Genomic DNA, 71765 nt, shown 5'->3' with positions numbered 1-71765 from the left:
TACCTATTGCAATCAGGGCTATACAGCCAGAGTTCTTGAAAATGGCCATCACCCGCATGTGCTACTTCTTTTCGAAGATCTCACAAAAGACGATTAGCAAGGAAGAGCTGAGTGACCTACATGAATTTATGGTGGAGACACAAAACCAACTGGAGATGTGTTTACCTCCTGCTTTTTTGATATAATGCTACATCTCATGATTCACATGGTTCATCAGATACAGACGCTTGGCCCTTGCTACTTGCATGAAATATGGTCATATGAGCGGTTCATGTCGGTTTTAAGGTGATACGTGCATAATCGAGCATACCCAGAGGGCTCCATGATAGAGGGTTATAGTACTGAAGAAGTCGTTGAGTGCTGTCAAGAGTACCTAAAAGTACAGAAAGAGATTGGTAAACCCGATTCTCATCACAAGGGTAGGCTGGTTGGGAAGGGCACCAATGGTAGAAAAATGTTCATCGACCATGATTACAAAGAGGTGAGTCGGGCGCATTACAGTGTCTTGCAGAGTACACAACTGATGCAACCGTATATTGATAAACACTTGGCTATCATTATGGCGGAGAGAAATGACTGTTCGGATGATTGGGTCATAAAACAGCACAAGCAACGACTAGCTACATGGTTGAAGGACCAAAACATACCGCCTAAAGAAACCATAGACTCTATTACCATCAGTAGGTTGGTGGAGGGGCCATTGAGACAAGTGACATCTTGGAATGCTTATGACATTAATGGGTACACATACTATACCCACGCAAAGGATAGTAAATATGTGAACCAAAACAGCGGCGTTCGAATAGAGGCTCTTGATGGATTAGGGCGAAAGATCCAATACTTTATCATCATTGAAGAGATATGGGAACTTGACTATGGAAGGGATATAACGGTGGCCCTGTTTCGATGCCGCTAGATCAAACAACACCAACTGAACGAGATCGGATTGAGAGTCCTGGACCTTGAGAATCTAGGCTACCAAGATGACCCTTGGGTGCTCGCTTCACGTGTCGCACAAGTTTTCTATATGTCTGACCCACAAAGTAACCTCCCCCCGAAGAAGAAGACAAAGCACGTGGTTGCCTCCGAAAAACAACACATTATTGGAGTTGATGGCGTAGATGATGTTGAAGCTTACAATAAGTACGATGAAATGCCGCTATTCACAGACTTTCCTAAGAAGATCAGTGTTGTGGAAAAGAACCTCCCCAAAGACATAATGCCATGGGAATAAAAAGGTGTCAAAGGGAAAGTCGTTACAATGGGCTAGCTAGTTGTTGAACGTAGAGTGTTTGTGTAAGTGTGTGTTTGTAAGACTTTATTTATGCATGCGTGTGAGACTATATATTTATGTACGTGTGTAAGACTACATATTTTTGTATGTGTATGAGACTACATTTTATGCATGTGTGAGACTACCCTTTGCAACATCCAGATGACTCTATTTGAGCATCCACTTTATTACTACAAAATTTCATTTGTCAAAGTTTGAGCACTTTAAATTTTCAAATTTAAAAAAAATGACAAGTTCAAACGAGATTTTGAACCACTAAATGTTTTTGAGCTGAAAAAGTGATGAATACCAAAGTTGTATAACTCATCAAGATCTATAACTTTTATTTTGATAATTTCTTTATCTGACAAAGTGATAGTAAACGTTGTTCACAAATCAACATGTTTCTCGTATAGTTCATGAAACTATGAGTCATGTGAATTTATGAACAATGTTTACTAATACTTTGTCACATGAAAAAGTGACCAAAATAAAAGTTGTATATAGTGAGGAGTTCAACAACTTTTTTGTTCACGACTTTTATTGTTGAAATCATTTAAGGTTTCAAAATCTTGTTTGAAGTTGCCATTTAGTGAAATTCAAAATTTGAACTGTTCAAATTTTATCAAATGAAAATATGATCAAAATAAAAGTTGTGCATATTGATGAGTTCTACAACTTTGGTATTCATGAGTTTTTCATGTGAAATCATTTACTCTTTCAAAATATTGTTTCAAGTTGAAATTATTTGAATTTCAAAATTTAAATCGTTCAAACAAAGTCACATGAAAAGATGACCAAAATAAAAATTATACATGTTGATGAGTTATACAACTTTTATGTTTACAACATTTTCATTTTATTTCATTTAACGTCATAAAATTATATTCGAAGTTTTAAAATTCAAATTTTTAATTTTTGTTTTTTTTGTTTTCTATATTGTTTTGACTACAATTGTTTATATATATATTTCTTCATATATAGAATAATAAAAAATATTATATTTATGTATATACATAATTTTTTATATTACTTTATGTTTTTATGATATAAAAATATAGAATTTATAATTTAAAAAATATATTTGTAGGGACGGTTGGATCAGGAACCGCCCCTAAAAATTCATTTGTAGGGGCGACTGGATTAGGAACCGTCCCTACAAATGCATTTGTAGGGGCGGCTGGATCAGGAATCGCCCCTACAAATGGTACCTAGTATAAATAGGAGGGAAGCGCACGGGAGTCATCGTCTGGGCGCTGTCTTCTTCCTCCGACGCTGTCAGGCTACCTAGGGTTTCCGCCGCCGGTCCCGTGCCCGCCGACACCCGCACCCGGTCCCCGGCGCCTGCCCCCGCGCGCCGACCCCCGGCGTCCCGCGCCCGGCCCCGGCGCCCTCCCCCACGTGCCGACCCCTGGCGTTCTGCGCCCAGCCCCCGGCGCCCGCCCCCACACGTCGACACCCGCACCCGGTCCCCGGCGCCCGCCCCCGCGCGCCGACCCCCGGCGCCCTCCCCCGCGTGCCGACCCCCGGCGTCCCGCGCCCAGCCCCCGGTGCCCGCCCCCGCACGCCGACGACCCGTGCCCGGCCCTCGGCTCAGGTTTGTTCCGTCCCTTGAACCTTCTTCTTGTCTTCAGTTCCTTGCTATATTTTTTCACTGTCATGTGAAAAAATGTGGGTATCACTGATTCCTGCAACTTTTGAACGCGCTTCTGCAAATTATGTGGGTATCTATCGATTTTAGAATAGATGTGCTGTCTCGAGACACCTTGTTTTATTTTTCAAAGTTCAAAATTTGGCTAGCCTGTTCTCACTGATTCCTTTATCGCGCAATGTAACGCATGGAACTCGGGTATGTAGTTGACACCTGTTAACTGATCTTATGAGGCTGAATTCACATAACGTTGTTCACAGTTACGTTTGTTTCAGCACGAGCTCCATTATTGTGTAAATAATAATTACAGATTTGCGATCATGTAAGTTTCGGTTAAGTGTCAGTGCTCATTTCAGTTAAGTTTCGGTGCTCATTTTTTGTAGTGTTTCGGTGCTCATTTTTGTAGTACTATTATTTGTAGTGTTTCGGTGCTCATTTTTTTCAGTGCTCATTTCAGTTCAATTTTAGTGCTAATGTCAGTTTCAATTTCAGTGCTATTTTCTGAATGTGAACTAGTTTTAGTGCTCATTTGTATTGTGCTCTAGAATTTCAAGTTCCAAATAATGGTCTATTGTTGTGATGACTTGTAGCTAGTTTCTTGACTCGCCTTGAGTAACTGGTAAGCTGCAGTTGGTTACATATTACCACCTAATTGAGACATACTGAAAACCTGAACCTAGACAAACTGTTAGCTTGTGCATGTGGCTCTTGGATGGTACTATCAGATTAAATTGACTTCATTATTTTTTGCTGGTTAAAAGAATGAGACATGGAAGTAAAATCAATTACCAATCACATATATTTCTATGTTTTTAGATTGCACTTAGAATGATTAATTAATAGCACTAAATTGAAGAGGAAATGTCATTAGCAGATGCCAATGTCAGTTCCACACTGCTATCACAAGTTTTTACAGATGTATTGATCAAAGCCTTGCTAACCTATTTGCATAATTATTGGTAATTTGCATAATTACTTGGCTTATCGGCTTACCGATAGTACTTGCCTATCGACTTACCGATAGTGCTTGCCTATCGGCTTCCTGCATGGCAGTAGCAGCCCACAGACATGTTGGTAATAGTCTATTCATGCATTATCTAGTGTAAAGTGAAACTGCATTGGTACTAGTCTATTCATGCATTACCTAGTGTTGTTTTCTGAACTGCATTACAGGGCACTAGTAAGTCTATTCATGCATTGGTACTGAAAGTAACTATGCTAAGTGTTTGTAGTGTTGTGTCAGTACTATTAAATTTCTAAAAACTAGATAGTGGTCATTTCAGCTAAGTGTCCGTGCTCATTTCAGTTAAGTTTCAATGCTCATTTTAGTTAATTTTTAGTGCTCATTTCAGTTTAGTTTTAGTGCTCATTTCAGTTCAGTTTTAGTGCTCATTTCAGTTCAGTTTTAGTGCTCATTTCAGTTTCAATTTCAGTGCTATTTTCTGAATGTGAACTACTTGATGTTATGATCTACCTAATGTTGTGATCTACCTGGTACCTGAATGCTACTAGTTACTGCATTGATGTGTCTTAGTTTCAGTTAAATTTCAGTTACCTGATACCTGAATGCTACCTGATGTGAGAGTTATCTAAATGTTTTCATGAACTGAATGCTAGTGCGTGTGAGTGTCTATAATCAGCATTTAGAGCAACTAAATGTACATGTGCATTGATTAGTTACTGAGCTTCATTGGGAATAAGCAACTAAATATACTCTAACCAGGCAATATTGTGGCAAGATCAAGGCAAAATAATTCAAATTATTAGGCAATTTTTACATCATTCTTCTATAATCTTTCTTTGTTTTTTCTATTCTTAGATTGCAGGTTAGTTTCGCTTTCTCTGCTTTTCCCAATGATATTAAACTACTTTTCATTGCTAAACAAGTTGTAACCACATCTAGTGCACCTGCTACTACTATAGCCACTACTAGCTACAGTTGGGCAGTATCGGGCTGAGATCAGACACTATAAGAAATTAATTGTGTTGGTTGTAATATGCTTGCTGGCTGCTGGCTGGTACCAGTGGCTGCTGGCTGGTCTCCTACAACTCCTATTACTACTACTTGCTACTCCTACTACTACTCTACTACTATACTCTCCTCTACTCCACTCTACTCCTCTCCTCTCCTAAGCAGCTTTTGCTACTTCTACTACTACTCTACTACTTCCCTAATACTACTGTTTACTACTTCTACTTTTGTCTTCTATCAACTATTGGCTGCTGGCTGGTCTACTACAACTCCTATTACTACTACTTGCTACTCCTACTACTACTCTACTACTATACTCTCCTCTACTCTACTCTACTTCTCTCCTCTCATAAGCAGCTTTTGCTACTTCTACTACTACTCTACTACTTCCCTAATACTACTGTTTACTACTTCTACTTCTGTCTTCTATCAACTACTGGCTGCTGGCTGGTCTCCTACAACTCCTATTACTACTACTTGCTACTCCTACTACTACTCTACTACTATACTCTCCACTACTCCACTCTACTCCTCTCCTCTCCTAAACAGCTTTTGCTACTTCTACTACTACTCTGCTGGTTGGTCTCCTACAACTCCTATTACTACTACTAGCTGCTGGCTGCTGGTTGGTCTCCTACAACTCCTATTACTACTACTTGCTACTCCTACTACTACTCTACTACTATGCTCTCCTCTTCTCCACTCTACTCCTCTCCTCTCCTAAGCAGCTTTTGCTACTTCTACTACCACTCTACTACTTCCCTAATACTACTGTTTACTACTTCTACTTCTGTCTTCTATCAACTACTTGTACTTCTATCAACTAATTCTACTACTTCCCTACTACTACTGTCTACTACTTCTGATTGTCCAATCTGCCTATTAGGTTTAGAAGATATTAAGCATATGATGTTCATGTGTGATCGAGCAAAGTCAGTATGGCAGCTGTTGCTTTTTTGGGAAGCAGCACCTGCTTTTTTTTTGCCAAATCTCCCCTCTCCTCTATTTTTGCCGCCTTTCCTATCCTCTATGTTTGGGAAGCAGCAGCTGCTTTTTTACACCTTTTCCTCTCTATGTTTGTTAAGCAACTGTTGCTTTTTTTTGCCAAATCTCCCATCTCCTCTTCTCTCCTTTGTTTTGCCGATGATGAAATTGTTCAAGTCCATATATTATATGGAATATGAGCTGATGATCAAGAACTTGTGAGGAACTTAGCATCATTAGCAGCCGCCCCTACATTACCTTCTCCTCTCTTCTCTGTTATGATGCCTTGATGCTCCAAGTTCAAGATCAGATGATGATTGACATGTTTCTGAGGCCTCTACCACTGCTACTTCTCATTTTTTATATTGTTGTTTTATAGGACTACTTTGGTTTATAGACCTTTTTGATTTCTTATACCTTCTCGCGTACCTAAAGCACACTTTCTTGCATCTTTTAGAACAAAGCGTGAAATAATGTCGTGAACAATAGACAGTGCTGCTCGATGCCCCAAGCATGATGAGCAGCCAACCCTTGAGGAGCAAGCACTAGAGGACCAGCTTACTCAGGAACAGTTCGATAATGAGGTAGAAAAGGATCTAGAAGTGATGCTTACTCAGGAGGAGTGTGACGAGGAAGGCCCCGAAGGAGAGGCTGCTGAAGGTGAAGAAGAAGAGGATGATGAGTCAGAAGAGGGATATGAAAGTCCCGAGGATCCTTTCCCACCTGAAGCAAGAAGGAGGCTAATGGAGAAAGATTTGGACAAGGATTTTGACCCGAACGAGGAGGTAGGGAAGAAGCCTTAGCATGTAAATTTTGCTAAAGCTTTGGCTATGTTACCTCTGCTAACACTTTGACCTGTCCTATATACAGGTCCCTCCTGAAACTCAGAAAAGACGACATCGACGTCCGTGACATCTCGCTGGACAAGACGGAGTAGAGGAAAGGAGAGCAGAGGCAACAACCACAGAGACAGATCATGATGGCTCTGCTCAACAAACTCAAGACACAACCACGACTACCAAGCCTAAGAGGAAACGAGGGGATAGAAAAGGAAATCTATATCCAGATAAGGCTTGCTATGTGATAACAGAGGTTGGGCCAGTAGGGGAGATTCTTGAGCCGAAGGAATTAAGAGGACGATTCCGTAATACGATCGGGGCCCTAGTAAGAGATAAATTGAACCCAGCAATCCCTAACTAGAAAGAGGTACTAGAGAACATAAAGAATGCACTATAGGATAGGCATCTGAAGGTCAATTTTAGATTTCCAGAGGGTAAGCACGAATTGGTAAAAAAATGCTATCAGGATGATGGGAGAGTCATTTCAACGTTGGAGGTCGGAGCTCAACACGAAGTATATCCAAAAGGGGTTAACTCCCTTCAACAAGTTCGGCAAAATAACTCCTAGTCAATGGGAGGAGCTCGTGGCTCAGAAGACTTCAGCGGAGGCATTGGAGCTCAGTGCCTGTAACACCGAGCTGGCGAAGAGGAACAAACACCACCATCATCTAGGCCCCGGTGGCTACTATGCCAAGGAAAAGCAATTTAGGAAGATGGATGAAGAGGCCGCAGCTGCTGGGAATATCGATATGACAAACTTGAAGGTATGCTCAAGGAACTGGATATATGCGAGGAGTACAGAACCATCCGTCAGTAATCTTAAGTTTGATAAGCCAGAGACCCAAGAGGCGGTATCAAGGATACTGAAATATGTTGAAGACAAAGAGACGGGCTCATTCAATCCTTCCAGAGAGAGGGACGAGCTTAGCCTTGGCTTGGGAAACAAGGAGCACACAGGCCGCACCAGGGGGCTAGGGAAAAGGATGACCTAGAAGCAAGGATTCGAAGAGGACAGGCACATGTACAAGAAACATGGCCAAGACCGAGAGACTAGTCTTGAGCTCCAAGTGAAGGCTCTAGTTGCGAAGGTGCTGGAGGAGCAAGGAATGTCTACGGAGCCACGTATATTAGTGACGCCGCCGGGAGAACTGGCATTAGTTGGCAGCCCTCCGAAAGTTCCTAACAGCCAAGGTTCCACTGCAGCCACAACCCCAGTCGATCTCATACAGGAACCTACTAGTTGCACCTTGGTGTTTCTCAGCGACCGGTAGAACACTGTGATGGAGGTGGCAACGGGTGTGGCACATCCTTCCAGTGGCTTACACCACAATAATAAGATACTGTTGGAATACATTAGGGTCGAGGTGCATACAGTGAAGCCCGAGTTCATGTAGTGGAGGATAGACTACGCAACTCCCGAGAGGCTGGTGTTACTTGGAGATGTTATGAGGCAGTTCATCCTCTGGCACAAACGGGACATTATATTGACTGCTTCTTCGCCGCCTCTCCCTCTCCCAAATTTGGAGCGAGTTGTTGAGGCCGGGAGATATTTTCACTGTCTCGTGACCCCCACATTCCTGAGATGCCACATTCTTCCCCGCCTCCTATCGAGCATGTGCCTGATGAGATGCCACAACCTTCTCCAGCTCGTACCGGGCAAGTGCATCATGAGATGCCACAGTCTTCTCAACAAGCACAATCGATACATGAACAACGAGTGCCTCCTGAAGAAGGTGATGCACAAGAAGATGATGACATGCCTAAATGGGAACTCCGAAAGAAGATTCCAATCAACATAAGGCCAGTTTATGTTTCGATCAAAGACGTCTCGTTGGTGTCCAAGTGGTATTTCCATGATCAGTTCAAGCCTGAAAACCAAGTTAAAAAAGTCCCATCATGGGGTTCTGAGGAGGCCATCAGTGGCAAACTCCACCAAATTGCAAAGTAGTATCCAAATGTTGATGCCATCGAATGGTCAAAGGATTGCCCGAAAAAATATGAAAGAGGCAAGCCCTTCCTACCAAACCGAGACATCCAGCGCCTACCACTTGGAATGAGAAGGTTCCATGATTGGTACTTGCGTGTTCTCCCAACGAGCATAGATATCATACAAGCATGCTTTCCCACCGGCACATTTGGAAGCCAAGCCGGGAAAATTGTCTTTGACTTCAATGACATGCACACATGCTTTCACCTGGGAGAAATGGAGATGAATCTAATTCGCACGTGGTGCTTGTAAGTCCTTGTCCTCCCGATATGATATGAATGTAATATTTGAATTATGTTGTAACTAACCCACGCCGTGATTTATAGAATGCAAGTGCACATTGTCAAACAAATGCTAAGTGTGAAAGCCGGGTATGTAGACCCTCAAGCTATAGCCCAAACAAATTTTAATTACCCTAAACGGTGGACACTGGATGCCAAAGAGCTAGCAGCTGCAAAGACTCTTCGGGAGAAAGAGCGCATCCATAGTGCGAAGCTAAGGGAAGAGTCCCTTAAGGTTGCGTCATACATTGCCTTGGCTTTCAAAAATCTCCAACACCACTCTACTATATGGCTACCATACAACTTCGAGTAAGCTCAACTCTATACTTAAAGTTTTGTTCAATATATTTCATTCGATGCAAAAGGGCTTATCTAGTTCTATAATTAAATCCATGCAGCAACCACTGGATTTATATAGCCGTCGATGTCGGGAGGAGCATGGCATAGGTCTTTGATTCATTAGATAAGGACACGGTGACATACAAAGACTTCATATCGATTCTCAAGACGTATACATATCGACAATCCTCATTAGCTTATATATTTGTATACATACTTGTAACGTTCACTTTTGGATACTAACAAGTTGTATTTGCTAAAATAATTCGAACAGGGCATTTAGGTTCTATGTCACTAATCATCATGGAAGGCATGATCCAGCAAGGAAGGAAAAGCTGGCTATAAAAACACTATGTGCGGTAAGTGTAACTTACTTCTTCAGTACTCCATTACATGGCTATCAAAAGCATTACTAAACATTTTCATATGCAAAACACACAGTGCCCTAAGCAGAAGCCTGGGAGTGTACATTGTGGATACTATATATGTTCTATGATGGGTAACACCGATGCCTACAGGAGACACCCCTTAAGGGTAAGTTTGAACCTCTTCACCCATAGTATAAAAACTTCGTAAATGGTATGAAATACTAAACCAAAACTTGTTTTCTTGTAGTGGAGAGAAGAGAAAGGAATGAAAAGAGACCCATACAAGGATGACCAACTCTTAGAGCTCGTCGACGACCTTTGCAACTTCATATTGGACCAGATTGTACACGTCAGAGGCGCCTACCATGACCGAGAGTCTGAGTTAGGTACAAATCCTCAGTACCAACACCTTCGTGAGACAAAAAGGCTAGCTCTAGGACGTTGATAACAATGTGTATGGAATTTGTATATTTAATGATGGATTGTATATATTCATGTGAATTGGACTTGTAATTGTAGTTTATAGAATACTCTTATGTTTGTAGTCGCGGTCGCGGGGTGTTCGGCACCGCGAACGCTGGTCACGGGGCGTTCGGCAACGCGAACGCGGTTCGGAACGTTGGTTGTGGGACGTTCGGCAAAGCGATTTTGAATTGAAAATTTGATTTTTTTTGGTGGGAAAACGTACTATAGGGGCGGTTCTAGATTGAACCGTCCCTACAAATCGATTTGTAGGGGCGGCTGGTGTTTCCAGCCGCCCCTACAAATTGATTTTTAGGGGCGGCTGGTAATAAGAGCCGCCCCTACAAATAGATTTGTAGGGGCCACTGGAAACACCAGCCGCCCCTACAAATCGATTTGTAGGGGCGGCTCTTATTACCAGCCGCCCCTAAAAATCAATTTGTAGGGGCCGCTGGTGGGAACCGTCCCTACAAATGCATAATTTGTAGAGACCTTTGCGTAGGGGCGGCTGGGTAAACCGCTCCTATAAATGATCTACAACCGCCCCTAGAAATGCTTTTTGACGTAGTGGTACTCAATGATATAAGCATGCGATACGCTTCTTCTGTTGTAGTTGACATTTATTCACATTGTTTTATCATTTGCACCTGCTAGTTATATATGCTTGCGGTAGCTAGCATGTCGAGTTCAAGAAGGTCCACTATCATCAATAAGAATTGTTGGCATGAAACACGGGAGAGATATATATATATATATATATATATATATATATATATATATATATATATATATATATATATATATATATATAATGCTCTTGAATTGTGTGCTTAAACAATTATGTTGCGTGAAAATTAAATCTAAAGGATTAAGATGTTGCTTCTCTTGATCTGTGAAACGAACTATGGATAATTCATTTCCACTCCAACACGGTAGGTTTCTATGCCATGTGCATGCTTCTCGGACCTCGAACTCCTCCAAGCAACATCAATGAGACAACTACCACCAAGCTATCTAGGTGCAAGTGCAACCAAGTGGCAAGTCTGGTTGCCTTCTTATTGATTCGAAGGACGGTATGCGTGCTGAAGAGATTCTTGATCATTGGCATCATTAGTATAAATTAGTTTAGTGTAACAAACACGTTACATTGGAGTATATAAATAGAGTGATGATACCGGCAGGAAAAAAAAAACACATATATAAGCATCTTCCCGCTGATATAAATAAATGTATGCAACAATGGCACCGTGCTTGCATAGTTGACATCAATCTTGATTCTATAAACCATGGAAGCAGTTCAGTTGCTTAGCTTCACCCTGGCCATTATTATCGTTTCCCTTGCTCAGCACCGGCGGCGGAGGAGCACCACACACTCCCTCCGGCAGCCGACCATTAAAATCCGAGGCGCCTCTCGCCAGGCGCTCATTAACCAGGCCAACGTAAGCATGTATTGCTTAGTTGACATCTTTATTAATAGACATAAAAACCATGTGGTTTCTAAATTGAAAGTGCCCTAATAAACATGTAAATAAGGACACCCGCAAAAAATAGCGCACATATATAGTATAATAATCTTCCAATAAATAAGAGGTGTGCGACTCAACAAGACTTGTATCTATATCTATATTTTTACGAAGCTAACAGCCACTATGAGTTCTATTTCAATATGCAAGTCATCCACGCCATCTTCCATTTACTATCATCCCGCACTTATAGACATGTCATCCCACTAATTTTCAATCTCTTAATGCCATCCACATCATCTTCCACTAACTATACATGTCCTATTTATAGACATGCCATTCACTACAAGAATTGTGGTTTTACAAGACGGATTACTTTGGTCACAGACAGTCAAAAACTTGTCACGGTTAACTTGCCATGACGATAAAAAACCATCATGTATCTCGCATCATACATTTGCTGGACCAAATTGAGTCATGACAGATTGGTATTTATGGTCGTCATGGATTAGTTGCCGGTCTCCTATAACCAGCCCATATCCAAGCCCAGATCCAAACCATAGTGATGAAATGGAACATCACAAATTAGTGCCAAATCATCACTGCATTAATATGCATCATAGCTCATAAGATACACCAATCATAAAAACAAACATTGCTTCATTCATGTATTAGCATGTCCACAACAGTCACACCGAACATCAAACTACAAATTGGCCTAGCTCACAACCATTTAGTTTGACTATCACAACAACTAAGTTTGAACTTAAAAATTTGATCTACCGGGAGTCTAAAATAACTAAACTTTAGTATCAACGAGCACTTCAATTGGCTTGCTGTCCATAAGATGTGCTACCTGAAAATCAAATGAATATAAGTCAGTTTTGCTAGCAAAGATTGTAAAAAGAAATGTCATCTATTTATTACGAAGCTTTGAAACTAGTTAACTAGTTTAATGCATATATTTTTGAGAGGCCAACAAGTAGAGCATGAGAATCTAAATATGATAGAATTAGCTTGTAGATTAAATTTGAGAGCAAACAAGTAGAGCTACAATATGTCCAACCCACATATCTAGCCCTTGTAAATTCAGTTTGTAGATTAAATTTGATATATACACTTATACAGTAATTGACTGAGGTGTTGGCTGAATTGCATATATGTCTATTGGTGGTTGCGGCATCATCCCTTGTTGGATTGGAAAGCTAATGTATAAATAGGGAGAAAATTATTTGACTGTACAATACCAACTTATATATACACTTGAAAAATTGTTATTCTATATATATAGAATACTAAGGCAGAGCTGAAGGGTAAATGGCTGAATTTTCTATACCTTCAGACAAGATAGACTCAGCGTGACAATGGCAACCAATCTTCATATTTGCATTAATTTTCAGAAACATGTTAATCAACCTTGCTCCTATTGGCTGGACAAGGAAAATCCCAGGCTAAGAATCAAATAAGCACATGCAGAACCAATAGAATGGGGGTGCAGTTCCTCTTTCTTACTAATGATTTCATTTCTCAGACTTCACAGGGAAAGCCTCCTGGCATTATTGCTTAACAAATACAAATTAAAGTGAATCATTGCTACAAGTTAATCACAGGGAAAGCCTCCTGGCAGTATCTGTGGATGTTAATTCATTCAGGTAACCATGCATGTAAATAAAGGTAGGAAAGCAAATGTAGATAGGACTCAGAGTAGCACATAAGAGTGGTGCACTGGTGCTGCAGAGATGAACGCACACACTAAAATCAACCGTGAAGCATTCTGTCGGTGCCAAAAGTGACCAACAAGTAAATATTTGTCGTTTTGCCGTACGTTGTGATCGGATATGGCCTCGTACTCAATGACACAGGGTTTATTCTGATTCAGGCAACGTGTCCTACGTCCAGTTTGACTCGATCGGTGACTTTATTCCTGAGCTCAGGTGCTCGAAGTATGCTGTGGGGTTACAAACGAGTGGAAATAAGATGGGGGTGTTAGAGGTCCGGTCGGACTCTGAACCGAAGGGCCAAGAGTGACGGGAGCTCCTACGTGCACTAAGTATTGAAACATATGCTCTGTGTAGCTTTAGAGTTCTAGAGCTGTGGAGCTGTTCAAGTGCTCAGAATATCTAAAGCTAGCAGAGAGAGAGAGAGTCGGAATGAACCGTCCTCCTTTAGGAGAGAGCGCAACCCTTTTTATAGATGAAGGGGATGACCTTACAAGTGATAGAGAGAGTGTGTGTGCTACCTAGTCTTGTTGCCCATGTCGTTGGGTACAAGACAGTTTATCGACGTCCACAATACTGTTGACGCCCAGATGCATGTGGTGGGCTCCATCGTGTTCTTCTCGTATGGCAAATATTGGCACCTACCATACTGTAGGACAAATGTCAGCGCCCACAATACTGTTCATGCTCTGACATATCTGGAAGGTTGCAAAGCACCCTTCTGACATGGTTGGCGGTACTGTCCTACAGGTGTGCAGGGTACGGTCCTTGGTATTGCGGTTGACTTTGAGCGCCTTACCTTATCTGCTCCACCTGATTTCTCGGGTCCTCACCGAGCGGGCGCCCCCGGCCGGTCGTTCCTAGTCGGCTCTGACCGCGCTGGTCAGAGAAGAGCCGTAAGCAGAGGTTCGGTGTATTCCCGGTCGGAGAAGCGGGTCGGAGTCGAAAGCGAGCGTCGTCCCCTCCTTGGCCAGGCCTTCCGGTCGAATAAGCGGGTCGGAGTCGGAAGCGAGCGTCGTGCCCTCCTTTGCTAGGCCTTCCGGTCGGAGAAGCGGGTCAGAGTCGGAGGCGAGCGTCGTCTCCTCCTTGGCCAGGCCTTCCAGTCGGAGACTGGATCACTCTTCCGGCCTATCATTAGGTATCTAGGCTGGCCCAAGAGTCACGCATCATTTGTAATGCCGTTTTCTATGCCGAGCTTTTGCTGGGAAGCGGGCCCATTAGGGACCCTGGGTTGATGAACCCGACAGGAGCGCCCGGGTGATTCGGGTAGAATAGTCTGGGGGATTTTTCGTTTTACCAGCGGGTGCGCGTGAGCGCACCCAGTGGGTGTAGCCCTCGAGCCCCTAGGCGATTTGGGTAGAATCGTCTGGGGGATTTTTTGGCTTGCCAGCGGGTGCGTGCGAGCGCACCCGGTCGGTGTAGCCCCCGAGCCTACGTCCGACTGGTGAGTCGGTTGGAGGCTGAGTATCTTGGTACTCTTTCCTAGGGCTGTAGATTCCTGTGTTTCTGCCGGTCAGGGTGTTCGCCCATGTTTGTCCCGCCCGCGACCTGCGCGATCAGTTGGTTTCCTGAGTCAGCGTCGGGGGACTCGAGCCCTTGAGCCCCATTGGGTTCAATAGGTGCCATTGCGCGGCTCCCACTCGCTGGGGCTGCCCGCGAGTGCTGCTCCAGGGCTCCCTGTCTGCGCAGCCGCCGCGTGCACTGCTCCCTCCTCGCCGCCACGCGTGCCGCTCGCTCCTCGCCGCCGCCTCCTCGCTGGTGCGCGCTGCCGCTCGTAGCCCCTGCTCACGCGGTCATGGATGCGCCGCGCCGCGCCGCTTCCTCCTCGCTGGTGCGCGCTACCGCCTGCACCCTCTACTCGCGCCGTTGCGGAGGTGGCGCCCCGCGCCACCAACTCGCGCCGCCGCTGGGTGAGGAAGGAAAAGTTAGGGTTTGGAATTTGGGATGGAGAATAGAATGGCTGAGTGCGTATGGGTAATGGGTTGGTGTGGGAACTGGAGAGAGGAATTGAGAACCCGGGAGGAATCAGCTGGCCGTGGGAATGGATTCTTTTGGGCCTCGTCGCTACTGGGCCGGCCTCTGGAGGGAGACGGAAGCAAAAATGTTTTGTGACGTCCAACCTTGATGACAACTAAACAAGTCGTCATAGATAAATCACCCGTGGAATAAACCGTCACAGACAATAGAATTCTATGATGTTTTCTTAGAAGGTCACCAGTGAATCGTCATGTATAAACCTATTTCTCGTAGTGATTCCACTAACTTCCAATCTTTTAATATCATCCACATTATCTTCCACTAACTATGCACATCATCTCCCACTTATAGACATGTCATCTCACTAACTTCTAATTTCTTAATGCAAACTATCCACGTCATCTCCACTTAATTTCATTCTAAAGTCATCCACATCTTCTTGCATTAACTACCATCTCCACTTAATTCTATTCTAATTTCTAAATTCTTCGTAATTCTCGCAGCAATGCGCTGTTATCTTCTAGTGTTCTATATAAATTTAGCCTTTGCATTGCATGCATAGTTGAGTTGAGTCTAGAAGCCATGGAAGCAATTCAGCTGCTTAGCTTCATCCTGGCCATTATAATCGTTTGCCTTGCTCAGTACCGGCGGCGGAGGAGCACCGCACGCTCCCACCGGCAGCCAACCATTAAAATCCGCGACGCGGCCGTCGCTCGCCAGGCGCTCATTGAGCAGGCCGACGTGTTCTCGAACCGCCCAGCCACGCCCTTCCCCGTGCCGCTGATCACAGGCCGGCGCCGCCGCAGCCAGAGCCATGGGCTCACCACGGTGCCCTACGGCCCCCACTGGCGCGCGCTCCGGTCTAACCTCAACGCCGCGATTCTCCAGCCCTGGCGGCAAGGCCTCCTGGCTCCGCTCCAGCAGGATGCCGTGGACGCCCACGTCGCCGGCCTCGGCGCCGGCGACGTGGTCATCCGTCACAAACTCTACCCCGCGGTGTTCTCCATGCTCGCGCGCGTTTGCTTCGGCGACGACGTCGACGCGCGCCACGTGCGTTCCATGGAACCCATGATGCTGGAGTTCACTGCCGCCATCGCGGAAGCCAAGGTCTTCGCCCGCTCAACCATGGCGAGACTCTGGCACTGGAGAAAGTGGCGACGGTTCCTCGCCTTCCGCAGCCAGCAGGCCGCGCTGTTCGTCCCCCTCATCGAGGCGGCGAGGCGCCGTCGTCAAAGGACTGGGCACCATGATGGCGCCGGCGACAGTGGCGGCGTCCGACGACCTTACCTCGACACGCTCATCGACAACCGTAGCATCCCCGACGAAGACGATCCCCGGGACAAGCGTGCGCTCACGGAGGGCGAGATGGTGAGCCTCGTCGTGGAGTTCTTCGGTGCCGCGGAGGGGGTCGTGACCGCTCTTGAGTGGACGCTCGCCCATCTCGTCAACCAGCCGGAGATCCAGGCAAAGCTACGCCGTGAGGTCATCGCCGGGAACCATGGTCATGGTGGTGGTGATGCTGACGATGGCTCCGTCTCGGACAAGTGCCCTGCCGGCAGGTCGACGACGTACCTGCACGCCGTCGTGCTCGAAGGCCTCCGGCTGCACCCGCCATTCCAGCTGGTCATGCGCGAGGTCCGTTCCGAGGGCGCGGTGGTTGGCACAGCAACCGTACCGGCTGGCGGCATGCGGGTGCAGTTCATGCTAGGGGACATCGGGAAGGACAGCAGGCTATGGACGGATCCCGACGAGTTCCGGCCGGAGCGTTTCCTTCCCGGCGGTGAAGGCGAAGACGTTGGTCCGGTACCCGCGGGGCCGAAGGAGATCAGGATGATGCCGTTCGGCGCGGGGCAGAGGGCGTGCCCGGGTGCCTCGATGGCCGTGCAGTTCATCAAAGACTTCCTTGCCCCGCTGGTGCGTGAGTTCGAGTGGACGGCGGCGGCGCTGCCGACGGTGGGGGAGGAAGGCAGTGGCAGTGCCGATGGTGGTGGTGTTGACATGACGGAGCTCTATGGGTTCATCACCAAGATGAAGTCGCCGCTCAGGGCGCACATCACACCTCGCGCGTAACAAACGTACCACCACGCTTTGTTCAAAACATGGAACGAAAAAAGAACGGATGGTTGAAGCAAAAGTGACTGATGTTGAATGTGTTGTATGCATCGTGCATGCATGCAATGCACGGTCAATATATCATGTATAGTTATGTCACATGCATGGAAAAAATAATACGGCACATCACAGCTCTCAACAATAGATTTTTTATGTATATTATACTTCAAAAAATGGATATTTGCCTATGTATTTATCACTTGATCATATACTAGCTTCGCGTACATTGGAACGATAATTTACAACTCTAGCATCATCTGTCGTCGTTGGTGCAAGCCCGCAAGCAATGTGTCGGTACGTTCCAATAGAACGCATAACGTCGAAAATGCTGCTGTGCTGAGGGCATCCGACCATCCGAAAGCTGTAGCGGACCCAGAAGGAGCCTCGGATGCATGTCTTCATTCTCGCTACCATCCGATCTTATTATTAACTCTCTCCTATCTTATCCTCTCGTCTCATATGCTGCTGTGCACGGCGTATCTTATCATGTATAGTTATGTCACATTCTTATCCTATCTTATCATGTATAGTTATGTCACATTCTTGATCATATGCTGCTGTGCACGTCGTCGATCACGGCCAAGGCATGAAGGCCGCCATTCGCCGCTGCGCAGCGGTTCCTCGACTTCGCATGCGGTGACCTGTGGCTGCCTTCCGCAGCCGGTGTGGCTGTGTGAGCTTTGCTCCATATCCACCCATGCCCGTACGCTCCAGACCTTTTGTCCCCGGCGATGGTTTCTGCGCTGGCCGCTTCGACCGCCACGCAGATCCTACCACGGCTAGCTCCCAGGCCCACAGCTGTCTCGTGTGCGTGCGGCGCTCCCACTCCCGCTGCCATGGGCCTGTTCGGCAGGACTGAAAAATACTGTTTCAGCTGATTATTGTGAGAGAAAATTACTGTTCTGGTAGGACGTGAATAGTGGTTTCGTGAGGGCCAGAACCAGCCACCGGCTTAAAGCCAGCCAGCCAGTTCTTGTTAGTAGTTTTCATCCATAGGACAGGAGTATTCAGTTTTGATTTCCAGTAGAGTATGGATTTCGAAGTGATCTGAGCTGATTCTAACTACGTCAATTTCTAGTTGCAGGCATGCATAACCAGTTGGTCTGCTTCAGAATCGTAGGGGGTAGCCACAGGAGAAATAGCTGGAACAAATTAACCTGTTTAGTGAACAAATAGCTGGCACTACATGTTGGTGTATGGACTGTTACACTAGGATGTGAGCCATTTTGTATGCCTATTTGTTCATGTACAGTGAGCCATTTTGTATGCCTATTGTTTATGTACGGTCAGTCTGATACATGTTTGGGGCACCAATTATGTATGGTCATTACTATTATATTATTTGTGATGATTTTTTAATTGGGCCAGCCCACAATATGGGCCTCATTGTAATGTTGGGCTGCAATGAAAAAAAAGACACCAATTTGTAGCTGGACCAAAAAACATTTGGGCCAATTAGGCGCTGATGGTAAAAGAAAATAATAATGAAAAAAGCCCATGCTATATGGGCTGAAAGTAAATTGCCATGTCATCATACACGTGGCGCTATTCTGTTGAATATGTTGTGACGATTTTAGTCGTGCCATTGCATCAATGACAAGAGAACTATCATCACCGTATCATTGACAATGTCCTCTAATGGTCACAGAAGCTGGTTAGTGACCCACTTTCTATGACGGTAGTGACTTTATCACTATAGGCAGACAATGACAAGAAATAGGCTGTTATCGTCATAATCTAATTGTCACATAAGCCTAGAATTCTTGTAGTGCCACGTGGCGGCCTCTCGCGGTCATGGTGGCGGTGGCCACTGGCGCAAGGAGAAGCGCCGGGCCCTAGGACAGAAGCCCTCTGGCCTCGCCTCCTGCTACGATTGTGGTGCCCCACTGCCGAGGCGGAGGTGGCCGCAACGGGATACGTCGCATGTTGCAAATGTATGTTTCAAAAATATGTTGCAGGTGTTTTATATGGATGTTGCAAAAGTAGATCGGGATCGATGTTGCATATGTTGCAACGGCTATACACGTATGTTTCAAGTGTATGTTCCAAATGTTTCATCTGTATTCATATATACGTTGCAAGTGTTTTATCTTGATGTTGCCTATGTTTCACACATATGATGCAAGTGTTTTATCTAGATGTTGCATATTGCACATGTTTCCAATGGTTTTCAAGTGTTTTGCAAGTGTTTCAGACATATGTTGCAAGTGTTTCAACTATTTTAAACGTATGTTGCAAGTGTTTCATTTGGATGTTCCAAAAGTAGATTTTGATGTTGCACATGATGCAATAGGACCTACCTGTCGCAACCGCCTACTGCAACTGCTGGGGTGCCGTCGTGGGCTAGCGTGTGGACTCCCGAGGCCGACAAATGCATCCATGGCTCGCATCCACAAGCGGGGCAGATGACTGGGACCCACGTGGGTTCAGGCGGTCCCCATGCATGCATGTGCGCGAGAAATGGAGTGGCGCGGGTGGTTCCCACGCAAAACAAAACTCTCCCGTATGCACAAGGGCATGCAGTAGGCGTGGACGTTCGTCACTGTAGCCTGTCCAATAACTTGTTGCATGGTCATCCAAACGATTTGTTGTTTAGATATTTATTTAGCGATCATTATCCATTTAAATATGTTTGGAATCGAACTCCACATACTGTCAGTTGACGCATCTTATAGATCGTACTTTGCCTATCACTAGGCACGCATGTTGTCCTAACTCGTATGAGTATGGGCCATGGATCCGAGTTGTATATGACTAGGATGGAGAGGGGCACGCCGCATCGTGTGAAGTAAAGAAAAGATAATGAAAAAAAATCTCTTGTGGAAAATAGAATATAGATACAAAATAGATATCGTTGGCATCATATTGAGTAAAATAAATCTATCCGAGTCCGATGTGCAATTATATCTGTCCGAGCCTCAACAATATACCTTTTATATTGGAGAAATAACTTGTGCATTTACTCTGGAGTTTAATCACAGATGTCAACAACTACAATACTAAACTGTGTGATAATATACTGAAATTTCTATTACAAAAATAGATTTTTAGAGATACATAGCCATATTAATAGAGGTGGACGCTCACGAGTGCCGCCTCTAGAAATGGTGAGATGGACCAAGGAATACGTCTGCCTCCGGTAATGATACCTCTTGTTAATATTAACAGGGACGTGTGTTTTCCTAGTTAGCATGATCACTTTTTTTTAAAGGATTAACAAAGATAGTCATCCTAACAAAGCAACCACTTTGTTAATAGACTATTAACAAAGGTGACCATATTACGAAGACTAACTCTTTTAATCATTTAATAGAGGCGGTTACATAATAAAGATCACCTCTAGTAACGAACCATTATTGGCGCTAGGTGTTCTAACATGTTGTTCGCTTCTATTAATGGACAATTCTAGTTTTTAGAGACGACCACATTCCTTTTGTTTCACACTAATGATATTATCTTGGTGTATCTTTTTCACTTTGCATTGGAATGCATGCTGAATCAGGGTGACTCAAGATAGGTGAGTCACTCTAGTCTAGACTACTTATATATGGATTAGAAATAAATTTCCCCATATCTCTTTATCCTTTTATTTCTATGGATAATACACTCTTTCTTCCATAAAAAAGGTATAATGGATTTAGTTCATATTCTTGAAGCACTAGATTTTTGGGCCAAGCTGGATTTGAACCATTGTTGACATATTGTCAATGAATTTATAGTCCGTCCTTATTAACCACTCAGGCATCCAACCTAGGAAAATTTTATTTTAGGCCTTTTTGATGATATATTTTTTAGAACGGCTGGCAAGAGCTTTGCCGCAAAAATATATTAGACGAGACTTTTTGATGATATACGGATTGACCTCCTTTTATAATTATCCCTACCCCTAGGAGTTGTCGAATCAAGACTTTCCGGGTGAGATTCTCGGTTATTTTTTTAGACTTAGATTTTAAATGAACACATGTTATGGTGGGCCATGCTTTAATTGAATATATGCAACAATAACCATGTAATATAACAAAAAACACCACTGGCCTATTAGCTCAGTTGGTTAGAGCGTCGTGCTAATAACGCGAAGGTCGCAGGTTCGAGACCTGCATGGGCCATGTTTATTTAATTTTTTCTTATTGTTGACAGACTGCTGGACCTTTTTTATTTGAATTTTTCGTTTTATCCCACTTTTTTTTGCTTGGAACTGACAGACTGCTGCCGCGCTTTGTTATCTGCTCTACCCCTACCAATAATCGATCTCAGCTTGCTGCATCTCTCAACTATATGAGAGTACACTGCTGACGCTAATAGACAGTTTCTTTGGAAAAATAAAGAGAGAGTAGGATGCGTCTCGCCTTTACCAGCCATGGAACGGGGATGTGGGCACGTTCATGTTTCGAGAACATCGTCCCGATTTGTGGAACGGGAATATAATAGAACATCTTTCGGAACACTGATGGAACGTGAGGCCCAAAATTCAATTGATGAAAGAAAAAAAAAAAGAGACAACACGGGAAGTTCAGTTATCTATTTTACCTTTGCTATTTTAGAACTTTCTAAGTCTTACGTGCAGGGAAAACTTATGCTAATTAATTTGACCAATTTAATTAATTAGGATCATGTTCATCGTTTGGAAACACCGTTCCATTTACACTTAGCACGGGTTCTATTAATTGAAGGAACAAGATCGAGCCGTATACCCTCATCGTCCCGTGGACTTACGAAACAACGTACCACGCACGGGTTCTATTAATTTCAACCACGTGCTCTTGTGCAAGGGTGAGGGCCCCCGCACGAGAGTCCGAAGGGGTGTGAGTCTGTAAGGACTCCGCTACCACCGGCGGCTGTCCCGAAGCGTCCGCCATAGCGCACTCCCGGGACGGACGGTGGCTAGGTGCCACGTCGCTGGTGCTGGAGCCGTCGCTCTCAACCTCATCATTCAGGAGCTCGTGGAAATTGGTAGGTGCATAGTTCGCCATTCCCACGAATTCGAATGTGAGAGGAGATGGCGCCAGCGCGCTCCGAAGCCCCCGAGCGTACGCGTCCATGGAGGATGTGAGGCCGTAGGGGAACCGATCGTGCGGTGGTTGCGGTGTGGACAATGCGGTCTCTCTGGATAATCGGCGGAAGATAATAAATAATGAGCAGAGCATTTGCTCCGAATGAAGCGCAGGCGCCTCGTCGTTGAAGTCGTCGGGTGTCCCGGAGCCGATGGAGGGCGCCCCTCCGACGGGCACGGGATGGGTGCCTCCTCGCGGAGGTGAAGCACACCGAGCCGATCGGCGACGAAGTCCAGGCTTCCGAAGAGGAAGGTCTAGGACGGCTTGAAGACGGGTGGAACCCACATCCAACTAGGTGGGAGTGCGGGAAACTCCAGCGAGCCGATGCGAGTCGTATCGCTTGAGCCCGCCATGGCGAAGGTGGCAGAAAAGTGGGCCATTCAATGACCAAAAGTGTGAACGTACAACGTCTTCCCCACGGACGGCACCAACTGTCGGTGCAGAAAGTGACCAACACGTAAATATTTATAGTTTTGCCGTACGTTGTGATCGGATGTGACCTAGCAGTCAATGACACAGGGTTTATACTGGTTCAGGCAACGTGCCCTATGTCCAGTTTGAGTCAGTCGGTGACTTTATTCCTGAGCCCAGGTGCTCGAAGTTTGTTGTGGGGTTACAAACGAAAGGGAGAAAGATGGGGGGTTCAAGAGGTCCGGTCAGACTCTGGTCTAAAGGGGCGAGAGTGATGGGAGCTCCATTGTGCGCTAAGTGTTTGAGCTTATGCTCGAGGTTTAAACCTAGTGGTTCTGTTGTTGTGTGTGAGTGAACTGAGGGATCCCCTCGGAGTTTTTTGATCTCCCCTGTTGGGAGAGAGCGCGTCACAAGAGAGAGTACGTATGTTACTAAGTCTTATTGCCCACGCCGTCGGGTACAAGACGATTGTAGGCGCCCACAATACTGTTGATGTCAGATGCATGTGGGATGTTGCGTTGTCTTCTTCCGGTATGGCAGATGTCGGTGCATGCCATACTGTTGATGTTCAGAGACACGTAGGGGGTTTTACCATGTTCACCTAGTATGGGAGTTTGAGGGCGCCCATAACACTGTAGGGCAAATATCGACGCCCACAACACTGCTTGGGTTCTGACATGCCTGGAGGGTTGCAGGACACCCTTCTGACATGTCCTATCGGTACAGCCTTGCAAGTGTATAGGGTACGGTCCTCGGTATTGTGGTTGACTTTGTGCATCCTGCCTTACTTGCTCTACCCGTTCCTTGGGTCCTTACTGAGTGGGCGGCCTCGGTCAGTTGGTCCTAGTCGGCCAGAAAAGAGCTGTAAGTAGAGGTTCGATGCATCCCCGATCGAAGACGCTGGTCGAAGTCAGAAGCGAGCACTGTTCCTCCTCCGCTAGGCCTTCCGGACGGAGAGGTGGGCCGGAGTCGGAAGCGAGCGTTGTTCCTCCTCGGCCAAGCCTCGGTCGGAGAGGCGGGCAGAAGTCGGAAGCGAGGCCTTCCGGTCGGAGAGGCGGGCCAGAGTCGGAAGCGGGCGCCGTTCCTCCTTGGCCAGACCTTCCGATCGGAGGCTGGTCGCCCTTCTGTCCTATTGTTAGGTTTTTTGGGCCGGCCCAGGAGTTGCGCATTGTTCACAACGTCGTCTGCTGGGCCGAGTCTTTGCTGGGAAGTCGGTCCATGAGGAACCCCGGGTTTATGAACCCGACACCCACTATACCGACGATTGGAGATAGAAAAAATAATATTCATCCAAAAACTCTCTCGTGGCCATTAATAATTCCAAGATATTATTTTTAGTGTTACCTTATAATGGTACCATTTTTATATAAATAATATTTGTGGGAGTAATTACAGTTGCATCGAACACTATTTATTCTTGGATATATTGAAACAATAACAGATCTATAATTTTGATAATTTATGGATGAAATTATGTCTAAAATATAAAGTTTTCTTTTTGAATAGACAAAATTGAGTTGAAAATAAAAGTTAAATGCACTTTGATAGTTTATGGATGAAATTAAGCTCAAAATGCAAAATTTGTTGACCGAAACGATCATTTTCATAGTTGTAGGATAAAATTGAGCCTAAAATTAAAGTTTGAGAACCTAAACGATCATTTTAAAAGTTTAAGGACGAAATTGAGCCTCGAATAACAGTCGAGGGATCAAAATGGCTACTGTGCCTTTTTTTAATGCATTCCTATGCTGTGCCTTTTTGTTTTCTATTTAAAAAAATGCTTTCCTATGCTGTTGGCCTGTTGTCATGCACGAGTAGCCAGGCACACTGGAATGGATCTTTTTGCCTTTTTGTTTCCTTTTTTTTAATGCTTTCCTCTATTGTTGGCCTGTTGTCAACTTGTCATGCACGAGTAGCCCGGCAGACTGGAATGGAGCACCGATCCAGCATGACAGTGAAGATTCTCTACTGTATCATTTCGTTTATATTTGTGAATTATTGTCCAAACATTGACTAATTAGGCTCAAAAGATTCATCTCGCAAAGTTAAAGTAAACTGTGCAATTAGTTATTGATTTCGTCTACATTTAGTACTCCATGTATGTACCGCAAGTTTGATATGACGGAAAATCTTCTTTTTGTATAGTGCACTTTTCAGGAGTTTAAAGGAACTAAACAAGGGCCTACTGTTGCATCTCTCAACTTACGAGAGTAGACTGCTGCAGCTCGGGGGTGCGGCTGGTGGTGCACCACCGGTGCACGTGCGGGCAAGCGGACGCCTCGAATCCACCACCCGTAGCGAGCTGGTCCGGGGGAATCCGCCAGGCACACTCCCGGAGCGCTCGAGGGAGTGGAGCGCATCGAGGTTGTTGCGCGGGAGCGCGAGGGAGAGGAGCGCGTCGTGGCGGAGCAGCGCGCGCGGGAGGCGGCCGGAGAGCGACGCCGCTGGGAGCGAGAGCGAGGTGGCGCCGTCGTGGGTGAGGGAAAAAGATATAGAGGTGAAGGGAACCATCGATTGCGTCCCGAGCGAGCCGGCCGGGCCCAAACGATGTCCAGGCAAACGAACACGCAGCCGGCTCCTTTCCAGACAAACAAACACGCCCTACGTGTTGGACGCTACGACAGTTTCTTCGGTAAAATAAAGAGAGAGTAAGAACATGAGGAAGAAGATGTATCTCGCTATCCTGCTCCTACCGAGGCCGGCCACACCAGTGAAATTAAACTTGCACGATGGTGCTATATCTAGATCCTAAACATAAAATTATCTACATCCCAAACTTAATACACTTGTCAAACGAGATATTTAAACTTGCATGACGATGCCATATAGCTAGATCCTTAGCTTCCAAAACTATAGATCTATAATCTCAAACTTGCTAATCAGCCACACAATAAGTACCGATTTACCAAGGTTTGCATGAAATCGTCTACGTGGCTACTTGACTCTGTGCACCTAGGTTTTGGGGTCCACATGCCATCCCTCATCTTCTTCCATGCTCTCTCTCATGCCGCCGCTGCCACTCTCGCTTGCGCTGTCATAGCCCAAGCACCAGCACCATCAACAGCTAGCCTACCAACAACAGCAACCGGAGCACTTGCGAGTAGCACAAGTAGCACCACTGCTATGACCAAGTGAGAGGGGGCTTCATGGCGGGTCAATATAGGATATGATTTATGGATTCTAGGCTTATGACCCGACATTATAGATGTTCAAATTGGCACAGACACGCGAGCACAATAAGGCACGGCTAGCTAGTCGTGCTGCCATGACGTTATATACCCAGTGCAAGGCCCAGGCATGACCCTTAGCCTACTTAGCCTTGTCATGCCGGCACGATAAGCCCTGCAGCCCTACCGCACGATAGTCCATCTCAGCCCATAAAAACCAAGTCACAGCAAAAATAAATTGGAAAAAAAATAAAAAACAATCATAGAGCGAGACCCACTTCTTGTTCTAGATCAATCCCAGGTATGCATTCACGCAGAGAGGCAGATTAGAGAGGGAGGGGAAGCTCGGAGGAGAAACTGTGGAACTCGAAGGGGCCCCAAGTGGGTTGTGCCTTGTCGAATCTCCTAGCCGCTCCTTGCCGCCACTTACCTAAGCGACCACGTTGGCACACATGCCCTGCTCATTGTTTTTTTTAAATTATACAGTACAACGTAGACGCCCACAACGCACGTACACTCATCCCCCTGCTCATTGTTGGGATTCAATAATGAACCAAGGCTATCTAGATTGAGCACTTTGTGCAGCCCGATTGATGCCCAATAAGCTTTAGAAGCACCACAATGAGTGAAGACATGATCAAAAGCTTCCATAACTTGCTGACTACAAAGAACATAATCTTAGGTTGGCTTTGTCAAAAGAAAAAAAAATCCGTGAATTCATAATTTTTTTTTCTCTGAAGAAAGCCCTTTGTGTTCAATCTGTCCTTCATGCATCACTACTGGAAACCCGCACTTTGCCGAGTGCCTGCGGCACTCGGCAAAGCCTGAAATACACTCGGCAAAGGCTTTGCCGAGTGCCGCACTCGGCAAAAAAATAATCGGCAAAGAAGCCTTTGCCGAGTGCTTTTTGTCGGGCACTCAGCAAAGCCTTTGCCGAGTGCCGGAAAAGCACTCGGTAAAGATTTACACTCGGCAAAATGAAAATACGAAAAAAACCAAAAATAATAGCAAAATTTTTTTTGGGGGAGGCCGCCACCGGCCAGCACTCGTTCGTCCAGCGCCACCGGCCATCGAAGTCGCTGTATTTTTTGCGCAAAATTCGCGGCTAACGCGGCCGGCGGGATTCAAACTCACTCCCTCGTGTGTCTGCTGCTCTACCACTGCTACACTGTCACTTGTGTCTAGATTCCGTTATCTATCCTCATATATTATACTAAATCGAGAGTAAATTACTTGTTTGAGGCCCTAAACGAATTCAAATCAAAAAGTGGTCAACTACAAAGTTTCATAACTTTTCGAGATCTACAATTTTCATTTAGAATTTTTTCCATCCGAGGTCGTTTGAAAAATTCAAATTTCAAATTTTAGAGATTCAAACGTAGTTTTGCATGATAAGATGATTTCAAATCAAAAAGTTGTCAACTACATAGTTTCATAACTTTTGGAGATCTACAATTTTCATTTAGGAAGTTTTTCTATCCGAGGTCTTTTGAAAAAATCAAATTTTCAAATTTTCAAATTCAAACGTCGTTTTTGCATGACAAGATGATTTCAAATCAAAATGTTGCCAACTACAAAATTTCATAACTTCTCAAGATCTACAAAGTTGTAGTAACATTATTCACAAATCTTATATATCTCTCTTCTACTTTCATGAAACTAATATGAGAGATATGAGAGAGAAGTAGATTTTATGAACAACGTTATTGTCGCTTTGTCAAATGAAAAATGATCAAAATAAACTTTGTAGATCTTGAGAAGTTATACAACTTTGTAGTTGAAAAGTTTTTCATTAGAATTCATTTAGGGCCTCAAAAATTGCTTTGAAAAAATGATTTGCCGAGGGCCAAAAAAAAATGCACACGACAAAATGCCTCTTTGCCGAGTGCCCAAAAAAAGGCACTCGGCAAAGAGGCATTTTGCCGAGTGCCAACAAATGGCACTCGGCAAAATGCCTCTTTGTCGAGTGCCAAAAAAAAAGGCACTCGACAAAGACCCATTTTGCCGAGTGCCAAAAAATGGCACTCGGCAAATACATCTTTGCCGAGTGCCAGAAAAAAGGCACTCGGCAAAGACGTATTTTGCCGAGTGCCGAAAAATGGCACTCGGCAAAATACATCTTTGCCGAGTGCCGAAAAAACACTCGGCAAAGCCATCTTTGCCGAGTGCCGAAAAAAACACTCGGCAAAGCCGTCTTTGCCGAGTGCCGAAAAAAACACTCGGCAAAGCCGTCTTTGCCGAGTGCCCGATAAAATACACTCGGTAAAGCTTCCGGCATTCAGCAAAGTGCCGGTTTCCGGTAGTGGCATGGGTAGTAACCAAAAAATGCTTGATGATGCTTTTAGTTAGAAGCTATGAATTCACGGATGGAACACACAAAGGGCTTTCTTCAATTGTTCTTCCGTAGCAACTAAGGTCTGTTTATTTTAGTACGTAACAGAAGTTAATTAGCACCTCGATATATAAGATCCAATTGTTCTTCGTACTTGATAAACCTTCTTGGAATACAAAGTAAAAAACAAAAACCAACAGCTACATTGACATGTGTGCTTGCACGAAAAAGTGGCCGCGCGTGCACGCCTTACCTAGCTAACCGCTATATATACTCCTATACTACCTTTCTTGCATTGCTTTGTCGCTATCACCGCAAATTAAATTAGACCAAGCACGCAGAGAAATTAAGACATGCATGCCGCGAGATTAGTTAGACTCTCGATCTTGAACCAGTCAAAGCAAGAAAAAAAATCACATAATAATAATGTTATGACATCGTACTTTAGAGCATCTTTATTAGCTTTAATTTAGAGTATATATGTGTTCGATCAAACAATTGTAAATAAAGAATTAACCGATTTAGTACACAAGAGGTGGAGAAAGCACCTTAGTTGTTCACATGCAAAAAGTATATGGCATATATATACTCAAGAAAAAGGTTTGTATACATAAAATGATAGATTATTACTTATATTTAAACAAACAGACATAATCTCAACAAACTAGTACAACATAATGATTTAACAATTTTGTGTAAAATGGAAGGATTGCAATCTTGAAAGAAAGTAGGACGTTATTGAAAATCCTCAACGGATCGATAGAATGATAGGTTGCTAGTGTGCACTGCCTCTTAATTAATCCTTCTGCAGTTCTTCCTGGTCTCCCCATTGGAGCCGGTCAATGGCGTGATGTCACCCATCTTGATCATGCCGGTCACAAAGTCCGCAAAGAATGCGCCCTTGCTACTAACATATGATTGGACTTGCGCATCTGTGGATCCACCATTGAAGAGCTCCTGGTCAGAGTGTAGAAGCCCCTTCTTGCAAACAAGGTTCTTGTAGTAGTTGTTCTCAAAGACAGTTGGGGTTTGACGGTCCAGAGGCGCCAAATTGTTGTCACCAAAACCTGAGGTCCTAGGGCAAACCGATTGCTTTGTTCTTGCGAAGCTGCCATCGATGTTGGTATCATTGTATACGTGGGCTCTGAAGTTGGTGCAACGTGCTAAGCCAATGGTGTGGGCTCCTGGAAAAAGAGGCAAAGCGGCACATATGAAAATATTTAATGACTTATATTTTGGAATGAATTAAACATGATACAAAGTTACAAATGGGTGGAGGAAATGAATGATCAATACTATACCACTTAACTTAATCTAGCACATAAACTTAATCTCTGCCAAATATCTATATTGAGCTAGTGATTGAGAAACAGTGTGGAATTGCTAAATTCACATTCTTATATATATCTCCAAAGTTGAGTGACAAGTTTAATTTATTGGAGAATTAGCATTGCATTAATTTACAGCTAGTAGTTAATTACTAATGTAGATGTAGTGGGATAGTATAAGTACGCACCAGAGAGCGCGACCATGTCCTTCTGGGAGAGGCCTTGCGCGGCGAAGAGCGACGTCAGATTGGCGAGGCCCGACGTCGGCGGCGGGATGTTGTTATTGGCGCCGCTGAAGCTCGCCGTCCTCGAGTCCCTCCTCCCAACCTTGACGTCCCAGCTCGGACCACCCAGCTGCATGTGTGCATGCATGCATCCATCAGTTGCAGTTGCAGGTTCATCAGTCTCATGCATCTTTCTAGCTCTGAAGTGATTCAAAAAGAATATAACTATACTGCAAGGGCCGGCTATCTAGGCTTACGATGACGACGCTATCTCTTGCGGCGATGGCGAGGATGTCGGCGCAGGAGACCACGCCGGGACAGACCTTCTCGACGGCCGACTTGATGGCGTCGATGACCTCGAATCCTCTGGCGGAGCCGTTGTTGGGGTTGGCCATCTTCTCGCCCCTGAAACTGGGCGTGTCATCCAGCAGCAGCGAGGCGTCGCAACCCTACACCATGATCGATCACATTATTATTATACATATATACGTATATATATATATAATCACAAGTTGCTTGATTGTGTTAGTAATTACTAATTAATAATGGCGGAGCGAGCGAGTACTGTTACTGTATGTACGTACTTGGACGAAGCAGTCATGGAAGAAGAGACGGAGGATGGAGGCGCCCATGCGCTGCTCCCTGGCGATGGCGGCCTGCAACACCGACCTGACGGCATCGTACACGCCGGGGCACGAGTGGGAGTAGAAGCTGGTGCCCAGCTGCGCCGACGAGGTGTCTGTGGTGCCGGCCAGCAACACAAGGAGCAAGAGGAGAGCGACGCCTTTGCCGCTGCATCTTGCAGCTGATGTTGCTGCAGCCATCTCGTACAGGGCTACAGGCTAGTCTTTGTGCCTCTGAGTGCAGTGAGGTGTATTGTATTGCTTGGAGCTCTGGAGGTAGCTAGCTTGCTGGGAACATGGACATCAGGACATCCATATTTATAGCAGAAACTCCTGGACTCAGTCTGTTAGTATAAGCTTGAAGCTAGGTAGTATATAGCAAGCACTCAATCCATGCATGCATGAATGCATAAAAATATATATATGATTAGGTACATCATGTCACGTACCGCGGCTTCACCTCACCTTCACCTACTATGTTGGACTTCGATCGAGTTGAAAAGCCGGCAATCAAGGTTGCTTGCCCAACAGGCAACAGCTAGCTTAGCTAGGAATCACTCTCGCCTTTCACAATTCACACTGCTAGTCTGCTACTGTATTTAATTTATTTCCGCTGAACTGATCAAGATTTTGATCATCAACAGTTGCAGATATATGGTTGGAACCATTCAGAGACAGAATTACATATCTGCTCACATATCATCATTCAGAGGCTCCTTCTGCACAATGTGCTACCATGCATAGTCCATAGTCGGAAGCATTCAGAGGCCAAGGGTCATGCATCACATCACAAACATGGAAATAATTCACAGACATGCCTGCCTGTGGTAGTGGCTGCCTGGGGACAACAATGGTCATACTTGTATTTATGGCGAGAGCTATAGCAGTATAGCACTGACAATTTAATAAACTATACAATTTGACTACGCTATCCATCAAGATCACATATAATAGTCGTACATTTCAAACAAATCGATACATGAACAACGAGTGCCTCCTGAAGAAGGTGATGCACAAGAAGATGATGATGCCTAAATGGGAACTCCGAAAGAAGATTCCAATCAACATAAGGCCAGTTTATGTTTCGATCAAAGACGTCTCGTTGGTGTCCAAGTGGTATTTCCATGATCAGTTCAAGCCTGAAAACCAAGTTAAAAAAGTCCCATCATGGGTTCTGAGGAGGCCATCAGTGGCAAACTCCACCAAATTGCAAAGTAGTATCCAAATGTTGATGCCATCGAATGGTCAAAGGATTGCCCGAAAAAATATGAAAGAGGCAAGCCCTTCCTACCAAACCGACATCCAGCGCCTACCACTTGGAATGAGAAGGTTCCATGATTGGTACTTGCGTGTTCTCCCAACGAGCATAGATATCATACAAGCATGCTTTCCCACCGGCACATTTGGAAGCCAGCCGGGAAAATTGTCTTTGACTTCAATGACATGCACACATGCTTTCACCTGGGAGAAATGGAGATGAATCTAATTCGCACGTGGTGCTTGTAAGTCCTTGTCCTCCCGATATGATATGAATGTAATATTTGAATTATGTTGTAACTAACCCACGCCGTGATTATAGAATGCAAGTGCACATTGTCAAACAAATGCTAAGTGTGAAAGCCGGGTATGTAGACCCTCAAGCTATAGCCCAAACAAATTTTAATTACCCTAAACGGTGGACACTGGATGCCAAAGAGCTAGCAGCTGCAAAGACTCTTCGGGAGAAAGAGCGCATCCATAGTGCGAAGCTAAGGGAAGAGTCCCTTAAGGTTGCGCATACATTGCCTTGGCTTTCAAAAATCTCCAACACCACTCTACTATATGGCTACCATACAACTTCGAGTAAGCTCAACTCTATACTTAAAGTTTTGTTCATATATTTCATTCGATGCAAAAGGGCTTATCTAGTTCTATAATTAAATCCATGCAGCAACCACTGGATTTATAGCCGTCGATGTCGGGAGGAGCATGGCATAGGTCTTTGATTCATTAGATAAGGACACGGTGACATACAAAGACTTCATATCGATTCTCAAGACGTATACATATCGACAATCCTCATTAGCTTATATTTGTATACATACTTGTAACGTTCACTTTTGGATACTAACAAGTTGTATTTGCTAAAATAATTCGAACAGGGCATTTAGGTTCTATGTCACTAATCATCATGGAAGGCATGATCCAGCAAGGAAGGAAAAGCTGGCTATAAAAACACTATGTGCGGTAAGTGTAACTTACTTCTTCAGTACTCCATTACATGGCTATCAAAAGCATTACTAAACATTTTCATATGCAAAACACACAGTGCCCTAAGCAGAAGCCTGGGAGTGTACATTGTGGATACTATATATGTTCTATGATGGGTAACACCGATGCCTACAGGAGACACCCCTTAAGGGTAAGTTTGAACCTCTCACCCATAGTATAAAAACTTCGTAAATGGTATGAAATACTAAACCAAAACTTGTTTCTTGTAGTGGAGAGAAGAGAAAGGAATGAAAAGAGACCCATACAAGGATGACCAACTCTTAGAGCTCGTCGACGACCTTTGCAACTTCATATTGGACCAGATTGTACACCGTCAGAGGCGCCTACCATGACCGAGAGTCTGAGTTAGTACAAATCCTCAGTACCACACCTTCGTGAGACAAAAAGCTAGCTCTAGGACGCTTGATAACAATGTGTATGGAATTTGTCTATTTAATGATGGATTGTATATATTCATGTGAATTGGAATTGTATTGTAGTTTATAGATACTCTTATGTTTGTAGTCGCGGTCGCGGGGTGTTCGGCACCGCGAACGCTGGTCACGGGGCGTTCGGCAACGCGAACGCGGTTCGGAACGTTGGTTGTGGGACGTTCGGCAAAGCGATTTGAATTGAAAATTTGATTTTTTTGGTGGGAAAACGTACTATAGGGGCGGTTCTAATTGAACCGTCCCTACAAATCGATTTGTAGGGGCGGCTGGTGTTTCCAGCCGCCCCTACAAATTGATTTTAGGGGCGGCTGGTAATAAGAGCCGCCCCTACAAATAGATTTGTAGGGGCCACTGGAAACACCAGCCGCCCCTACAAATCGATTTGTAGGGGCGGCTCTTATTACCAGCCGCCCCTAAAAATCAATTTGTAGGGGCCGCCTGGTGGGAACCGTCCCTACAAATGCATAATTTGTAGAGACCTTTGCGTAGGGGCGGCTGGGTAAACCGCTCCTATAAATGATCTACAACCGCCCCTAGAAATGCTTTTTGACGTAGTGGTACTCAATGATATAAGCATGCGATACGCTTCTTCTGTTGTAGTTGACATTTATTCACATTGTTTTATCATTTGCACCTGCTAGTTATATATGCTTGCGGTAGCTAGCATGTCGAGTTCAAGAGGTCCACTATCATCAATAAGAATTGTTGGCATGAAACACGGGAGAGATATATATATATATATATATATATATATATATATATATATATATATATATATATATATAATATTATATAATGCTCTTGAATTGTGTGCTTAAACAATTATGTTGCGTGAAAATTAAATCTAAAGGATTAAGATGTTGCTTCTCTTGATCTGTGAAAACGAACTATGGATAATTCATTTCCACTCCAACACGGTAGGTTTCTATGCCATGTGCATGCTTCTCGGACCTCGAACTCCTCCAAGCAACATCAATGAGACAACTACCACCAAGCTATCTAGGTGCAAGTGCAACCAAGTGGCAAGTCTGGTTGCCTTCTTATTGATTCGAAGGACGGTATGCGTGCTGAAGAGATTCTTGATCATTGGCATCATTAGTATAAATTAGTTTAGTGTAACAAACACGTTACATTGGAGTATATAAATAGAGTGATGATACCGGCAGGAAAAAAAAAAACACATATATAAGCATCTTCCCGCTGATATAAATAAATGTATGCAACAATGGCACCGTGCTTGCATAGTTGACATCAATCTTGATTCTATAAACCATGGAAGCAGTTCAGTTGCTTAGCTTCACCCTGGCCATTATTATCGTTTCCCTTGCTCAGCACCGGCGGCGGAGGAGCACCACACACTCCCTCCGGCAGCCGACCATTAAAATCCGAGGCGCCTCTCGCCAGGCGCTCATTAACCAGCCAACGTAAGCATGTATTGCTAGTTGACATCTTTATTAATAGACATAAAACCATGTGGTTTCTAATTGAAAGTGCCCTAATAAACATGTAAATAAGGACACCCGCAAAAAATAGCGCACATATATAGTATAATAATCTTCCAATAAATAAGAGGTGTGCGACTCAACAAGACTTGTATCTATATCTATATTTTTACGAAGCTAACAGCCACTATGAGTTCTATTTCAATATGCAAGTCATCCACGCCATCTTCCATTTACTATCATCCCGCACTTATAGACATGTCATCCCACTAATTTTCAATCTCTTAATGCCATCCACATCATCTTCCACTAACTATACATGTCCTATTTATAGACATGCCATTCACTACAAGAATTGTGGTTTTACAAGACGGATTACTTTGGTCACAGACAGTCAAAAACTTGTCACGGTTAACTTGCCATGACGATAAAAAACCATCATGTATCTCGCATCATACATTTGCTGGACCAAATTGAGTCATGACAGATTGGTATTTATGGTCGTCATGGATTAGTTGCCGGTCTCCTATAACCAGCCCATATCCAAGCCCAGATCCAAACCATAGTGATGAAATGGAACATCACAAATTAGTGCCAAATCATCACTGCATTAATATGCATCATAGCTCATAAGATACACCAATCATAAAAACAAACATTGCTTCATTCATGTATTAGCATGTCCACAACAGTCACACCGAACATCAAACTACAAATTGGCCTAGCTCACAACCATTTAGTTTGACTATCACAACAACTAAGTTTGAACTTAAAAAATTTGATCTACCGGGAGTCTAAAATAACTAAACTTTAGTATCAACGAGCACTTCAATTGGCTTGCTGTCCATAAGATGTGCTACCTGAAAATCAAATGAATATAAGTCAGTTTTGCTAGCAAAGATTGTAAAAAGAAATGTCATCTATTTATTACGAAGCTTTGAAACTAGTTAACTAGTTTAATGCATATATTTTTGAGAGGCCAACAAGTAGAGCATGAGAATCTAAATATGATAGAATTAGCTTGTAGATTAAATTTGAGAGCAAAACAAGTAGAGCTACAATATGTCCAACCCACATATCTAGCCCTTGTAAATTCAGTTTGTAGATTAAATTTGATATATACACTTATACAGTAATTGACTGAGGTGTTGGCTGAATTGCATATATGTCTATTGGTGGTTGCGGCATCATCCCTTGTTGGATTGGAAAGCTAATGTATAAATAGGGAGAAAATTATTTGACTGTACAATACCAACTTATATATACACTTGAAAAATTGTTATTCTATATATATAGAATACTAAGGCAGAGCTGAAGGGTAAATGGCTGAATTTTCTATACCTTCAGACAAGATAGACTCAGCGTGACAATGGCAACCAATCTTCATATTTGCATTAATTTTCAGAAACATGTTAATCAACCTTGCTCCTATTGGCTGGACAAGGAAAATCCCAGGCTAAGAATCAAATAAGCACATGCAGAACCAATAGAATGGGGGTGCAGTTCCTCTTTCTTACTAATGATTTCATTTCTCAGACTTCACAGGGAAAGCCTCCTGGCATTATTGCTTAACAAATACAAATTAAAGTGAATCATTGCTACAAGTTAATCACAGGGAAAGCCTCCTGGCAGTATCTGTGGATGTTAATTCATTCAGGTAACCATGCATGTAAATAAAGGTAGGAAAGCAAATGTAGATAGGACTCAGAGTAGCACATAAGAGTGGTGCACTGGTGCTGCAGAGATGAACGCACACACTAAAATCAACCGTGAAGCATTCTGTCGGTGCCAAAAGTGACCAACAAGTAAATATTTGTCGTTTTGCCGTACGTTGTGATCGGATATGGCCTCGTACTCAATGACACAGGGTTTATTCTGATTCAGGCAACGTGTCCTACGTCCAGTTTGACTCGATCGGTGACTTTATTCCTGAGCTCAGGTGCTCGAAGTATGCTGTGGGGTTACAAACGAGTGGAAATAAGATGGGGGTGTTAGAGGTCCGGTCGGACTCTGAACCGAAGGGCCAAGAGTGACGGGAGCTCCTACGTGCACTAAGTATTGAAACATATGCTCTGTGTAGCTTTAGAGTTCTAGAGCTGTGGAGCTGTTCAAGTGCTCAGAATATCTAAAGCTAGCAGAGAGAGAGAGAGTCGGAATGAACCGTCCTCCTTTAGGAGAGAGCGCAACCCTTTTTATAGATGAAGGGGATGACCTTACAAGTGATAGAGAGAGTGTGTGTGCTACCTAGTCTTGTTGCCCATGTCGTTGGTACAAGACAGTTTATCGACGTCCACAATACTGTTGACGCCCAGATGCATGTGGTGGGCTCCATCGTGTTCTTCTCGTATGGCAAATATTGGCACCTACCATACTGTAGGACAAATGTCAGCGCCCACAATACTGTTCATGCTCTGACATATCTGGAAGGTTGCAAAGCACCCTTCTGACATGGTTGGCGGTACTGTCCTACAGGTGTGCAGGGTACGGTCCTTGGTATTGCGGTTGACTTTGAGCGCCTTACCTTATCTGCTCCACCTGATTTCTCGGGTCCTCACCGAGCGGGGCGCCCCCGGCCGGTCGTTCCTAGTCGGCTCTGACCGCGCTGGTCAGAGAAGAGCCGTAAGCAGAGGTTCGGTGTATTCCCGGTCGGAGAAGCGGGTCGGAGTCGAAAGCGAGCGTCGTCCCCTCCTTGGCCAGGCCTTCCGGTCGAATAAGCGGGTCGGAGTCGGAAGCGAGCGTCGTGCCCTCCTTTGCTAGGCCTTCCGGTCGGAGAAGCGGGTCAGAGTCGGAGGCGAGCGTCGTCCTCCTCCTTGGCCAGGCCTTCCAGTCGGAGACTGGATCACTCTTCCGGCCTATCATTAGGTATCTAGGCTGGCCCAAGAGTCACGCATCATTTGTAATGCCGTTTTCTATGCCGAGCTTTTGCTGGGAAGCGGGCCCATTAGGGACCCTGGGTTGATGAACCCGACAGGAGCGCCCGGGTGATTCGGGTAGAATAGTCTGGGGGGATTTTTCGTTTTACCAGCGGGTGCGCGTGAGCGCACCCAGTGGGTGTAGCCCTCGAGCCCCTAGGCGATTTGGGTAGAATCGTCTGGGGGATTTTTTGGCTTGCCAGCGGGTGCGTGCGAGCGCACCCGGTCGGTGTAGCCCCCGAGCCTACGTCCGACTGGTGAGTCGGTTGGAGGCTGAGTATCTTGGTACTCTTTCCTAGGGCTGTAGATTCCTGTGTTTTCTGCCGGTCAGGGTGTTCGCCCATGTTTGTCCCGCCCGCGACCTGCGCGATCAGTTGGTTTCCTGAGTCAGCGTCGGGGGACTCGAGCCCTTGAGCCCCATTGGGTTCAATAGGTGCCATTGCGCGGCTCCCACTCGCTGGGGCTGCCCGCGAGTGCTGCTCCAGGGCTCCCTGTCTGCGCAGCCGCCGCGTGCACTGCTCCCTCCTCGCCGCCACGCGTGCCGCTCGCTCCTCGCCGCCGCCTCCTCGCTGGTGCGCGCTGCCGCTCGTAGCCCCTGCTCACGCGGTCATGGATGGCGCCGCGCCGCGCCGCTTCCTCCTCGCTGGTGCGCGCTACCGCCTGCACCCTCTACTCGCGCCGTTGCGGAGGTGGCGCCCCGCGCCACCAACTCGCGCCGCCGCTGGGTGAGGAAGGAAAAGTTAGGGTTTGGAATTTGGGATGGAGAATAGAATGGCTGAGTGCGTATGGGTAATGGGTTGGTGTGGGAACTGGAGAGAGGAATTGAGAACCCGGGAGGAATCAGCTGGCCGTGGGAATGGATTCTTTTGGGCCTCGTCGCTACTGGGCCGGCCTCTGGAGGGAGACGGAAGCAAAAATGTTTTGTGACGTCCAACCTTGATGACAACTAAACAAGTCGTCATAGATAAATCACCCGTGGAATAAACCGTCACAGACAATAGAATTCTATGATGTTTTCTTAGAAGGTCACCAGTGAATCGTCATGTATAAACCTATTTCTCGTAGTGATTCCACTAACTTCCAATCTTTTAATATCATCCACATTATCTTCCACTAACTATGCACATCATCTCCCACTTATAGACATGTCATCTCACTAACTTCTAATTTCTTAATGCAAACTATCCACGTCATCTCCACTTAATTTCATTCTAAAGTCATCCACATCTTCTTGCATTAACTACCATCTCCACTTAATTCTATTCTAATTTCTAAATTCTTCGTAATTCTCGCAGCAATGCGCTGTTATCTTCTAGTGTTCTATATAAATTTAGCCTTTGCATTGCATGCATAGTTGAGTTGAGTCTAGAAGCCATGGAAGCAATTCAGCTGCTTAGCTTCATCCTGGCCATTATAATCGTTTGCCTTGCTCAGTACCGGCGGCGGAGGAGCACCGCACGCTCCCACCGGCAGCCAACCATTAAAATCCGCGACGCGGCCGTCGCTCGCCAGGCGCTCATTGAGCAGGCCGACGTGTTCTCGAACCGCCCAGCCACGCCCTTCCCCGTGCCGCTGATCACAGGCCGGCGCCGCCGCAGCCAGAGCCATGGGCTCACCACGGTGCCCTACGGCCCCCACTGGCGCGCGCTCCGGTCTAACCTCAACGCCGCGATTCTCCAGCCCTGGCGGCAAGGCCTCCTGGCTCCGCTCCAGCAGGATGCCGTGGACGCCCACGTCGCCGGCCTCGGCGCCGGCGACGTGGTCATCCGTCACAAACTCTACCCCGCGGTGTTCTCCATGCTCGCGCGCGTTTGCTTCGGCGACGACGTCGACGCGCGCCACGTGCGTTCCATGGAACCCATGATGCTGGAGTTCACTGCCGCCATCGCGGAAGCCAAGGTCTTCGCCCGCTCAACCATGGCGAGACTCTGGCACTGGAGAAAGTGGCGACGGTTCCTCGCCTTCCGCAGCCAGCAGGCCGCGCTGTTCGTCCCCCTCATCGAGGCGGCGAGGCGCCGTCGTCAAAGGACTGGGCACCATGATGGCGCCGGCGACAGTGGCGGCGTCCGACGACCTTACCTCGACACGCTCATCGACAACCGTAGCATCCCCGACGAAGACGATCCCCGGGACAAGCGTGCGCTCACGGAGGGCGAGATGGTGAGCCTCGTCGTGGAGTTCTTCGGTGCCGCGGAGGGGGTCGTGACCGCTCTTGAGTGGACGCTCGCCCATCTCGTCAACCAGCCGGAGATCCAGGCAAAGCTACGCCGTGAGGTCATCGCCGGGAACCATGGTCATGGTGGTGGTGATGCTGACGATGGCTCCGTCTCGGACAAGTGCCCTGCCGGCAGGTCGACGACGTACCTGCACGCCGTCGTGCTCGAAGGCCTCCGGCTGCACCCGCCATTCCAGCTGGTCATGCGCGAGGTCCGTTCCGAGGGCGCGGTGGTTGGCACAGCAACCGTACCGGCTGGCGGCATGCGGGTGCAGTTCATGCTAGGGGACATCGGGAAGGACAGCAGGCTATGGACGGATCCCGACGAGTTCCGGCCGGAGCGTTTCCTTCCCGGCGGTGAAGGCGAAGACGTTGGTCCGGTACCCGCGGGGCCGAAGGAGATCAGGATGATGCCGTTCGGCGCGGGGCAGAGGGCGTGCCCGGGTGCCTCGATGGCCGTGCAGTTCATCAAAGACTTCCTTGCCCCGCTGGTGCGTGAGTTCGAGTGGACGGCGGCGGCGCTGCCGACGGTGGGGGAGGAAGGCAGTGGCAGTGCCGATGGTGGTGGTGTTGACATGACGGAGCTCTATGGGTTCATCACCAAGATGAAGTCGCCGCTCAGGGCGCACATCACACCTCGCGCGTAACAAACGTACCACCACGCTTTGTTCAAAACATGGAACGAAAAAAGAACGGATGGTTGAAGCAAAAGTGACTGATGTTGAATGTGTTGTATGCATCGTGCATGCATGCAATGCACGGTCAATATATCATGTATAGTTATGTCACATGCATGGAAAAAATAATACGGCACATCACAGCTCTCAACAATAGATTTTTTATGTATATTATACTTCAAAAAATGGATATTTGCCTATGTATTTATCACTTGATCATATACTAGCTTCGCGTACATTGGAACGATAATTTACAACTCTAGCATCATCTGTCGTCGTTGGTGCAAGCCCGCAAGCAATGTGTCGGTACGTTCCAATAGAACGCATAACGTCGAAAATGCTGCTGTGCTGAGGGCATCCGACCATCCGAAAGCTGTAGCGGACCCAGAAGGAGCCTCGGATGCATGTCTTCATTCTCGCTACCATCCGATCTTATTATTAACTCTCTCCTATCTTATCCTCTCGTCTCATATGCTGCTGTGCACGGCGTATCTTATCATGTATAGTTATGTCACATTCTTATCCTATCTTATCATGTATAGTTATGTCACATTCTTGATCATATGCTGCTGTGCACGTCGTCGATCACGGCCAAGGCATGAAGGCCGCCATTCGCCGCTGCGCAGCGGTTCCTCGACTTCGCATGCGGTGACCTGTGGCTGCCTTCCGCAGCCGGTGTGGCTGTGTGAGCTTTGCTCCATATCCACCCATGCCCGTACGCTCCAGACCTTTTGTCCCCGGCGATGGTTTCTGCGCTGGCCGCTTCGACCGCCACGCAGATCCTACCACGGCTAGCTCCCAGGCCCACAGCTGTCTCGTGTGCGTGCGGCGCTCCCACTCCCGCTGCCATGGGCCTGTTCGGCAGGACTGAAAAATACTGTTTCAGCTGATTATTGTGAGAGAAAATTACTGTTCTGGTAGGACGTGAATAGTGGTTTCGTGAGGGCCAGAACCAGCCACCGGCTTAAAGCCAGCCAGCCAGTTCTTGTTAGTAGTTTTCATCCATAGGACAGGAGTATTCAGTTTTGATTTCCAGTAGAGTATGGATTTCGAAGTGATCTGAGCTGATTCTAACTACGTCAATTTCTAGTTGCAGGCATGCATAACCAGTTGGTCTGCTTCAGAATCGTAGGGGGTAGCCACAGGAGAAATAGCTGGAACAAATTAACCTGTTTAGTGAACAAATAGCTGGCACTACATGTTGGTGTATGGACTGTTACACTAGGATGTGAGCCATTTTGTATGCCTATTTGTTCATGTACAGTGAGCCATTTTGTATGCCTATTGTTTATGTACGGTCAGTCTGATACATGTTTGGGGCACCAATTATGTATGGTCATTACTATTATATTATTTGTGATGATTTTTTAATTGGGCCAGCCCACAATATGGGCCTCATTGTAATGTTGGGCTGCAATGAAAAAAAAGACACCAATTTGTAGCTGGACCAAAAAACATTTGGGCCAATTAGGCGCTGATGGTAAAAGAAAATAATAATGAAAAAAGCCCATGCTATATGGGCTGAAAGTAAATTGCCATGTCATCATACACGTGGCGCTATTCTGTTGAATATGTTGTGACGATTTTAGTCGTGCCATTGCATCAATGACAAGAGAACTATCATCACCGTATCATTGACAATGTCCTCTAATGGTCACAGAAGCTGGTTAGTGACCCACTTTCTATGACGGTAGTGACTTTATCACTATAGGCAGACAATGACAAGAAATAGGCTGTTATCGTCATAATCTAATTGTCACATAAGCCTAGAATTCTTGTAGTGCCACGTGGCGGCCTCTCGCGGTCATGGTGGCGGTGGCCACTGGCGCAAGGAGAAGCGCCGGGCCCTAGGACAGAAGCCCTCTGGCCTCGCCTCCTGCTACGATTGTGGTGCCCCACTGCCGAGGCGGAGGTGGCCGCAACGGGATACGTCGCATGTTGCAAATGTATGTTTCAAAAATATGTTGCAGGTGTTTTATATGGATGTTGCAAAAGTAGATCGGGATCGATGTTGCATATGTTGCAACGGCTATACACGTATGTTTCAAGTGTATGTTCCAAATGTTTCATCTGTATTCATATATACGTTGCAAGTGTTTTATCTTGATGTTGCCTATGTTTCACACATATGATGCAAGTGTTTTATCTAGATGTTGCATATTGCACATGTTTCCAATGGTTTTCAAGTGTTTTGCAAGTGTTTCAGACATATGTTGCAAGTGTTTCAACTATTTTAAACGTATGTTGCAAGTGTTTCATTTGGATGTTCCAAAAGTAGATTTTGATGTTGCACATGATGCAATAGGACCTACCTGTCGCAACCGCCTACTGCAACTGCTGGGGTGCCGTCGTGGGCTAGCGTGTGGACTCCCGAGGCCGACAAATGCATCCATGGCTCGCATCCACAAGCGGGGCAGATGACTGGGACCCACGTGGGTTCAGGCGGTCCCCATGCATGCATGTGCGCGAGAAATGGAGTGGCGCGGGTGGTTCCCACGCAAAACAAAACTCTCCCGTATGCACAAGGGCATGCAGTAGGCGTGGACGTTCGTCACTGTAGCCTGTCCAATAACTTGTTGCATGGTCATCCAAACGATTTGTTGTTTAGATATTTATTTAGCGATCATTATCCATTTAAATATGTTTGGAATCGAACTCCACATACTGTCAGTTGACGCATCTTATAGATCGTACTTTGCCTATCACTAGGCACGCATGTTGTCCTAACTCGTATGAGTATGGGCCATGGATCCGAGTTGTATATGACTAGGATGGAGAGGGGCACGCCGCATCGTGTGAAGTAAAGAAAAGATAATGAAAAAAAATCTCTTGTGGAAAATAGAATATAGATACAAAATAGATATCGTTGGCATCATATTGAGTAAAATAAATCTATCCGAGTCCGATGTGCAATTATATCTGTCCGAGCCTCAACAATATACCTTTTATATTGGAGAAATAACTTGTGCATTTACTCTGGAGTTTAATCACAGATGTCAACAACTACAATACTAAACTGTGTGATAATATACTGAAATTTCTATTACAAAAATAGATTTTTAGAGATACATAGCCATATTAATAGAGGTGGACGCTCACGAGTGCCGCCTCTAGAAATGGTGAGATGGACCAAGGAATACGTCTGCCTCCGGTAATGATACCTCTTGTTAATATTAACAGGGACGTGTGTTTTCCTAGTTAGCATGATCACTTTTTTTAAAGGATTAACAAAGATAGTCATCCTAACAAAGCAACCACTTTGTTAATAGACTATTAACAAAGGTGACCATATTACGAAGACTAACTCTTTTAATCATTTAATAGAGGCGGTTACATAATAAAGATCACCTCTAGTAACGAACCATTATTGGCGCTAGGTGTTCTAACATGTTGTTCGCTTCTATTAATGGACAATTCTAGTTTTTAGAGACGACCACATTCCTTTTGTTTCACACTAATGATATTATCTTGGTGTATCTTTTTCACTTTGCATTGGAATGCATGCTGAATCAGGGTGACTCAAGATAGGTGAGTCACTCTAGTCTAGACTACTTATATATGGATTAGAAATAAATTTCCCCATATCTCTTTATCCTTTTATTTCTATGGATAATACACTCTTTCTTCCATAAAAAAGGTATAATGGATTTAGTTCATATTCTTGAAGCACTAGATTTTTGGGCCAAGCTGGATTTGAACCATTGTTGACATATTGTCAATGAATTTATAGTCCGTCCTTATTAACCACTCAGGCATCCAACCTAGGAAAATTTTATTTTAGGCCTTTTTGATGATATATTTTTTAGAACGGCTGGCAAGAGCTTTGCCGCAAAAATATATTAGACGAGACTTTTTGATGATATACGGATTGACCTCCTTTTATAATTATCCCTACCCCTAGGAGTTGTCGAATCAAGACTTTCCGGGTGAGATTCTCGGTTATTTTTTTTAGACTTAGATTTTAAATGAACACATGTTATGGTGGGCCATGCTTTAATTGAATATATGCAACAATAACCATGTAATATAACAAAAAACACCACTGGCCTATTAGCTCAGTTGGTTAGAGCGTCGTGCTAATAACGCGAAGGTCGCAGGTTCGAGACCTGCATGGGCCATGTTTATTTAATTTTTTCTTATTGTTGACAGACTGCTGGACCTTTTTTATTGAATTTTTCGTTTTATCCCACTTTTTTTTGCTTGGAACTGACAGACTGCTGCCGCGCTTTGTTATCTGCTCTACCCCTACCAATAATCGATCTCAGCTTGCTGCATCTCTCAACTATATGAGAGTACACTGCTGACGCTAATAGACAGTTTCTTTGGAAAAATAAAGAGAGAGTAGGATGCGTCTCGCCTTTACCAGCCATGGAACGGGGATGTGGGCACGTTCATGTTTCGAGAACATCGTCCCGATTTGTGGAACGGGAATATAATAGAACATCTTTCGGAACACTGATGGAACGTGAGGCCCAAAATTCAATTGATGAAAGAAAAAAAAAAAGAGACAACACGGGAAGTTCAGTTATCTATTTTACCTTTGCTATTTTAGAACTTTCTAAGTCTTACGTGCAGGGAAAACTTATGCTAATTAATTTGACCAATTTAATTAATTAGGATCATGTTCATCGTTTGGAAACACCGTTCCATTTACACTTAGCACGGGTTCTATTAATTGAAGGAACAAGATCGAGCCGTATACCCTCATCGTCCCGTGGACTTACGAAACAACGTACCACGCACGGGTTCTATTAATTTCAACCACGTGCTCTTGTGCAAGGGTGAGGGCCCCCGCACGAGAGTCCGAAGGGGTGTGAGTCTGTAAGGACTCCGCTACCACCGGCGGCTGTCCCGAAGCGTCCGCCATAGCGCACTCCCGGGACGGACGGTGGCTAGGTGCCACGTCGCTGGTGCTGGAGCCGTCGCTCTCAACCTCATCATTCAGGAGCTCGTGGAAATTGGTAGGTGCATAGTTCGCCATTCCCACGAATTCGAATGTGAGAGGAGATGGCGCCAGCGCGCTCCGAAGCCCCCGAGCGTACGCGTCCATGGAGGATGTGAGGCCGTAGGGGAACCGATCGTGCGGTGGTTGCGGTGTGGACAATGCGGTCTCTCTGGATAATCGGCGGAAGATAATAAATAATGAGCAGAGCATTTGCTCCGAATGAAGCGCAGGCGCCTCGTCGTTGAAGTCGTCGGGTGTCCCGGAGCCGATGGAGGGCGCCCCTCCGACGGGCACGGGATGGGTGCCTCCTCGCGGAGGTGAAGCACACCGAGCCGATCGGCGACGAAGTCCAGGCTTCCGAAGAGGAAGGTCTAGGACGGCTTGAAGACGGGTGGAACCCACATCCAACTAGGTGGGAGTGCGGGAAACTCCAGCGAGCCGATGCGAGTCGTATCGCTTGAGCCCGCCATGGCGAAGGTGGCAGAAAAGTGGGCCATTCAATGACCAAAAGTGTGAACGTACAACGTCTTCCCCACGGACGGCACCAACTGTCGGTGCAGAAAGTGACCAACACGTAAATATTTATAGTTTTGCCGTACGTTGTGATCGGATGTGACCTAGCAGTCAATGACACAGGGTTTATACTGGTTCAGGCAACGTGCCCTATGTCCAGTTTGAGTCAGTCGGTGACTTTATTCCTGAGCCCAGGTGCTCGAAGTTTGTTGTGGGGTTACAAACGAAAGGGAGAAAGATGGGGGGTTCAAGAGGTCCGGTCAGACTCTGGTCTAAAGGGGCGAGAGTGATGGGAGCTCCATTGTGCGCTAAGTGTTTGAGCTTATGCTCGAGGTTTAAACCTAGTGGTTCTGTTGTTGTGTGTGAGTGAACTGAGGGATCCCCTCGGAGTTTTTTGATCTCCCCTGTTGGGAGAGAGCGCGTCACAAGAGAGAGTACGTATGTTACTAAGTCTTATTGCCCACGCCGTCGGGTACAAGACGATTGTAGGCGCCCACAATACTGTTGATGTCAGATGCATGTGGGATGTTGCGTTGTCTTCTTCCGGTATGGCAGATGTCGGTGCATGCCATACTGTTGATGTTCAGAGACACGTAGGGGGTTTTACCATGTTCACCTAGTATGGGAGTTTGAGGGCGCCCATAACACTGTAGGGCAAATATCGACGCCCACAACACTGCTTGGGTTCTGACATGCCTGGAGGGTTGCAGGACACCCTTCTGACATGTCCTATCGGTACAGCCTTGCAAGTGTATAGGGTACGGTCCTCGGTATTGTGGTTGACTTTGTGCATCCTGCCTTACTTGCTCTACCCGTTCCTTGGGTCCTTACTGAGTGGGCGGCCTCGGTCAGTTGGTCCTAGTCGGCCAGAAAAGAGCTGTAAGTAGAGGTTCGATGCATCCCCGATCGAAGACGCTGGTCGAAGTCAGAAGCGAGCACTGTTCCTCCTCCGCTAGGCCTTCCGGACGGAGAGGTGGGCCGGAGTCGGAAGCGAGCGTTGTTCCTCCTCGGCCAAGCCTCGGTCGGAGAGGCGGGCAGAAGTCGGAAGCGAGGCCTTCCGGTCGGAGAGGCGGGCCAGAGTCGGAAGCGGGCGCCGTTCCTCCTTGGCCAGACCTTCCGATCGGAGGCTGGTCGCCCTTCTGTCCTATTGTTAGGTTTTTTGGGCCGGCCCAGGAGTTGCGCATTGTTCACAACGTCGTCTGCTGGGCCGAGTCTTTGCTGGGAAGTCGGTCCATGAGGAACCCCGGGTTTATGAACCCGACACCCACTATACCGACGATTGGAGATAGAAAAAATAATATTCATCCAAAAACTCTCTCGTGGCCATTAATAATTCCAAGATATTATTTTTAGTGTTACCTTATAATGGTACCATTTTTATATAAATAATATTTGTGGGAGTAATTACAGTTGCATCGAACACTATTTATTCTTGGATATATTGAAACAATAACAGATCTATAATTTTGATAATTTATGGATGAAATTATGTCTAAAATATAAAGTTTTCTTTTTGAATAGACAAAATTGAGTTGAAAATAAAAGTTAAATGCACTTTGATAGTTTATGGATGAAATTAAGCTCAAAATGCAAAATTTGTTGACCGAAACGATCATTTTCATAGTTGTAGGATAAAATTGAGCCTAAAATTAAAGTTTGAGAACCTAAACGATCATTTTAAAAGTTTAAGGACGAAATTGAGCCTCGAATAACAGTCGAGGGATCAAAATGGCTACTGTGCCTTTTTTTAATGCATTCCTATGCTGTGCCTTTTTGTTTTCTATTTAAAAAAATGCTTTCCTATGCTGTTGGCCTGTTGTCATGCACGAGTAGCCAGGCACACTGGAATGGATCTTTTTGCCTTTTTGTTTCCTTTTTTTTAATGCTTTCCTCTATTGTTGGCCTGTTGTCAACTTGTCATGCACGAGTAGCCCGGCAGACTGGAATGGAGCACCGATCCAGCATGACAGTGAAGATTCTCTACTGTATCATTTCGTTTATATTTGTGAATTATTGTCCAAACATTGACTAATTAGGCTCAAAAGATTCATCTCGCAAAGTTAAAGTAAACTGTGCAATTAGTTATTGATTTCGTCTACATTTAGTACTCCATGTATGTACCGCAAGTTTGATATGACGGAAAATCTTCTTTTTGTATAGTGCACTTTTCAGGAGTTTAAAGGAACTAAACAAGGGCCTACTGTTGCATCTCTCAACTTACGAGAGTAGACTGCTGCAGCTCGGGGGTGCGGCTGGTGGTGCACCACCGGTGCACGTGCGGGCAAGCGGACGCCTCGAATCCACCACCCGTAGCGAGCTGGTCCGGGGGAATCCGCCAGGCACACTCCCGGAGCGCTCGAGGGAGTGGAGCGCATCGAGGTTGTTGCGCGGGAGCGCGAGGGAGAGGAGCGCGTCGTGGCGGAGCAGCGCGCGCGGGAGGCGGCCGGAGAGCGACGCCGCTGGGAGCGAGAGCGAGGTGGCGCCGTCGTGGGTGAGGGAAAAAGATATAGAGGTGAAGGGAACCATCGATTGCGTCCCGAGCGAGCCGGCCGGGCCCAAACGATGTCCAGGCAAACGAACACGCAGCCGGCTCCTTTCCAGACAAACAAACACGCCCTACGTGTTGGACGCTACGACAGTTTCTTCGGTAAAATAAAGAGAGAGTAAGAACATGAGGAAGAAGATGTATCTCGCTATCCTGCTCCTACCGAGGCCGGCCACACCAGTGAAATTAAACTTGCACGATGGTGCTATATCTAGATCCTAAACATAAAATTATCTACATCCCAAACTTAATACACTTGTCAAACGAGATATTTAAACTTGCATGACGATGCCATATAGCTAGATCCTTAGCTTCCAAAACTATAGATCTATAATCTCAAACTTGCTAATCAGCCACACAATAAGTACCGATTTACCAAGGTTTGCATGAAATCGTCTACGTGGCTACTTGACTCTGTGCACCTAGGTTTTGGGGTCCACATGCCATCCCTCATCTTCTTCCATGCTCTCTCTCATGCCGCCGCTGCCACTCTCGCTTGCGCTGTCATAGCCCAAGCACCAGCACCATCAACAGCTAGCCTACCAACAACAGCAACCGGAGCACTTGCGAGTAGCACAAGTAGCACCACTGCTATGACCAAGTGAGAGGGGGCTTCATGGCGGGTCAATATAGGATATGATTTATGGATTCTAGGCTTATGACCCGACATTATAGATGTTCAAATTGGCACAGACACGCGAGCACAATAAGGCACGGCTAGCTAGTCGTGCTGCCATGACGTTATATACCCAGTGCAAGGCCCAGGCATGACCCTTAGCCTACTTAGCCTTGTCATGCCGGCACGATAAGCCCTGCAGCCCTACCGCACGATAGTCCATCTCAGCCCATAAAAACCAAGTCACAGCAAAAATAAATTGGAAAAAAAATAAAAAACAATCATAGAGCGAGACCCACTTCTTGTTCTAGATCAATCCCAGGTATGCATTCACGCAGAGAGGCAGATTAGAGAGGGAGGGGAAGCTCGGAGGAGAAACTGTGGAACTCGAAGGGGCCCCAAGTGGGTTGTGCCTTGTCGAATCTCCTAGCCGCTCCTTGCCGCCACTTACCTAAGCGACCACGTTGGCACACATGCCCTGCTCATTGTTTTTTTTAAATTATACAGTACAACGTAGACGCCCACAACGCACGTACACTCATCCCCCTGCTCATTGTTGGGATTCAATAATGAACCAAGGCTATCTAGATTGAGCACTTTGTGCAGCCCGATTGATGCCCAATAAGCTTTAGAAGCACCACAATGAGTGAAGACATGATCAAAAGCTTCCATAACTTGCTGACTACAAAGAACATAATCTTAGGTTGGCTTTGTCAAAAGAAAAAAAAATCCGTGAATTCATAATTTTTTTTTCTCTGAAGAAAGCCCTTTGTGTTCAATCTGTCCTTCATGCATCACTACTGGAAACCCGCACTTTGCCGAGTGCCTGCGGCACTCGGCAAAGCCTGAAATACACTCGGCAAAGGCTTTGCCGAGTGCCGCACTCGGCAAAAAAATAATCGGCAAAGAAGCCTTTGCCGAGTGCTTTTGTCGGGCACTCAGCAAAGCCTTTGCCGAGTGCCGGAAAAGCACTCGGTAAAGATTTACACTCGGCAAAATGAAAATACGAAAAAAACCAAAAATAATAGCAAAATTTTTTTTGGGGGAGGCCGCCACCGGCCAGCACTCGTTCGTCCAGCGCCACCGGCCATCGAAGTCGCTGTATTTTTTGCGCAAAATTCGCGGCTAACGCGGCCGGCGGGATTCAAACTCACTCCCTCGTGTGTCTGCTGCTCTACCACTGCTACACTGTCACTTGTGTCTAGATTCCGTTATCTATCCTCATATATTATACTAAATCGAGAGTAAATTACTTGTTTGAGGCCCTAAACGAATTCAAATCAAAAAGTGGTCAACTACAAAGTTTCATAACTTTTCGAGATCTACAATTTTCATTTAGAATTTTTTCCATCCGAGGTCGTTTGAAAAATTCAAATTTCAAATTTTAGAGATTCAAACGTAGTTTTGCATGATAAGATGATTTCAAATCAAAAAGTTGTCAACTACATAGTTTCATAACTTTTGGAGATCTACAATTTTCATTTAGGAAGTTTTTCTATCCGAGGTCTTTTGAAAAAATCAAATTTTCAAATTTTCAAATTCAAACGTCGTTTTTGCATGACAAGATGATTTCAAATCAAAATGTTGCCAACTACAAAATTTCATAACTTCTCAAGATCTACAAAGTTGTAGTAACATTATTCACAAATCTTATATATCTCTCTTCTACTTTCATGAAACTAATATGAGAGATATGAGAGAGAAGTAGATTTTATGAACAACGTTATTGTCGCTTTGTCAAATGAAAAAATGATCAAAATAAACTTTGTAGATCTTGAGAAGTTATACAACTTTGTAGTTGAAAAGTTTTTCATTAGAATTCATTTAGGGCCTCAAAAATTGCTTTGAAAAAATGATTTGCCGAGGGCCAAAAAAAAATGCACACGACAAAATGCCTCTTTGCCGAGTGCCCAAAAAAAGGCACTCGGCAAAGAGGCATTTTGCCGAGTGCCAACAAATGGCACTCGGCAAAATGCCTCTTTGTCGAGTGCCAAAAAAAAAGGCACTCGACAAAGACCCATTTTGCCGAGTGCCAAAAAATGGCACTCGGCAAATACATCTTTGCCGAGTGCCAGAAAAAAGGCACTCGGCAAAGACGTATTTTGCCGAGTGCCGAAAAATGGCACTCGGCAAAATACATCTTTGCCGAGTGCCGAAAAAACACTCGGCAAAGCCATCTTTGCCGAGTGCCGAAAAAAACACTCGGCAAAGCCGTCTTTGCCGAGTGCCGAAAAAAACACTCGGCAAAGCCGTCTTTGCCGAGTGCCCGATAAAATACACTCGGTAAAGCTTCCGGCATTCAGCAAAGTGCCGGTTTCCGGTAGTGGCATGGGTAGTAACCAAAAAATGCTTGATGATGCTTTTAGTTAGAAGCTATGAATTCACGGATGGAACACACAAAGGGCTTTCTTCAATTGTTCTTCCGTAGCAACTAAGGTCTGTTTATTTTAGTACGTAACAGAAGTTAATTAGCACCTCGATATATAAGATCCAATTGTTCTTCGTACTTGATAAACCTTCTTGGAATACAAAGTAAAAAACAAAAACCAACAGCTACATTGACATGTGTGCTTGCACGAAAAAAGTGGCCGCGCGTGCACGCCTTACCTAGCTAACCGCTATATATACTCCTATACTACCTTTCTTGCATTGCTTTGTCGCTATCACCGCAAATTAAATTAGACCAAGCACGCAGAGAAATTAAGACATGCATGCCGCGAGATTAGTTAGACTCTCGATCTTGAACCAGTCAAAGCAAGAAAAAAAATCACATAATAATAATGTTATGACATCGTACTTTAGAGCATCTTTATTAGCTTTAATTTAGAGTATATATGTGTTCGATCAAACAATTGTAAATAAAGAATTAACCGATTTAGTACACAAGAGGTGGAGAAAGCACCTTAGTTGTTCACATGCAAAAAGTATATGGCATATATATACTCAAGAAAAAGGTTTGTATACATAAAATGATAGATTATTACTTATATTTAAACAAACAGACATAATCTCAACAAACTAGTACAACATAATGATTTAACAATTTTGTGTAAAATGGAAGGATTGCAATCTTGAAAGAAAGTAGGACGTTATTGAAAATCCTCAACGGATCGATAGAATGATAGGTTGCTAGTGTGCACTGCCTCTTAATTAATCCTTCTGCAGTTCTTCCTGGTCTCCCCATTGGAGCCGGTCAATGGCGTGATGTCACCCATCTTGATCATGCCGGTCACAAAGTCCGCAAAGAATGCGCCCTTGCTACTAACATATGATTGGACTTGCGCATCTGTGGATCCACCATTGAAGAGCTCCTGGTCAGAGTGTAGAAGCCCCTTCTTGCAAACAAGGTTCTTGTAGTAGTTGTTCTCAAAGACAGTTGGGGTTTGACGGTCCAGAGGCGCCAAATTGTTGTCACCAAAACCTGAGGTCCTAGGGCAAACCGATTGCTTTGTTCTTGCGAAGCTGCCATCGATGTTGGTATCATTGTATACGTGGGCTCTGAAGTTGGTGCAACGTGCTAAGCCAATGGTGTGGGCTCCTGGAAAAAGAGGCAAAGCGGCACATATGAAAATATTTAATGACTTATATTTTGGAATGAATTAAACATGATACAAAGTTACAAATGGGTGGAGGAAATGAATGATCAATACTATACCACTTAACTTAATCTAGCACATAAACTTAATCTCTGCCAAATATCTATATTGAGCTAGTGATTGAGAAACAGTGTGGAATTGCTAAATTCACATTCTTATATATATCTCCAAAGTTGAGTGACAAGTTTAATTTATTGGAGAATTAGCATTGCATTAATTTACAGCTAGTAGTTAATTACTAATGTAGATGTAGTGGGATAGTATAAGTACGCACCAGAGAGCGCGACCATGTCCTTCTGGGAGAGGCCTTGCGCGGCGAAGAGCGACGTCAGATTGGCGAGGCCCGACGTCGGCGGCGGGATGTTGTTATTGGCGCCGCTGAAGCTCGCCGTCCTCGAGTCCCTCCTCCCAACCTTGACGTCCCAGCTCGGACCACCCAGCTGCATGTGTGCATGCATGCATCCATCAGTTGCAGTTGCAGGTTCATCAGTCTCATGCATCTTTCTAGCTCTGAAGTGATTCAAAAAGAATATAACTATACTGCAAGGGCCGGCTATCTAGGCTTACGATGACGACGCTATCTCTTGCGGCGATGGCGAGGATGTCGGCGCAGGAGACCACGCCGGGACAGACCTTCTCGACGGCCGACTTGATGGCGTCGATGACCTCGAATCCTCTGGCGGAGCCGTTGTTGGGGTTGGCCATCTTCTCGCCCCTGAAACTGGGCGTGTCATCCAGCAGCAGCGAGGCGTCGCAACCCTACACCATGATCGATCACATTATTATTATACATATATACGTATATATATATATAATCACAAGTTGCTTGATTGTGTTAGTAATTACTAATTAATAATGGCGGAGCGAGCGAGTACTGTTACTGTATGTACGTACTTGGACGAAGCAGTCATGGAAGAAGAGACGGAGGATGGAGGCGCCCATGCGCTGCTCCCTGGCGATGGCGGCCTGCAACACCGACCTGACGGCATCGTACACGCCGGGGCACGAGTGGGAGTAGAAGCTGGTGCCCAGCTGCGCCGACGAGGTGTCTGTGGTGCCGGCCAGCAACACAAGGAGCAAGAGGAGAGCGACGCCTTTGCCGCTGCATCTTGCAGCTGATGTTGCTGCAGCCATCTCGTACAGGGCTACAGGCTAGTCTTTGTGCCTCTGAGTGCAGTGAGGTGTATTGTATTGCTTGGAGCTCTGGAGGTAGCTAGCTTGCTGGGAACATGGACATCAGGACATCCATATTTATAGCAGAAACTCCTGGACTCAGTCTGTTAGTATAAGCTTGAAGCTAGGTAGTATATAGCAAGCACTCAATCCATGCATGCATGAATGCATAAAAATATATATATGATTAGGTACATCATGTCACGTACCGCGGCTTCACCTCACCTTCACCTACTATGTTGGACTTCGATCGAGTTGAAAAGCCGGCAATCAAGGTTGCTTGCCCAACAGGCAACAGCTAGCTTAGCTAGGAATCACTCTCGCCTTTCACAATTCACACTGCTAGTCTGCTACTGTATTTAATTTATTTCCGCTGAACTGATCAAGATTTTGATCATCAACAGTTGCAGATATATGGTTGGAACCATTCAGAGACAGAATTACATATCTGCTCACATATCATCATTCAGAGGCTCCTTCTGCACAATGTGCTACCATGCATAGTCCATAGTCGGAAGCATTCAGAGGCCAAGGGTCATGCATCACATCACAAACATGGAAAATAATTCACAGACATGCCTGCCTGTGGTAGTGGCTGCCTGGGGACAACAATGGTCATACTTGTATTTATGGCGAGAGCTATAGCAGTATAGCACTGACAATTTAATAAACTATACAATTTGACTACGCTATCCATCAAGATCACATATAATAGTCGTACATTTCCAAACAACTCTCTCTCTCTCTCTCTCTCTCTCTCTCTGTGGTACTGTAAATATGGAATATATGTTTGTTCTAAATAAAGTCGCTATGTTTTTGCCCTCATTTATTTTTGTTTGTCGGACTAAGTATAATATGAAAAGGAGTCAACAGCCCCGGCCCTCAGGGATGCATGCATGTTGTGGATGTTTTATTTGCTTCCAAGAGTTGTTGTGAATAGGACAAGCATGTAAGCCCTGATCAAGCTGGCCTCAAGGTCAGAGCAGTTGGTGTTGTGAAGAAGCTTAATTAGTCAGCATGTATATATTGCCTGGACGAGGACTTTGTGTTTGGAGTACACTACTTTCACAAATAATTTTACAAGAATATCGACAAGCGTCCACTGAATTTTCCATGCTACGTGGAGTTAGGCATGCAGTTCACGCATCCAACAACCCAGTTGCGACCCAAGTCGTACGAGTACCAAAAAAAATTCATGTCAGCAATTCTAGCTATGCCCTCCATCTTGCTTCTAAATAAAGCGATCGAATAGTCAACAGCTGGTGGAGAAGGTTCCAATGCAATGCTGCCTACTGAGACCACACTACTGGAAACAGAGGCTTTGTCGTGTGCAAAATTTTTTGCCGAGTGTCAAAAATCAGCCACTCGGCACAGAATTGCACTCGGCAAAGAGTTCTTTGCCACTACTACAAAAACTTTACTGGAGACGGGCGTTTTCGGTTTTCCGCGGCGGGCAAAGCTGTCCGCCGCGGCCTAGAGGCCACGGTATATCGTGGCTTAACCGCGGCGGGCGGCCTTGCCCGCCGCGGTTAACCGATTTACCGCGGCGGGCGGTGTAACGTGCCTGCCGCGGTAAATATACTTTTACCACGGCGGGCACGTTACACCGACCGCCTCGGTTAATCGTTTGGAAAAAACAAAAAAAACCCAAAGCCCACCGGCGAGCCCATTGACTGAGCCCACAGGCGAGCCCAATCCCAAACCGAAACCCTAGCGCTGCCATCGTCGTCCCTGGATCCAGCTGTAGCCGCCTCTGCAGCGCCGCTGCCGAAGATGAGGCCGGAAAGGAGGAGGGCGCCGAGCAGCCGTGCATCCGCGTGCGCCGCCACCGCAGCTCCGACGTCTGTGCCGGCTCTAGATCTGGGAAAGGGGAGAGGGCACAGTGAGGGAGACGAAGAGAGAAGAGCGAGGGAGACGAAGAGAGACCTGTACCTGCATTCGCAGCGCCACCGTCGCGGCATTCACCGGATCCGGCCGGGATCCATCGGATCCAGCCGCCCTCCTATAGGATCCGGCAGCCCTCCACCTAGAACCGCCCGCCGCCGTCGTCAGGGAGGGATGGGGAGGCCGCCTCCCACCAGATCCGGCCAGGGAGGAAGAAGGGGGCCAGATCCGCACGAGGGAGAGAGAGGAGACCAGGGCGCGCCGCCGGTGGATGTGTGTGCGTTGACAACGTGCACGAAAACTTCTGAAATTTTTATTATAGCCTCCACATATGATATCACGACATCTCAATAAGTTTCATGATTTTTGGACTTCGTTTGCTTTTTATAGAATTTAAATATACTTTGCACACAAGTTCGCGGTCATGTTTCGTGAACAAGATGTCTGAAATTTCGGGTCCGTTCCTGGATACGGCCTCACACTACACTCAGTAACATGACTATCATTTTTTGAATCATTAAATTCCAGTATGCGTACCACGTGCAGTTCAAAATTATATTTTTCAAAAAAATCCAAGTAAAAGAAATGAAGTAACTAAATATATTAAAAAGCCATAAAAAATTCACAAATTCTAACTAGGAGTTCCTGGTGCCTTAAAAGGGTTGCACAAAAAATTTGGAGGCAAAAAAAACTTTGTCGAGTGCCAGGGCATGGCACTCTGCAAAGGGGGTCTTTGCCGAGTGCCACGGATAAGGCACTCGGCAAAGAAGGTTTTCAATTTTTTTTTAAATTTCCTCTTTGCCGAGTGCCTTAACAGGGCACTCGGCAAAGATATTTAAAAAAAATAAATCTTTGCCAAGTGCCGTGCCAGGGGCACTCGGCAAATCATTTTTACAAAAAAAATTGCCGAGTGCCATATCTGGGACACTCGGCAAAAAAATTAAAAAATCAAATATTTGCCGAGTGACGGGCCAGGAGCACTCAGCAAAGTTTTTTTTTTAAAAAAAACCATTTTAAAAAAAATAAATCTTTGCCGAGTGTCGTGCCAGGGGCACTCGGCAAAGCATTTAAAAAAAAACTTTACCGAGTGCCAGATCTGGGACACTCGGCAAAGAATTTTTTTAAAAAAAATTTAATCTTTGCCGAGTGCCTCCCTGATCCGGCACTCGGCAAAGGGCAGTTAAGGGGACTTAAGCGATTCGGCCGGCCGGCCAGTCAGACTGCCACCGCGCCCACGCCCACGCCGAAACCGCCTCCGCCCCGCGCGCCGCGCCCACGCCGCCCTCGCCGCCGCTCGCCCATGCGCCCCCGCCCCCGGCCGCGCCCTGCTGCCCGGCCTCCCGCGCCCTGCCTTCGGCCGTGCCGTGCCGCCCGGCCGCCCGCGCCCTGCTCCCGGCCGGCTCTGCCCCCGGCCGGCCCTGCCCCCGGCCACGCCCGTGCCCGACCCCGACTCCGACCCCGACGCTGCCCGCCCCTACTCCCGGCGCCCGTCAGGTATGCCTTCTCTCTTTTTTGTTGTCTTGGTAGTGATAGTTGTAGTAGTATTAGTTGTACTAGTAGTGCTAGTGGTAGTAGTAGTATTAGAAGTAGTGGTAGTAGTAGTACCACTAGTGGTAGTAGTAGTAGTAGAATTAGTGGTAGTAGTAGTAGAAGTAGTGGTAGTAGTAGTAGAACTAGTGGTAGTAGTTGTAGCAATAGTGGTGGTAGTTGTAGTAGAACTAGTGGTAGTAGTAGTAGCAATAGTGGAAGTAGTAGTAGAAGTAGTGGTACTACTTGGATATATTCTTCTGTATGGATTGATATCCAAATTACATGGCTTCTCTTGAGACTACTATGCTTGTCAGCCATCGTGCCGCTGTTTTTTGTAGGTTTTGGAAACCTCACCGTGCAGGGGAGGTTCTGCCGAATTTTTTTAAATGACAGTATTTTGTTCCATTTTTGTAGAGAAGAGCCCATCGGAGCCGAGTCGGAGTTCCCGTCGCCATGCTGGTCTGCCTGCACCGCGCTGCCTCGCCACTGCACCGACCTACCACGGCCTCGCTAGCCTGACTCCGCCGCCACCCTAGGTATAACCCCTCTTTCTGTATCATGGTCGTAGATCGTGGAACCTAGTTAGGCGTCTCCCGTTCGAAAGAGATACGGTTGGAGGTATGCAAATCTTTGCATATCTATGATTGTATCTATTTTGGATTGTCCACGTTTTTTGGACAGCCCGCGGATGCGTAGATAGGTTAGTTTCCATGGTCTACTCCGGTCCAAGACAGAGTTTCGGCATCACCTCCCTGTTGTTCTCCGAATACACACTCTTCTTAGGCAGGACATGTATCTGGAGAACAGTGGGGAGGTGCTGCCGAAATTCTGTCTCGAATAGGAGTAGAGCATGGAAACTAACATCATCTACGCATTCGCGGGTAGGATTAGGACATATCCTTACCTATTAGATAGTAGGAACACCATGTAGATGCAATTGATGGTTACATTACTCGCTGATACATATTTTAGAAGATGGAGGACCATCAGTGGATGTACACGGGCTGGAGAAGTCAGAGTGATTACACCATGGTATGGATGAACAAGACCAATGCTTTCTTGAACAGTGCATTTGGCAAGGCTGCTAAAGGACATTGCCTAGTTTTGTGTCCCTGCAGCAAATGTGGAAACAGGAGGAGGGTAAACAAGGTGGAAATGGGTAAACATCTTGTGAAGAATGGATTTACTCCGGACTACACCCGGTGGATCCACCATGGTGAAGCCCATCATATGAGAGAGGAGGTGGTGAGACCACGGGTGGAGGCTTTTGATGCTGATGCCGGGGTACCAGACATGTTAGATGACTTTCACCAAGGACAATTCGATGAGGGACGTGAGAAGGAGGAGATGGAGGTAGCCGCATAGGCGTTCTATGACATGATGGACTCAGCACAGAAACCCCTTCACGATCGGTCAACGGTGTCTCAACTGGATGCCATTGGACGCTTAATGGGGTTGAAGTCTGAGTTAAACTTGAGTCGACCTGGCTTCGATAAGATGTTGGCCATGATTGGCACCCTACTTCCGGAGGGCCACATTCTGTCAAAGAGCATGTCAAGTCATTTACCGATTATGATGTGAATAGATATCGCTTTCACACAGCAAGCTACGAGCAGAGTCGGTCCAATCGAAAAACCACAAACAGCGGAGTTGTTACGTCAGGCACTGATGGACTCGACTATTATGGAAGAATTGGATAAATCTACGAACTATCATTCTATGGTTCCAAACCTCTTACTCCTATCATATTCAAATGCCACTGGTTTCATCCTGGAGTAACGAGACAGACCCCTAAGCTTGGGCTAGTCGAAATTCGACAGGATTCTGTCTATCCAGGAAAAGATGTCTACATTGTGGCTCAACAGGCCGTCCAGGTTTATTATATGTCATACGCGTGCAAAGATGCCGAGCATCTTAAGGGTTGGTCTATTGTGCACAAGGTATCGCCACACGGTAAACTACCTGTCCCAAACGATGAAGATTACAACTTCAACCCAAACACATATGATGGAGAGTTCTATCAAGAAGAGGGACTACAAGGAAGGTTTGACATAGACTTAACCGAAGAGATAGGAATGGAAGTAGACAATGACAAGAATGATGACAAGGACGCTGGAGACGAGGTGCAAAATCTGAAGGACATACAAATGCTTGAGCGATTACGTTTAGGCAATGACAATGAAGACAACATTCCTCCTTCGGATAGTGTTGATGAGTTGGACAATGTTGATAGTGATGACGAGACCTATGATCCAGCTAATCTCAATCATGAAGATTATTTCTAATACATGTAATACTATGTTTTTTGTAATTATGTTTTGTTCATTTTTGCACCTATTTCTAATTACGTCTTGTTTTTCTTTTTTGTTGCAGGTGATTGAACAAAGATGGCGGGCGACCATCATAGGTTCGTGAACTCAATTTACCAAAGATGCAGCCGGCTGCAGGAGGAGGTGGAGGGGGCGATGGAGGGATCGGACAGGAGGAGGAGGAGGACTGCCAGACGTAGGAGGGGGCCATCTCCTCCCACGCCGTGTGAGGAGGAGCTAGAGGAGGAGGTGGCGCCCGTGGACGAGTTGGATGATGAGCTGGTTCGACAGACGGACAAGGAGGAGGGGCCGCACGAGGACGACGAGTTGGAGGCGGCAGGCATGGGTTCTGCTTCCTCTGAGTCCTCTTCGAGTGTCTACTTGCGAGGTCCTACGAGCCTCCCACAGGTTCTGCTTCCTCACCAACGCCCAGTGATTTGCCCCGAAGGGCAAAAGTAAGTAACTTTATATGTTATCACCACTACTTCATATGATATGATAAAAAAAACTAATAATTTTTCTTAATCACTTGTGCAGGAACTGGGTGGTTGTGTCGGGTGGTAACGCATGGCTAGTCAACGACATCCTGGGTCTTCTGTGCAGGCAACACTTCCTCGGTATTGTCACGTATGCATCGAAGACGGAGCCGGCCTACTCGTTTGACCACTACGCCGTCGCCACCGATGCGGAGTACCCCAACAAGGCGGCGCAGATAAAGGCAGAGCTTTGGGTAAGTCTCCCTCGCACAACATTGCTCAATACGTCGCATTCATTGGACTTTTCTTGAAATAATGAATGGATACATCGCTTTTGTATGCAGACTTATTACAGATGCGAGGAGGGATTTGAGGCCAGGGCAGAGCAGGTGACTACCAAAGCCTGTAAAAAACTCGTCTCCGACATGCATCACGAGGTGCGCATCTAGGCCATCGTAACCTACAATGAGTCGAAGCTTGGAGAGAGGAAAACCAAGAAAGACGCAAGAGAGATGCAGCTGACCCGGGAGCAATACCTTGAGGTAAATGAAGAACATCAATATTGATTCGTTTTGAGATTAAGTTGGTTTAATTTGATCTTCTTATATGTCCAATACTTGATGATGTGTAGATGATTTCCTAGTGGTGCCAAGCGTATTCCGAGTGCTGGGCGATGATGGTGGACAGGTAGTTCACGGAGGACTACCTCAAGATGCACAGGGATGCCCGGGATTGTCGTTTGTAGATGCAAGGTCCAGCACACCGTCAAGGCAGCCGCAACCTCGCCGGATACAAACAAGCATGTGTACGCGAATTTATTTATCTATTGTGACGCTCAATTCTGCCTTATTTCTAATCATCGTGCTGTCTTTCTCCCAGTCGGCGTCACATAGTGGTCAGGCTTGCTCGGACTTCCAGGCATGGTGTATGGCCCACAAGGGCAAGGCGACGTCCGACGTCTCCTTCAACCTGGAGGACCCACCCGAGGCATACACGAACCCGAGCGTCCACTCCCGCATCAGTGAGTACACTGAGGTGGTGAGGTCGCTCCATGGGCCAGACCACGATCCGAGCACCCAGGACTTTGATGGAGAGATCGTCATGAGAGCGGGGCAAGGCAAGAAGCATGGGCAGTTCTGGCTTGGCGACGGTGTCATCGACACGGCCTCTACTCCCTCTCTCTCCCAGATCCGAGCACGGAGCATGAGCGAGAGCCCGGCCATTCACACACGGCCAATCGCTGCACAGCACCGGGTCGATGCACTCAAGGTTATTCATGTTTTACTCGTCACACATTGATCTTTACACACCTTAATTACCTTTGCATTACTGAAACATTGGAGTGAAATATTGCAGGCCCGGCTGGAACAAGAAATGAGGCAACGTCTGGAGCTGGAGGCCGGGCACCAGAGGATGGTGGCCCAGCTGGAGGCCGAGCGGGCCGAGCGGGAGGCCGAGCGGGCCGAGCGGGAGGCCGAGCGAGCCGAGCGGCAGGCCCAGGCGCAGAGGCTGACGGATATTACGGAGTTCCTATAAGGACTTGGGCAACGTGTGGGCTTCTCTCTGCCACCTAGGCTGTTGGTTCCACCTCCGCCTCCGCGTCCTGCAGCTACAGCTACTCCTGTGAGTATGAAAGTTTTTTACTTTCGCTTGTGCTTTGCTTGTATGGCCTCTACCTTCCTAGACTAGCTATCTAAATAATCTTGTCTCACATGCAATCTTTTCTCCTTTGTGCAGTCTTCATCTGACAGTGGCTCGAATAATCCACCTCATGCACCTCCGAATGATGGAGCTGGGCCTTCACCACAGTCGCCTTGGCTGAGATGAGTGCATGTTGTATTTTTTTCATTTGTTGTTCACTTTGTGATATACTTCTGATGCACTTGTGGACTTTGATGGACTTGTGAATTTATTTGGATGGACTTAAGAACTTATTATTATATATGTGATATATATTGTGATGGATGTGATATGTGCGGATGGATGAGATATACATATGATGGATGAGATATATATGTGATGGATGTTTGTATGAATTTATTTGTCACGATAGAATGTAAAAAAATTAAAAATTACAGTTTTGGGTCACTTTGCCGAGTGCAATGGTCACAGCACTCGGCAAAGCTAGAAAAATGGGTGTCCAGAAACCCATTTTTTCAGCTTTGCCGAGTGTTGTGACCATGGCACTCGGCAAAGAAATTTAAAAAAAATTCAAACTTTGTCGAGTGCCGTACAGATGGCACTCGGCAAAGAAATTAAAAAAAATCTTTGTCGAGTGCCGTACAGAGAACACTCGGCAAAGATTTTTTTTTTAAATAAAAATCTTTGCCGAGTGCCGTACAGAGGGCACTCGGCAAAGAAATTTTAAAAAATAAAATAAAAATCTTTGCCGAGTGCCGTACAGAGGGCACTCGGCAAAGAATTTTTTTTAAAAAAAAATCTTTGTCGAGTGCCGTACAGAGGGCACTCGGCAAATATATTTTTTAAAAAAAATTAAAAATCTTTGCCGAGTGCCTGAAGGTTGGCACTCGGCAAAGAAATTTTGTAAAAAAAATAAAAACTCTTTGCCGAGTGCCCGAAGGGTTGGCACTCGGCAAAGAAATTTAAAAAATATATAAAAAATCTTTGTCGAGTGCCTGCAGGGTTGGCACTCGGCAAAGTCACCGTCAACGGGACCGGCGCCGTGACGGTCGCTTTTCTTTGCCGAGTGTCCCCGGGGCACTCGGAAAAGAAGGCTTTGCCGATCAATTTTTTACCGTGTGTTCTTTGTCGAGTGCCGCACTCGACAAAGGCTTTGCCGAGTACAATCTGGCCTTTGCCGAGTGCCTCAGGCACTCGGCAAAGAACCTGAATCCAGTAGTGCCACTTTGATCAGGATATATATTTAAGTAATTAAGTAATACAAGTATATATGTATAGCTTCACTGAAAATATGTTTTAGGCATTCTAAGAGAGTGGGTGGGTCGCCACCAAACAACTATGACAAAACACCAACCAAATCGTAGCTTAAGTTATTACGGCTCTGGTTATTGCGTCCTTATTTTTTATATCATGGATCAGTTTTTGATCTTATTAGTTATTGCAATTTTTATCCACACATGTTAAGTTGATATTGTCCTTATAGTATATTTTATTCATAATTTTCATTTTATATGTTTTATTTAACAATGGACATGATTATAGGTCCTAGGTTGTACTCTTAGTCACTAAAATAGCACAAACAGTTATTTTACCATGCAACATGGCACTTAGATGTTGAATTTCCTCTATGAAAGGATTGTATGTGTAGTAGTATTGCTTTATATGTGATAAAATGAATGCTTAGTATTGATATGCTGTAATGTTTCAGTTAAAACGTATAAAATTATCTAAAGTAACATCTCAAAATTTATCATAGAGCATTTGTGGGGTAACTTAATGAAAATTTAGGGGCTTACTATAAATTATATTTTATAATAGTAAGTGTGGGTAATTTAAAAGTAAATTTGGGGTTACTTTAAGCATTTTTTTATAACCAACGGATGTGGGTAATTCTTTAGGTAACAAAATAGATCTGGTAACTATAAAAATATAGACCAAAACCTATTATTGGCCATTATAATTACGAGTCTACAAAATTGATAGTGAAATTATTCTAATTTCTATGAGAATTTCTAGGGTTTATATTTTTTCCTATTGTGTCATGCGAGGATTAACGTGGTGGCTCTATTGAAGTCCTCCTAACGTTGAAGCTCTATTGAAGACCTCCAGTTATAGTAGTATTAAGATTCTAACATGCAACTCATATATGATATATATGTACATGTTCTTTATCTTTGCCTTGTTGTCATAGACTTTACTTACCAATTGTTTTATGCACTTTATCATCCCCTATTCTTAATTAGTGTTCTCCTTTGTATCGTGCCTCTATGTGGGGTTTCCATGTGGAGGCTCCGTTGGGCCTCTAATTTGTAATAGTAAGATTATAATTATACTGATTAACATTTTTCAGGAATTGTTCGTCAAATCACCAAGGACTTGCGCTGCTATAGAGGTCTATTTTGGCTTCGTTTGCAGCTGAGAATTATGATGCTATGGCCTCCGCCCTTTGTGAAATGGGTGCGACCATATTTCCAGCACATTATCCATATCCCGGTTGTCCTCTTCTTTTATCAGGTAACCTGCTCCTGGTTTAATTTCTGATCTACAGGGCAATTATTTCTTGTTTTTATTAGGGAACCTGCTCCTGCTGTTTGGACCTTGCAGTTTCCCCATCTGTACCTACTTATCCGATGCAACCCGGGTCTGGTACATGATTTATCCCTTCTATTCCATCTTCTCAGGTTGTAGATGCTATGCAGTTGCTAAAAACCTTCGTTCTACCTATATTCAGGGTCCACGCAGCCAGCGCCACGTTGTTGTGCTTCTGACACCTGATCCAGTGTTCTTCAGAAATTTTAGAGAATGACGATGACGAGAACCTATCAGTGCTTCTGATCAATCAATTGACACACACAAGAATGCAGAAAAAGAAATGCTTTCGGATGCTACGCCCAAAAACAAGGTCAAGAAACTTTGCAAAAAGACTTCGTCAGGTATAGTCTCTATACTATATGATGAGTACTTCGTTTGCTGTTCTCTGGTATATGATGGTTACCGATTCTTGCTCTTTCCAGGCCCGATCTCAGTCAATGAAATCGAAGGATCTTAAGGTAGCTGTGGAGGAACAATCAAATATTGTATTCTCCAGCTTCTCATGTAGACGCAAAGCTCTGTTGTTTCTGAACAAAAAGGTATGCATCATCACAGCGGTAACTTTATCAGCAGATAGGAATCAGCCTGGTGTCTTCCTACCTGTTTTCTTTAAAGGTACGTACCTGCTATGGCCCATGGGATCCCTCTTTGGCTATATGCATCATCCATCCATCAGTAGCTTTGAATGCTTATGTTCAATGCATGAGCCATCGCATAGGCACCATGTTTCTGTGTGGATTTTCGTTTCGTTCAACTTCCTTCAGCAATTGCACAGAATCATCCGGCAGGAAACTGCGGACTCATTCGCGGACCTATCAGATCGCGCACTGTTCGTTTGTCTTATGAACCGTACTTTTTTATGAAGGAACAATGTTTTTCTCTCACAACAAATCAGCAAACAGTGCTTTTCAACCTGGCTTATCAGCCAGCAAAGCTGATGCCACAAACTGAATGTCCATGTATATAGCAGAACTCATTCCGTGTAACCCACATGTATAATATGCTTGCCAATCACCACATTCCCTGCACCTGGACAGCATGTATCAGGTACGTAGCATACTTATTACCCACCACGTTGTTCGATCTTCAAATTTCTACCTGCGTGTGCGCGCGAAGGCGTGCGCCCTTCACTAGTATACTACATATACACTACTCTCTCTGAACAAACATGCATACGTATCATCACCCGTTGATTAACTGATGAATTCTACCATGTCACCACGAGAACTTCAATTCTTATTAGTAGCCAACTCAATTTTATTTGTTAATTAAACGACAAGTGCATACGTATATTTGTACAGTATATATGCTTGTTCTTAGTTTAGAGGAAAATCTTGTCATGCCTAATACCGTAAGTGATTCTTCATGCGGGAGTGTAGTATCATCAAATGGTTCGTGACCTGCTGATAGGCAGCTTGCCTACTATAGACAGCGATCTTGCCTACTTTAAACAAAAAAGGATGAAGTAGACAAAAGCTGATACATTCATTACTGAAACAAACCGATCGACATGTGAACACATCGAGACAACACAATGACTTCACAATTTTACCTGAGGTTCTAGGACAGTCCGATTTCCTTGTGCTTGCAAAGGCATCGTCGATGTCTTTGGTTTCGTTGTATATATGGTCTCTGAAGTTGGTGCAGCGTGCTTGGCCTATGGTGTGAGCACCTAGTAGCAAAATTAAGAAGCAACAAGTCAAGACAAAATATAAGGACGGCATAAATTATATGTTATCTCAAATATTTCAATAGTTAATTAAGGTGTGAAGGAAATGAGTGGACGTACACGCAAAAGCATGATATACAAGTTTCTTTACCTCTAGAAAGACATACCGAGAAAAACATGCATGTACATGTGTGGCATCTCGTTGTCACCTTTGCAAATTAACTTTATTAGGTCATTTTCATGCCATCCATATCTGTCTGTACCAAATCTCGTGCTACGCGTTATGTTAGTAACCGACATCTAGTCTTTGGTGATTCACCAATCAGCAGCAAGCTTATGTGAAGAAGACAAGGTTAATAATAACCCAGCTCGATCTCGAGTCAAAACTGAGTTATCAATTTCGTTGGTGTGATTGTGTGTACCAGATGCATGTATTATATTTATATAACCACTAAAGCTACCTTTTTATTAGCTTTATTATTTGAGAAGTATATATATGTAGTGGTTCTTTTTCTCTCATTCCAAGTACACAGTTGATTTTTTTTTCTTTCTTTAAAAAGATGTCATCTAGTATACTTGAACATGTCTAAGCAGCAATTAGCTAGTATAACAGTCCATTTTTCTCGAAGATGACAAGCAAACTTTTTTCTCTTCCGAATAAAGCGACCAATCGACAATAAGAAATTAATTTGCCGGACATGTTTGTTGTATGTTGTTGCAATCAGTTAGCTTATGAAGAAGTTGGAAATTTGTACGTACCAGAGAGCGCGACCATGTCCTTTTGGGAGAGGCCCTGCGCGGCGAAGAGCGAGGAGCCTGTGTGGATCCCCAGCGAGCGGCTCACATCCCCGGCGACGTCGCGGCGAGGCGAGGCGTGCCCCTGCTGGAGCGGCTCCTCCGGCGTCGTCTGCACCTACGCGCAGATCCGGAGGGGACGCTGGAGGCGGGGTTGGAGGCGCTGCGCCTGGGGAGGAGGGGCATGGCCGGAGGAGCTCCTGCCTTCTCGTCCTCGGATCCGGCCGGCCAGCTCCTTCCCCGGCGCCCCTGCCTTCTCTTCCCTGGATCCGACCGGCTCCTCCAGTGCATCCGCTGGAGGCGACGCGGAGGGATCGCGGGACTCGGTTGGAGGCAGCGCGGAGGGCTCGCTGGAGGAATGGCGTGGCCATGGTGCTGCTTGGTGACAAAGGGAGGACCAGGCGCATGGGGACCAGGCTGGGGCCAGAGCAGCGCCGCCGACGAGGAGCGGCCGCTGCGGCAAGGAGCTGGCGGCACTCGGCCTTGTGTGCGTTGGACTTTTGCATCCGTTGTTGGAAACGCGAAGTTCTGCGTCCGCGAGCTTTTCACTGTGCGTTAAACTGTCAAATGCGTCTCACGTTTGGGTTACCGTCGTTGGAGTCAGTCTTACTTTGCCCTAACGTGCTAGCTAGACCCTATAGCAGCATCAGCACGGGTAGGGAGCCGAAGAAGCTGGTGCAAGACAAAACTGGAAAGCCTGCTGCTCCCACCCTCCCTGCAGCGGTGCAGCCGGCCAGCCGTTGGTAGCTAGTAGTGTTAGGTTGATCTCTAATCCTAAACTAGGGGCCGTTGGGCCTTTGATCCACGCTCTGATCAGGGGCGACTAGCCCACTATGGCTCGAGGGCCCCTGTCACACTGTGCAATAAATAGAGATGGAGGTCGGTGGCTTAAGTTACGAGGTTTGCCTGAGCTATAGTTCCCCATCGACACCTAAACCCTAATCCGATCTAGAGGGGCGCAGCCAGTGACGGGAAGCCACCAGCCGTGCCACCACCAGACTGCGTCACCGGACTCCACTGCCTTCACCGCTGGTCGCCACCGACGCAGTCTTCACCGACTGTCGCTGCCTTAGCGCAGACACCGAATCCATGGCGGGCGCGAACGGATCTTCCTCCACTACGGCGTCAGGTTTGACACGTCCAACTTCTACCCCTCCCTTTCTCTCGTTCTACCTACTGTTACTGTACTAAGTAGATGTTCTAGGGTTCATGATTCTATTCAACAGCAAGTACCCGGCTAGATCTATGCTCCTAGTGATTCTATAAGTTTTAACAATGGTACCAGAGCCATGGTTTCTAGGGTTTTTAGATCTAGAACGGGGAAACAGACAAGAAAGCAGAGAACCGATCAGATCCAGTTCGGATCTAAGAAGAAAGAGGGTTTTCCTAACCCTAACCCTAACTGGGTAAAAGAAAGAAGAGCAGGAGGGCTCGGTTTCAAGTCTACTCGAAACCAAACCCTAAACCCGCAATCAATTCGGGAAGAAGAAGAACAGAACAGAAAACCCTAACCCTAACTTGATTTAACCCTAACCCTAATCCCCAATCGGATGAAATCCGAGACGAAAATCCAAAATAGATGAAGAAAATCACATGGGGATGTTGGGGAAGGGGAGGCCTACCTCGCCGCTGCGCAACGCTGTTGCCTCGCTGGCGCACGGGGAGAAGAAGGCCAAGCCAGGGGGCGCTGCTCGTCGGGCGCTGGCCAAAGGGGCGCCGCGGCCAGGCCGCTCGACGGTGGCGCGCTCACCCGCTGGGGAGCGTGCACACCGACGAGGGGGCCAGTGATGGCGCCGGGGTTCTCTGCTCGCTCTCGTCGTCGTTTGCTCATCGCTCGATTTCGTGCGGCTGAGTGAGTGAGAGAGGGAAGGAGAAAGAAAGAATGGCTAGGGTTTTTGGGTTAGGGCGACGCGGCGCCGTTTTGTTCGACCGACGCGCGCGCGCAGCCGTCCGATGCAGACGAGCGACTGAGATCGATCGGGTCGTCTTGTGGCCTAGGCAAACGCGTGCGGCCGCGGCACTTTGCCAGCCCAAGCCCACGTTGCGCCCTGGGTGCGGCCGAGCGCCGCGTAGAGCAGTGGGCCGAGCCGGTTTTGGCCGGTTTGGGCCGAGAAAGGAAGAGCAAGAGCCCAGTTTCGTATTTTTCTTTTTCCAGGAAAATTGAAAAATGGAAATTGGCTCAAAAGAAAATAGAAAAAAGTATTTTTCCCTGTGGGTAAAAATTCAAGAAAATAAGTTCATTTTTCCACTGTGTATTTTAAAGTTGTTAATTTCATTATTAAATTTGAACAAACGGGAGAATTTAATTTTGAAAAAATAGATATGTTTTTATCTTATTATAATATTGTTATTATTCTGACCAATGTTGATTAATGATAATATTATGATGAGTTTTGTCATGCATTAATTCTATTTCTGTCCAACGGTGATGTAGAATTAGTGTAGAGGACAATTGTATGGTTTAATCTTGACCAATGTTGGATCTAAGGCATGCAATTGTTATTATTATGTTTATGTTCTCACTCTATATGAATTGTGTTTTCAGGCGGATATAACTTAATGGGTTGTATCAAAGAGATCATCACTCTCAAAGGTGATAACTACATGGAGTGAAAGAAAAAGATTGACCTAGCTTTCATCTTAGCTGAGGTGGACTGGGTAGTCACCTCACCGTGTCTCACTGAGCCTGTGGCAACGGTGAGGGAGACAAACGAGGCTGATGCCGATTGGGCAGCCAGAGAGAGGGATTTTGCATCCCAAAAGATATCCTATGACCTTGAGCATAGGAAGTGGGTCACTGCCAATAAGAAATATTTGGTTGTGATAAAGAACACGATTAAGCCTGTAATTGTGGGCTCAATCCTAGAGTGTGACACGGTCACTGAGTACCTTGATAGAATAAAGAGTCAATTCACTGGCTCTTCAAAGACATATGCTACCTAGCTGATAAAGCAGCTGGTGACAGAGAGGTACTCTAGTAATGGTGGCATAAGAGAGCACATACTAAGGATGAGCAATTTGACATCCAAGCTAAAATCAATGAATCTGGCTCTCAAGAAAGAGTTCCTTATCCATCTGATTTTTGCTTTCTTGCCAAAAGAGTTTGACACTTTTATTGTCAACTACAACATACAGCCCGAGAAGTGGGACATGGAGAGGCTCATGGCTATGTGTGTGCAAGAGGAGGAGAGAATGAAAGCTGCCAATGGTGGCAGTATCAATTATCTTAAAGACAACAAGAAAAAGAATAATAATGCTAACTCCTCCTCAAAGTCAAAGAGAAAGGGTCCCATGCTGCATCAGCCTCAGCAGAACAAGTTCACAGTAGAGAAAGACCAGTGTCTCTATTGCAAGAAGATGGGACATTATAAGAAAGATTGTCCTAATTACTTAAAGATGATCATGGCAAAGAAAGGTGAGAATATTATTACGTTCATAAATGAATCCCTATATGTACAGTATTCGAAATCTACTTGGTGGATTGACTCAGGTGCAACTGTTCATGTTGCTAATTCTTTACAGGGATTCTGTTCAACGAGGACTACACAAAGAAGCGAAAGACACGTTAAAGTTGCAAATGGAGTCCGAGCAGATGTTGAAGCCGTTGGCGATCTTTCTCTAGAGTTGCTGATGGTTTCACACTTTTACTGAGAGATGTACTTTATGTTCCCTCCCTATAGAGAAACTTGATTAGTGTTTCATGCTTGGACAATGATAGATATGATTGCCATTTTGGAAATGGCAAATGTAAGATAACATTTAATAATGCATGTGTTGGTCTTGCTATCTTACAAAATGAGCTTTATTTGTTATCACTACGTGATGATGTGAATGTTATATGCGATGATGGGAATGTTGCGTGCGATAATGAAAATATATCCTCGTTTGCGGATGTAAACAGAAAATGAAAGAGAGCTCACGATGCGTTATCGAAATTATGGCACTGTCGTTTAGGCCATATTTCGAGGGGGAGAATAGAAAGACTAGTTAAGAATGATATTCTTCCTCCATTAGAGCTCTTAGATTTAGAACAATATAGAGAATGCATAAAAGGAAAATATGTAAAGAAAATTAAGAAAGATGTTAAACGAATCGCATGAATTTTATAGATTATTCACATAGACATCTATGGTCTGTTTCCTATAAAGAGTGTGGATGGTTATAATTCATTCATAACATTCACAGATGATTACTCCCGTTATGGCTACATTTATCCAATCAAAGAAAGAACAGAAGCATTGGATAAATTTAAGATATTTAAGGTAGAAGTTGAAAACCAACATAATTTAAAGATTAAGATAGTCAGGTCCGACCGTGGGGGGGAGTACTACGGTTGGCATACCCCATATGGCTAAGTTCCTGGACCTTTTGCAAGGTTTTTACAGGAGAATGGCGTAGTAGCCCAGTATTCTACACCGGGCGAACCTTAGTAGAATGGAGTAGCTAAAAGATGCAATCGTACCCTGATGGATATGGTGCATAGTATGATAAGTTACTCCACCTTACCGTTGAGCCTATGGATAGAGGCGTTAAAAACCGCCATTTATATTCTCAATAGAGTACCAAGCAAGTCGGTGCCCAAAACACCATATGAGCTGTGGACAGGAAGAGTACCCTCACTAAACCACTTACGTGTGTGGGGGAGTTCTGCTGAGGCTAAAGTATTTAACAAAAAATATTGCGAAGCTAGATCCCAAAACAGTAAGTTACCATTTTATTGGCTACCAGAAAAGTCAAAAGGTTTTCGTTTCTACTATCCAGATAGACATACAAAGTTTATGGAAACGAGACACGCTGTCTTCCTAGAGGTTGAAACGATGAGGGGGAGCATGGTAGCTCGAGAAATTGACCTTGAAGAGAAGCGGGTGTATGCGCCCACTCCAATAATTCATAAGCCATTTTTCTCACTACCTGCTATCACTGCACCAACAGTGTAAGATACTATGGTGCCAACACCTGTTGTTATTCTGC

General features: G+C 45.5%; 4 protein-coding genes and 2 non-coding genes across 6 annotated transcripts; 4 read left to right on the top strand and 2 right to left on the bottom strand.

Moving 5' to 3' along the window:
* The first annotated feature begins 15896 nt into the window (after positions 1-15896).
* On the top strand, positions 15897-17384 carry LOC136502999 (cytochrome P450 89A2-like). Its single transcript, XM_066498222.1, has one exon. It carries the CDS (start codon positions 15897-15899, stop codon positions 17382-17384), a length of 1488 nt encoding a protein of 495 aa, XP_066354319.1.
* A 4074-nt stretch (positions 17385-21458) lies between these two features.
* Positions 21459-21532, top strand: TRNAI-AAU (transfer RNA isoleucine (anticodon AAU)). Its single transcript has one exon. It is a non-coding gene; the product is annotated as a tRNA-Ile (tRNA).
* A 7443-nt stretch (positions 21533-28975) lies between these two features.
* LOC136505775 (peroxidase 4-like) lies at positions 28976-30837 on the bottom strand. The gene is made up of 4 exons (XM_066500923.1): positions 30524-30837; positions 30197-30388; positions 29904-30069; positions 28976-29571 (listed from the first exon to the last, which is right to left on the bottom strand). Exons 1-4 carry the CDS (start codon positions 30761-30763, stop codon positions 29180-29182), a joined length of 990 nt encoding a protein of 329 aa, XP_066357020.1. The 5' UTR covers positions 30764-30837; the 3' UTR covers positions 28976-29179.
* Positions 30838-38992: 8155 nt separating this feature from the next.
* On the top strand, positions 38993-40480 carry LOC136502998 (cytochrome P450 89A2-like). The gene has a single exon (XM_066498221.1). The coding sequence runs from the start codon at positions 38993-38995 to the stop codon at positions 40478-40480; it is 1488 nt and encodes a 495-aa protein (XP_066354318.1).
* A 4074-nt stretch (positions 40481-44554) lies between these two features.
* TRNAI-AAU (transfer RNA isoleucine (anticodon AAU)) lies at positions 44555-44628 on the top strand. The gene has a single exon. It is a non-coding gene; the product is annotated as a tRNA-Ile (tRNA).
* A 7443-nt stretch (positions 44629-52071) lies between these two features.
* LOC136505542 (peroxidase 4-like) lies at positions 52072-53933 on the bottom strand. The gene is made up of 4 exons (XM_066500720.1): positions 53620-53933; positions 53293-53484; positions 53000-53165; positions 52072-52667 (listed from the first exon to the last, which is right to left on the bottom strand). The coding sequence occupies exons 1-4, from the start codon at positions 53857-53859 to the stop codon at positions 52276-52278; spliced, it is 990 nt and encodes a 329-aa protein (XP_066356817.1). The 5' UTR covers positions 53860-53933; the 3' UTR covers positions 52072-52275.
* Between the last annotated feature and the right edge of the window lie 17832 nt (positions 53934-71765).

Source organism: Miscanthus floridulus, chromosome 14 (genome assembly GCF_019320115.1).
Source record: "Miscanthus floridulus cultivar M001 chromosome 14, ASM1932011v1, whole genome shotgun sequence".
Taxonomy (NCBI): Eukaryota; Viridiplantae; Streptophyta; class Magnoliopsida; order Poales; family Poaceae; genus Miscanthus; species Miscanthus floridulus.
This window is presented reverse-complemented; position numbering and strand designations above follow the sequence as displayed.

Bases quoted from the DNA above. Each gene is read 5' to 3' on its own strand.
- LOC136502999 (XM_066498222.1), top strand. From the start codon at position 15,897: ATGGAAGCAATTCAGCTGCTTAGCTTCATCCTGGCCATTATAATCGTT.
- LOC136505775 (XM_066500923.1), bottom strand. From the start codon at position 30,763: ATGGCTGCAGCAACATCAGCTGCAAGATGCAGCGGCAAAGGCGTCGCT. The intron at 30,389-30,523 runs GTACGTACATAC...ATCATGGTGTAG, and splicing joins TCCATGACTGCTTCGTCCAA to GGTTGCGACGCCTCGCTGCT. The intron at 29,572-29,903 runs GTGCGTACTTAT...CTCTTTTTCCAG, and splicing joins GGACATGGTCGCGCTCTCTG to GAGCCCACACCATTGGCTTA.
- LOC136502998 (XM_066498221.1), top strand. From the start codon at position 38,993: ATGGAAGCAATTCAGCTGCTTAGCTTCATCCTGGCCATTATAATCGTT.
- LOC136505542 (XM_066500720.1), bottom strand. From the start codon at position 53,859: ATGGCTGCAGCAACATCAGCTGCAAGATGCAGCGGCAAAGGCGTCGCT. The intron at 53,166-53,292 runs GTAAGCCTAGAT...GCACACATGCAG, and splicing joins CAAGAGATAGCGTCGTCATC to CTGGGTGGTCCGAGCTGGGA. The intron at 52,668-52,999 runs GTGCGTACTTAT...CTCTTTTTCCAG, and splicing joins GGACATGGTCGCGCTCTCTG to GAGCCCACACCATTGGCTTA.